This window comes from Pyrus communis, chromosome 13, assembly GCF_963583255.1.
Source record: "Pyrus communis chromosome 13, drPyrComm1.1, whole genome shotgun sequence".
Classification (NCBI taxonomy): Eukaryota; Viridiplantae; Streptophyta; class Magnoliopsida; order Rosales; family Rosaceae; genus Pyrus; species Pyrus communis.
Genome location: NC_084815.1, coordinates 3802342 through 3864600, shown reverse-complemented (window position 1 = coordinate 3864600; position 62259 = coordinate 3802342). Strand labels below are relative to the sequence as shown.

At 35.8% G+C, this 62259-nt stretch overlaps 6 protein-coding genes, 1 long non-coding RNA gene and 1 other non-coding gene across 8 annotated transcripts in view; 3 read left to right on the top strand and 5 right to left on the bottom strand.

The window, feature by feature from the left end:
- The first annotated feature begins 3504 nt into the window (after window positions 1-3504).
- On the top strand, window positions 3505-8814 carry LOC137711961 (serine/threonine-protein phosphatase PP2A catalytic subunit-like). Its single transcript, XM_068451111.1, has 11 exons — window positions 3505-3774; window positions 4578-4634; window positions 4793-4876; window positions 5144-5215; window positions 5646-5717; window positions 6001-6041; window positions 7088-7154; window positions 7622-7813; window positions 7957-8046; window positions 8142-8249; window positions 8375-8814. Exons 1-11 carry the CDS (start codon window positions 3682-3684, stop codon window positions 8438-8440), a joined length of 942 nt encoding a protein of 313 aa, XP_068307212.1. The 5' UTR covers window positions 3505-3681; the 3' UTR covers window positions 8441-8814.
- Window positions 8815-9359: 545 nt separating this feature from the next.
- LOC137711960 (lipid phosphate phosphatase delta-like) lies at window positions 9360-12525 on the bottom strand. Its single transcript, XM_068451110.1, has 8 exons — window positions 12160-12525; window positions 11943-12038; window positions 11729-11803; window positions 11502-11632; window positions 11059-11162; window positions 10845-10973; window positions 10081-10196; window positions 9360-9908 (listed from the first exon to the last, which is right to left on the bottom strand). Exons 1-8 carry the CDS (start codon window positions 12319-12321, stop codon window positions 9498-9500), a joined length of 1224 nt encoding a protein of 407 aa, XP_068307211.1. The 5' UTR covers window positions 12322-12525; the 3' UTR covers window positions 9360-9497.
- A 696-nt stretch (window positions 12526-13221) lies between these two features.
- Window positions 13222-16027, bottom strand: LOC137712069 (fatty acyl-CoA reductase 2, chloroplastic-like). The gene is made up of 9 exons (XM_068451215.1): window positions 15646-16027; window positions 15416-15519; window positions 15135-15334; window positions 14921-15021; window positions 14619-14826; window positions 14368-14529; window positions 14183-14264; window positions 13608-14005; window positions 13222-13384 (listed from the first exon to the last, which is right to left on the bottom strand). Exons 1-9 carry the CDS (start codon window positions 16025-16027, stop codon window positions 13222-13224), a joined length of 1800 nt encoding a protein of 599 aa, XP_068307316.1.
- Window positions 16028-16932: 905 nt separating this feature from the next.
- Window positions 16933-17004, top strand: TRNAG-UCC (transfer RNA glycine (anticodon UCC)). The gene has a single exon. It is a non-coding gene; the product is annotated as a tRNA-Gly (tRNA).
- Window positions 17005-20370: 3366 nt separating this feature from the next.
- LOC137713436 (probable inactive dual specificity protein phosphatase-like At4g18593) lies at window positions 20371-20808 on the bottom strand. Its single transcript, XM_068452729.1, has one exon. It carries the CDS (start codon window positions 20806-20808, stop codon window positions 20371-20373), a length of 438 nt encoding a protein of 145 aa, XP_068308830.1.
- A 6369-nt stretch (window positions 20809-27177) lies between these two features.
- On the bottom strand, window positions 27178-30461 carry LOC137713878 (uncharacterized). Its single transcript, XR_011065342.1, has 4 exons — window positions 30217-30461; window positions 29647-29718; window positions 29368-29444; window positions 27178-27638 (listed from the first exon to the last, which is right to left on the bottom strand). It is a non-coding gene; the product is annotated as an uncharacterized lncRNA (long non-coding RNA).
- Window positions 30462-34592: 4131 nt separating this feature from the next.
- Window positions 34593-38289, bottom strand: LOC137712068 (uncharacterized). Its single transcript, XM_068451214.1, has 3 exons — window positions 37965-38289; window positions 36864-37208; window positions 34593-35193 (listed from the first exon to the last, which is right to left on the bottom strand). The coding sequence occupies exons 1-3, from the start codon at window positions 38196-38198 to the stop codon at window positions 34669-34671; spliced, it is 1104 nt and encodes a 367-aa protein (XP_068307315.1). The 5' UTR covers window positions 38199-38289; the 3' UTR covers window positions 34593-34668.
- A 22208-nt stretch (window positions 38290-60497) lies between these two features.
- LOC137713585 (4-coumarate--CoA ligase-like 6) overlaps window positions 60498-62259 on the top strand; it is a 1984-nt gene continuing 222 nt past the window's right edge. Inside the window, exon 1 of the mRNA XM_068452899.1 lies at window positions 60498-62259. This exon is cut by the window's right edge and continues 222 nt beyond it. Within this exon, the coding sequence (XP_068309000.1) occupies window positions 60527-62230 (1704 nt within the window). The 5' untranslated portion in view covers window positions 60498-60526 and the 3' untranslated portion in view covers window positions 62231-62259.

Here is a 62259-nt window from a genome sequence, read left to right as displayed (position 1 = left end):
CACCTAGTAATGAATTACCATTTACAGTTTGCGTTGGAATCGTATTCAGAAACTTTCTTGTGTTTGAGTTGTGTAGCATATAAATGCTTGTTTCATTTCTCTGATCTCCAGCTGTGAAATCAAGTTGTAAATTTTTATGTCTTCTCTTGATTTACATATGAAAGGAGAATGAAAATTGTGGATATGGGTGATGCTTAAGAGTTCATGAATATGTTGGGGGCCGCTAAAGATAACAGCATAAGGAATGAGGCTTTAAAAACTCTTACTGCTCTATCACCCTCAAGTCCAGACATTTTCATTCACAGTTGGTACTACATGTGCCTATGTTTATACCTTGAAATTTTGTTAATTTTATAGAATAGGTGTGTATCAACTTAAATTCCAGGATGCTAAAGAAAAGTATCTTACATTACTATATTTTCTTATTTTCCTCCTATTTTGCATTTCATGTGGTTTTAAATTGTAAACTTGTTGTACATATGTCAGCCTACAATACTCCTCACTATGGTTATATGGCATATATGCTTAATGTGTTTTTAAATTTTGGACTTGTTGGATATTCTTTTTGCATTTTATCATTCTTTTATTATCTTATCCATGGATTTCATACAAATATAATTTTTTGTAAGTGTCAGTATGCACTTATTTACAAGATATACAAGAAATTTATCTAAATCCGACTAGGCGCCCGCGTAGACCCCGCATAGCCACCTAGGCACTAGGCGCTAACCTGCCGCTCGACTAGCACCGAACATTTTTAGAACCTTGGTATAAATTTATATCATCCTAAATTTCACTTACTACTATGATTTCATCTTCGTACTTTACTCGCTTCAACAAAAGTAAAAAGATTTCTGCATATCTACAAAAAAAAATTTGCTTTGTTTTCACTTTTATATAAAAGTCCCTTATGTTGGTCCATTTTCATAAACAGTTTGCAAAAATATCTTCAGGTTCATAAATAGTGTGCAAAATATCTTCACTTTCGAAAATAGTTTGATTCAGTTTCAAAAATAGTCTCTACAAATATCTTCAGTTTCATAAATAGTTTCCAAAATATCTTCAATTTCATAAATAGATTGATATTCCAATTTAAATTCATAAATAGTTTGCAATTTAGCTTCAATTTAAGAAATAGTTTAACATCTATGTTATTGTACTCTTCTATTTGCACCATAACTATAAAAGTAATTGTCATTTATATAAATCACTGTTTTTGCAGATGGTCTTAGTTAACATAAAACTCCAAATGTCAAGCTCAACTAAAACCAGTGTTCAAATTATATCAACCACCACCAAAATGACACAACAAAGGAAAATGATTGGAAAAACAGAAAATGTATCACATACAAAGAAGGAAATTATTCATCTACAAATTGAAACCATTACTGAAGAAGACAATGTTGCAAAACCAACGCAAATCACACAAAAAAATGGGCACAATAAACAACCACAACAAAGGCAAAAAAAAGAAAGAAGGAAGTTAACGAAAAGAATAAAGATGGATCAAAGGTAGAAGAGAAACTTTCAAACGCTACAACAGCAAACAGTGACTAAGAACAAGGAAAAAGAGAAAACGAATGCTGTTTCCGAATCAAAGAAGGAACAAAATGAAGAAGGCACGGTCCATGACAAGGGAATTCAACAAACAACTGAATGTGATGATGGGCAACAAACATTTCAGGAGAAAAATATTACATTATTGACAAAAGTAATAGATCAAGAAGTAGACACTGAATCTATAGAAAACAATGATGTTATCCAGAAGAATGACGTGCAAAGCAAAACGCAAACAATTGGGAGATCAACAACAAAAAAGAAAAAGAAAGTCATAGGAGGTACTCTCGCATTCAGTTTGAATTTAAAAGACGAGCCTTCATCACAGCGGGATGACTTTTTACCAATAAATCACATAAAAAAAAGCATGCAATGGACCCAACTGCAAGTGTACAATATGCTTAAACCAGATGATAGAAAAAGATTAATTCAGTTCAGCTTAACAAAGAATACGTAAGTACTACAAACACTCTTAAATCAACGTTTAGTACATAAAAAAGCTTTCATTGTACAACAATACCAAATTATTGTAATTTATAAGACTAGCGATGAATACTAGACAACAGAAAGTACAAATTTCAACTATTACCGAATAATAATGTTGAAAGAAGACTTGCACAGTTTGATGGCAAATGGACCTATATAAACTCAGATAGATGATTCTTTTTGCTACATGAAAAGAGAAAAAAAAAGAACACAAAGTAACAAATGAACTTCTGCGTCTCCACAACAATATTTGTAAGTATATAAATCCATCATATAACTTTTGAATCAACTATATACATTATAAAGTTGAAAACTTATACAACTAAAGTTCTCTGTATATAGTTATATGAACATATAAAATATGTAATTATGATGTTTCATTCATACCACCCTAGACATTAGTTTCTTGAATCATTCTTAACTAAAATTGATTTTCATTAAACCAACACAACATCAATGAACAAAGCATTGAAGCAACTGTGCAAAGCAATGATAAGCTATATAGACAATTAATGGACCAATATAGAAAAGTATCAAAGATTTTCTTCCCATTGTTTCATTACAACCACTTCTCCTTTGTAGTTTTGGACACCAACACTACAAAAATGACACATTACAATTCTCTTCAACTCAGTTCAAAAGATGAAGATCTGGAATTTGATTACTACTGGGAAAATGCAGCCATAGTGGTAAGCAAAACAACGAACAATCCCTAAAAAAACTCTATCATATTTACTTAAAAAAGAAGTATATTATTGAAACCTTGTTATGTCTCGAACATCCACAAAAGATCAACCATCTTTCAAAAGATCAACCATCTTGTACAACAACTTTACATGAAATCTTGTTATGTCCCAAACATCCACACCTGCTACAAGTGATGGTCTTCTTAGTCCCACTGATTTCACAAGCATATTTAATCCTACTTTTATTTGGTCTTCTAGATAGAATCTTCGTAATTGGAGGTCTCACACCATTTCTTTGGTCTTCCTGATAAAAACTTGCTTTCCAGTAATCATCAACATACTTAAATACAACACGACTATCATGATGCAACACTTGCAATGTATGAGAACATGGAAAACCATTATGCTGCCATTGCACACAAAAGCATGTCCTATCGTCCAAACAAACAACAAACCGATTTCATTCTGTCCTAACTTCAAAAACATCCACATTAGTACAACTAATCCTCTAATGCATGTCCTCCTTCATCATCAACAACAACTTCATATCTTTCTTTGGACACAAAATTGTATGAATAATGTGACAAATATCTTCTTCTTAGCCATACTAATCATCAGCTGAACTCTAATATCTTCAAGAAGATCCATAAGTGGCATATAACGACTATTCGACACCACACTATTTAAAGATTCTAAAAGTGCATGAAACTGCGGAGGGACAATTTCGTAATTCAATAAATAAGTGGCAGCGGAAGAGCCTACAAATTCACTCGCTCCATCCTCCACGCGCTCTCTCCTTCGATTTGTCTCCGTCCTCTCCACCTCTGGTTTAAGCAGGATCAGAGAGTGAGGACCGGCACCAATATCTTAATCTGGGGTTAGGGTTATCCCTAATCCGGATACCAGTAAAATCCCATATTCGATTTTCCAATTCGAAGTCGAGAGAAGCAAGATGGGCGTGAATTCGGTATCGTCGGACACGAACAGCGATCTCAACGAGCAGATCGAGCAACTCATGCAGTGCAAGCCACTCTCGGAGCAACAGGTTCTGTTACACATTCTTCGTTTTCTTTCTTTGGTTTTTGGTGGGTGATTGAGCGGTGTTTTATTGAGGAATTTGGGGATTAGGGTTGGGTTGGTGTCTGTTTGGTTGCCTGGAAAATTTGGGAGGGAAAATGGGATCATTGGGTTTCTTGATTTGCTGCTGGATCCGTGGGGATTGGAATTTCTAGTTGAATTTTTGTGTGTATTTTCTTGAGGGAAAAAATTCTTTACTTTTCTTGGTTTCCTTAGCGATCAAATGGGGGATTTTTCGTTTTCTTTTATGTGTGTTTGTAGTGATGTAATTCAGGTTCTGTTTATTGTGATTATTATCAAATACCTTGCTTGTTCTCAAATTTTTTGTGCATTTGATTTGTTTATCAATTTTTGGGACAACTCATGAGCTCTATTAGTAGGGATACAAAAGTTTCTTTGATATGGAAATTTTTTTTTTTTTTGCCATAAGCAGTTTTAGTATGAACCATTTTCTCATGATTTGTAGGGAGATGCCGGGTATTTAGAGTTTTTAATGGAAAGAGGGTAAACATTGTTAGGCAATGAAATTTGATGATTTTGTACATGGGAAACTCTGAAATTGTCACAATTGCACAATTGGTGCGCTTGCATCTTAGATTTACCAGTATCAGAACCGTTCCTCGTCAACATCTGCTTCCTACTCTTTTCCTTTTGAAGTTTTGTAATGAGTGCAAAAAAAAGTTCTCAATTTTCTATCTTCTCCATTTTCTCTTGGTAAAAAAGTTAATCAAAGAACCTGTACATGATCTCTTCTCCGTTGCTTCATTGTAGGTGAGAATGTTATGCGAGAAAGCAAAGGAAATTCTAATGGGAGAAAGCAATGTTCAGGTGAAGATTTTGGGCTTTAGTGTCTCTTGTTATATTTGTCTTACATTACATATTTCACTGTTTATTGCATTTTGTATGGGAAAAAATCGTTATTGTTGTTCTTCATTTCAAATTATATGGGTAGACACTAATTATTTTTTATTTACATGTACTTACAGCCTGTGAAAAGCCCAGTGACAATTTGTGGAGATATTCATGGGCAGTTTCACGACCTTGCAGAGCTTTTCCGAATTGGAGGGAAGGTATCAGCTCTGACTATGACCTTTTTGTATTCAACTCTTCTATTTCAGATGATGGATATTGACTTTGTCGATTTTGCTGCTTGTTATATTAATTATAACTCTTTCCCTTAGACCCAATCTGTATCATTTTGTGGTGTTCAAATTTGTTCCGTTACTTGTTCTGCTTACCTTGTTCTTTTTCCTCCCATTGGTATCTGCCAGTTTGTTGATTTTATTGCCAATATTCTTGTTGAGGGTTTGCTCTAATTTTATCATTTTCTTTGACAGTGTCCTGATACCAATTACTTGTTTATGGGAGATTATGTGGACCGTGGCTATTATTCTGTTGAAACCGTGACGGTATGCAACCCTCAATCTTTTGGATTTTCTTATGATTATGAAAAGTACTGCTGTAGAGTTGTTTCCCATGCTACCATATGTCCGTGTGTATACTTTCATGTGAATGCTTTACATTTGATTAAAAGGCACTATCTCTTATTTTGTCAATCAATCTATTTTTCTTGAAACTGAATGACAATCTATGAAATTCAGCTCGCATTTGGGGTGAGTGCTTTGTTGATCATCATATAAGGGTGTCGGTCACAATTTGGCTAGACAGTTCTTTTAGGGGCCAAAACCAAATTGTTTCAAATGGCAACTTTGACCGGCTTAGGATGAAACTGGATTATTCCTCCTTTAATATGCATGGCATCTGAAATTTGTTTAGCAATTTTTTATTGTTTTAGACTTTCAAAATTTATTGCTGATAATGGCTATTTTATTCATCCAGCTCTTAGTGGCTCTGAAAGTGCATTATCCTCAGCGAATCACTATTCTCAGAGGAAACCATGAAAGTCGCCAGGTATTTTACCTTTCGCCATTTTATGTTGTCTGATTTCATTTTGCTTTCTGCAAATGTGCTAATGTTTTGTTTATTTTGGTTACAACTAATATTGAGCCTGTAGAAAACAAAAGGATATTCTGTTCAAAATTCAAATTTCTTTTCATTTTTTAGTTGAATGCTGGTTTTTTACAACATTGTAATTTACCCTGCATTTGTGAAGTTTAAATTGTGCTGGAACATTGATCTGGAATCATTATGGTGGTTTATAACTTCGTACTCGTTTCTTTTTTTTTTTTCACAGATTACTCAGGTTTATGGGTTTTATGATGAATGTCTCCGAAAGTGAGTATTCTGCACGCTAAATAACCATGTTTTGAAAATACTGCTTACCTTGAACGCCTGTGTCAATGGATATGGTTTTGTAACTACTTTCATGTTGGAAGCATGAAAACATCCATAACCACAAATGATTGGTATTGGAGAAGGGGAATTACATTAGTTAAACCAAATAAAAAAAGGATTGAAACTTAGGAACTATTGGACTCATTATGGGACAGTAAGACTCAAACAAGCAAGTATGAATACTTGCTAAAGTCCCTTGGAGTTACTACCCCATCTCTGGATGTAAACTCCATGCGAGTCTGAATACTTTTTCTGCCTTGGACTGAGGTCAATTGAAGGAATATTAGTACCATTTCATCGATTGAGGGAATATTAGTACCATTTCATTTTTACAATAGAAGGCATATTAGTACTACTCCAATCAAGGTTTATGAAATTTTTATTCTCCTGGTTAGCATAAGCTTTATGCATGATAAACAAACCAACTGGTGTGCTAGCTCACAAATTATGCAAGACCTTATCGAAGATATTAATATTAATGTATTGCATATATATGTTATCGAGATGCTTTTTAGCCATAATATTGCTTGAAACACTCCGTCAGGAACTGCTTCTCTTTAAAACATTCGGTTTGTTTCTTATCATCATCTCAACAAGATGTGAAGTCTTGAGTTCTTATAATTACAGGACACTGCAGTTTTTGAAGCCTCTATTAGATTATGCTGAATCCTTCCTACTGTAGTCTGTATGTGTTTGTGGCATGGTTTGACACCTGATGCAATAGAGCATGAGGTTATCACTCTTGATGGACTTTCACTTCTGTATCATTCTCTTAAGGCCTCTTGTTTGTTCGTCATTTGGGTACTGGTTTGGCATTTCAATCTACTATTGTGATGTAAAGATTGTTTTAGTTTGTCGTATTTTAGCGTTTTAGATTAAATTGTAGTTTATGTGGCGGTTTCCAACAATTTATGCATGTAGAGCAATCTGCTTCTAGCTCCTCTGGCAAATCAATGACAGTGCATTGTCTGATTATTCACTTACAGGTATGGCAATGCCAATGTTTGGAAGATCTTCACTGACCTTTTTGACTACTTTCCACTGACAGCATTGGTGAGTATTTGGTTGCTATCAAATGATGTGTTACTACTTTGGATACGGATGGAATGATGATTTTCATAAATGGAATAAATTTCTATGAGTTGCTTTTGTGGTTTTCTGTAATTTAATTTCACCTTGCTCATTTATTAAGCACACTTTAGTAATTAATGGACAACTCTTCAAGATGTTTTTCCGTGTTAGAGAAGAATAACGGTAGTTCAAAACACTGCAAGTACTAACATTCTTGAATCTTGATAGAAGATAAAAATTAGGAGAGATGTACCTTTTTCAGATTATTTCTTTATAAAATTTGAGCCGATCCTGTTTGTTTGCTGCTTGTTTAGACTCACTTTTACTCATTGATGGGCTCCTCACTGTAATAATAGTGTGGATAGTGAACAAGTCTCAGTTTGCCTTCCTGAAATACTTCTGTGAATTTCCTATTATGATACTCCTATGTGCTTATTTCTCCTTCTTAGGTCGAGTCAGAAATATTTTGCCTGCATGGTGGATTGTCCCCTTCAATTGAAAACCTTGATAACATAAGGAATTTTGATCGTGTTCAAGAGGTTCCACATGAAGGGCCGATGTGTGATCTGTTATGGTCCGACCCAGATGACCGATGTGGTTGGGGTATTTCGCCTCGTGGTGCAGGATATACTTTTGGCCAGGTAACATCAATATTTCGTTGGACTCTTATTTTTGAAGATATTACACTGCCCAGAGTTCTATTGACGTCTTAACATAGTATATGATGTTTGCATTGTGGAATTTGTAGTTCTTACTGGTCAAAGTACTCAATTCCTTTTTGCAGGATATATCTGAACAGTTTAATCATACAAACAGTTTAAAGTTGATTGCAAGAGCTCATCAGTTGGTCATGGATGGATTCAACTGGGCACATGTAATTTTTTTATCTGTAAAATGGGGATATTTTATTGTCTACTTTGGTACACAGTGGATGAGGTTGATTTATATAACGTTGTTTTGTTTGGACAGGAACAAAAGGTGGTTACTATATTTAGTGCACCTAATTATTGCTATCGCTGCGGGAACATGGCTTCTGTTTTAGAAGTCGATGACTGCAGGGGCCATACCTTCATTCAGGTGTTCATTCTCTGTCTCCCCCACTCTCTCACTCACTCACACACACAGGGTCGTAAGTAATAAGTGGTAAGGCACAGTTTGATAAATTTTGCAAGTGCTTCAAAATATGCTTTACGTTTTTGCAGTTTGAGCCAGCTCCGAGGAGAGGAGAGCCAGATGTTACCCGTAGAACACCCGATTACTTTCTTTGAAACTACTGCATTGGTGTCATTTATTTTGTGGTTCTTCCACTCTTCCACGATTGGGGTAGCACATTGTTTTTGCACAAGATGACTGTTGGGTTTGCAATCTAGGTCATAGGATTCCAAGACCGATGTAAAATACACAGGTAAGGTGCCTGCTGATTTGTCTTACACTAGAACGTTGCTGGATTTCCCATCGAATAGTTCGCCTAGCTGTTGACTCACCGTAATTATTGTATCATATCCAGCAGCTGAAGGTGTGGATGTCCCTTTCGTTTTTGTATTTTCGTTTTTCTTTTTCGCCTTGTACGTTTTGCTCACCCTTCCCATGGGTGTGCATGGGACTTTATTATTAGTGGATGTTTTGCTCTTTTCTTCGATTACTCAATGTTTTTGCAATGTCATGGTTTTTTGTGCTCATACTTGTTTTGCTCACCCACTTGGACAACACCGCTGGATCTTGAATGTCCTTCGGTTCTCGCTGTGCCCGTGCACTTTTTAAGCCATTGCACATGGTCTTCTTGTGAAAATCCTAGTGCTTGTTTTGTAGATTACTCTTCCGCAGCTGTTTCTTCATTGGGAGATGTTTAGTTTATCTTGTACTTCAAGGCTCTGAACTTTGAAGGATACAGACGTGTCGAACAAAGAGCTTTGAGTGCTGGGGTCACTGCATGACAGTATGGCATTGCGAGGAAAGCGTTCAAAATGGTTTCGTTTGAAGATAGCCAACACCGGAGTTTGTAGCTTAAGTAGTTAAGAGCATGTGCCCCTGATTAATAGGAATATAGCGTTTTTACAAACAAATTAATAGGAATAGCGCGTTGTTACAACAGTTGCAACACCCTTACCATATTCATTACTGTAACTTCAAATGTTTGCAGCTCTCAAATGAGAGCCGAATTGAACGAAAATTCGTGCAACTCTTCATAAGTGTTTCCATGGAAACAGCAAAATCAATTTGTTTCATTACTTCAATATACACATTTAACAAAACCGGACAGAGAGCATCTTTCCATTTGGAAAATTGCAAGTGCATATTCTAATAATATGAATAATGAAGCATTACCTACAATCTTAGATGAGAGAAAAGGGAAGGAACAAGATCGACAACGGACCATGCCAGGCCGGCATATTGAAGGAATCTTATACCTGTATCAACGTCGAACGATTCTTGGCTGGAGAAAATGAACAGCTTTTGGACATAACCCGATTGCTTCAAACCATCTGATTTTTTGCCATCACTCGATCCCTTTAGCGATGCGATGTAAGTGGTTGATCTTATTGGGATACCGAGGGTGTTGGCTAGCACTGGAAGAATCCATTTGGCAAGAGCTTTGCTACAGAACTTCACGATAAGTATGGTCGGAATTCCCACAAGCATTCTTCCGATAAAGCCAGGGGCGGTCAATTGTGATGTAAATACACGTGGAACGGCTTCATGGTGGAACTGATGGTACGTCTGCTGGACCCCAGATACCTGGATAACATTGTTGTTTTTAGTTATGAACATTACGGGGGCGGAAAATAGTAGCCTGAGTATATTAACATGATAATATAAAAATTGCCTGATAAGATAATGCTTGTGTAATCGTAAACGAATATGCAAATTTAGCAACAATTACAATTCTGATGTTAAGTCGATTACTTACAATTCCTAACGCAACACCGTTGAAGGCTGTGTGGTACTCAAAACTTGGAGTTGGGAACTCAGGAGTTGGATAAGCAAAAAGCAGTATCAAGCTTAGGGCAGCCCAAAAGGATGTAACTGCAATACAAACAGTGTGCATTAAGATTACATACAGATACAGACTTTACAAGTTATAATTTCCAATTTTCTATAACCGATTTCTCATTGCAATTCCAAGAGTGTTGAGGAACATTCTACTTATCACAAAATATGTTTAAAAAGGTTCATGTTTCTGCATTCTGCTTTAATCGCAATAATTGTTTGATAGTACAACTTTGGTGCACCCCAAACATTGTCCAACTTATGACTTCAAGGTTCCTAGAGGCCCCAGTTTCTGAAGGGGCGGTTCGGCATTAGATAGAACAATTTGTCCCATCCTTGCTCTAACATGATACTGAAAGCATTTCTAGAAACCTTTTATCCATGTCGGATGCATGTATCTCATGTATCAGACCGAGTTCCATGCTTATTTCAGTCCTACAAGGATACTCACAGAATGCTTTGTAAGGTTGGTAACACCTTCTGAAAGCTTCCGTATTCCAAATTCTGACTTGCAAGAGAGCATGGGGTGGTCGTATCTGTGTATTTTTCATGCTCACCACCTTTGGGCTCCCACCTGACTGTTGGACTCTCTTCTTGCATTATTAAGTTCTTTAAACGCTTAGGTTTGTGCTATAGGTTGTTTCAACCACAATATACGAGTTAAATGATTTGTAGTGTGCTTACCATTTTGTCCCGAGACTACAAAACTGTCAACATATTTGTGAACACTGAGCCAGAACCAAAGAATCACCAATCCAATAGCAAGGCCACTTATGATATCAATAGAACTGTGCATGCCAAGATAAATTCTTCCTATCAATAAAACACAAGTTAGCTTCGGGATTAAACAATAAATATAAACAAGCTGTAGACAAATCATAGAAAAAGATAAACTCACCTAAACCAATGAAACCCACAAGCAAGCAAACAAGAGCCAAGCCAGCAATTTTAACATGGGCATCTTCATTCTGAGCATACGATAGGATGTAATGCAAAAGGAATCTGGAAACCCCTAACCCAAGAGCAAACGATTAGTACATACATGACAGTAATTCATACAGCATGCGCTTGGCTTTCTGATGCACGTTTTGACGATTCATGGCTAAAATGCTAGTTAGTCTTGAATAACACAAGTTTTGCCTCAAATTGATAAATCGAGAGCTTGGGGAAATAAGCGTGAAACCAACTGTCCCGATTCATTCAGAATATATGTTCAAAATCAAGATCCAGCAACACACAGTTTATAACCTTTTAATTAAAATTGAAACAATTTACCATTAGCTCTGCAAAAAAATTTATGCTTGAAAAACAAGCTGCATGGACAAGAAGAAAAGTAGATACCCTGATAAGCAAACTGTGTTTAGAGTGTGAGAAGATGGCAATCCATATTCCAAGGCATTATCTTCCTCATCTTTCGTAGCGGTTATTCTTCTAACGGGTGGGCAACGAGGTCTAGGAGCTGATACCACATCCTATAAACACACAAAGCCGAAAAATATATAGCTTGATACCAGAAACTAAAGCACTTACCGAATACAAAAACTAAACAGTAAGAAAGAAGTGATTACCTTTATGCAGTTCCCCATATAATCACAGAAAGCCATCAGCAGAGTCATTTGTCTAGCCAATTTTCCATGCCCGCTCTAAAAACCGTCAACGAAAAGCAACAACGACAAGAATTCTCAGAATGTCGATTAACACAACAAACATACAGCTCAAAAATGGCATATTAACAACCACAGGAACCAAAATTCACCATTAAAGTAAGAAGAAAAAGCTTACCCAGAAAAGCAAAGGAAGAAAAGCAGTGTAAAATGGCACAGAAACAACACATGACAAGGCAGAGAAGAAAGCATCCAAGAATCTATGCTGGTAATTCTGCAAAAAACCCAACAAAAACCCAAATCCAAAAAATTGAAAAAGTCAAATAAAAATTGAAATTTGATGGAACAGAAGAGAAATGATCATCTGGGCCGGATTGGATTTGAAGGTGGGAAACCTGGATTTGGAGGATGAGAGGAGTGCCGGCGGTGACATGGTGGACCACCCATGGTTGCAGGAAAGATCGAAGCTTTCGGGTCACATCGAGATATGAAGCTATTATCATCCAGGATACAATCCCGCACAGTGTTGCCCCTTGCCACACTGCTATGCCTTCCATTCCCTTCTCTCCGCTCTCTCTCTCTCTCTCTCTCTCTCTCTCTCTGCGTTCTCTGTCTCTGAGAGAAGAAGAACAAGGAGGAGACTATGAGAGTCGCAGAAAACAAAGAAAACCGAACCTTCTCTTTTTCTTTCCCTGTTCAAGTCAAAGAAACCGAAATTGAAAACAAACGGTAGGAATTGGATTTGGCAAAACAATTTGTTCGTTGGACAATTGTAGTTAGATTTTGACTGGCAGAGAAATGTCTTCCGCATAGGAAAGAACGTCCCACTTTCCAAAATGTTGCCAAATATTTGCCAAACTAATACAAGTGGCCCTAGTGTTACTCTCCCGTCACAGCATAGTTTAAACCTCTCTAATTTAACATTTAACTTAACAAATTTATCATTTGACAAAAAATATTACCAAACTAATAATTTATTATTAAAAAAATTTATAATCAAAACCAAGGAGATTGTGAGTTCAAATATTTTGAACGTCAGTTGTAAAATTAGAAAAAAAAATATATTATGTCATCTTTTAACTTTGAATCATTATTGTATTACAATTTACAAATTATATTGATGATCTTCTATGTTTATAAATTTAAAACCTTTAAGATTTAACGAGGCGTCAATGACACGAATAATATAATACTGCTCGTAGTGAGACGGTCTTTCTAGAATTTGTGATCGAACAGTTCTATTTCTTTCTTGCATCATAGAAGTTTAATGAAATAGAGTACACTGGGAGAGAGAAGGCAACACTTCTTTTTTGCACCTTCCCTCCCACCAGATTTATAGGCTAATTAAAAAGAAGAAAAAGAGAAAAATGGAAAATAATATTTGGCTTATTACAAATTAGTTGCATGGCTTGAGATGTTTTGATTAGGGCCACAAGGGAGGCAGCATTTTGTTTGAGCTACAAACCCCCTCTGCCCTTCAAGACGTGCCTCTTAAGACCTGGAATATGAACATTTGTAATATACTCCTTCCAATCTATGCTTCCAACATCAAATCCAAACTTCCTCTTTTCTTCCTCTGACATCCTCTCCATCAGTCTCTGAGTGTTGCTGTTGTCAAACCTGCACCAATTTATTAATTAAAATTCACGTGTTTTTCTTTTACTCGAGCGATATTTTAATCCAACTTAAACTACGGAGAATTCGTATGTAGGTGCATAGGGGAGCACACTGCTTGAGTGGATTGGGCCAGTCGGAGTGTGCTTCCCTTGCACTTGAGTTTGATCTCCTTCCCGTTAATCAGAGTAGTTTAGAATATATCAAAAGATTCAATGCAGTATCATACCTTCCACCATAGAAAGTATATGGCTCATAAATGCCAGCCAAGTACTTTGCTTGCTCAACTGATTTTCTGCAAATCATTTCTAGCTTCTGAGACAGCTTCCCGTTCGAGGAAGACAACGCTGTCAATCCGCTTCGTTGGAGGGCATCTCTCCAAATGTGAGCAGAGAAATCTTCCATCGAGCTGAAGAGTTTCATCGATGGAACTTGGATTGGCCTGCCTTTCGCGTCCTTGCACGGCGAGGAGTTGTAATGCTCATAGAGCAGTTCGCTCAGTTCTTGGAAATCCAAGGGGTTTGCAACTGACGAAGTAATCTGGTAGATGTTTATGTCTTGTTTCTGAGCCATTCCATGATTTGCAATCGCCGCCAACATTGCGTTAGCAACCATGTCTGCTGGAACCTGCTAGCATGTCATGCCAATTTGCAACTAAAATTCAGTGAATGAACATGTGATACACACATATACATACATGTTTGTGTGTACATGTATAGGTGGTACATATTTCTCCATGTCAATGTCATAAAATCAACCAACCATGCCTAAGGGCAAATTTAAGAAAAGAAAACTAGTCATTACCACATCGAGTACTCCATTTGGATCGACTAGAAAACCTGTGAGCTGCCCTTTTCCATAGTACAAAACTATTGGATCCATCATCCTGCGAAAATCGGAACAGCAGAGGTTTATGTCAAAGCTGATGTAAATCTGAAAAATGTAAACGACGTTTCTGTTTCAAGGTAAACTACACAATTAAGATGTACCTATTTCCTTCCATCCAACCAGGAAATGGCTCTTTGCAAGTGCTTTCGATGACACTAGGCCGGATTATGACTACCGGTATGTCACCTCTCATGTTATCAATCATCATTTCCCCCATTGCCTTGGTGAACACGTACGTATCTTGCCATCCGTACTTTCGTGCCCTGATTGGATGACAGTTTTGTAATGTTAAAACAATAATCAATCTAATTCAGATCTTAGTTTTGTCATGTTAAAAAGTTGAAGCCATTACCTTTCTAAACCCAACTCTTTCATCTTTTGACCAACCTCATTGTTTTCATAAGCTCCCTTGGAATCCAAAGCCAATTTTATTTCATTTTCGACATCAAGGGAAAAAAATCCTGGTGGGGTTTCAGATATGTGACTTTCGCCCGCTATGCTTTCGCCAATATAAAATGGCTTTTCCATAATTCTCCCTTGCCTTTGTCCATTAACATAAGCTGAAAATGAGAGGACAAAAGCATCAATCCTTAGTTAAAATTCGAGTTGGCAAAAGCAGTTCCATAGAAGAAATCCCAGCTTTCTGCTACTTACCGGTCGAAACTTGCAGGAAGAGCTTAAGTTTCTTGCACTTCTTTGCGAAGGCCATAAGGTGGCAAGGTCCTTTTGTGTTTATATCTATAGCTACATCATATCTGAAAAACAAAACGGTGCGAAAATATATCACAATCCGAACTCAATTTTTAGGAGGAATTCGTATACATGTAGCGAAGAAATGAGAAACTTCGGATGTAAAAGGCCATTTGACCTTTCATGAAATGTAGTGTTGGCTGCAGAATTTACAATTACATCAACTTCTTTCGCAATCAAACCGGCTACATCATCTTCTATGCCAAGATCTGATTCACACACATTTCCTACCACAGGAACTAGCTTGCTTAACATGAAGGATTGATAAGATTTTCCGTAAGTTTGTCTTAGACACTTGAAAAGCTCTGCATTTATGATCTACACAATAACAACCGTGCACATCAGAGTTGAAAGAGCAACGAAATAGAAGAAAAATAAATAGATTAGAGAAAAACATACTTCAGTTTTTAATCTTTCCATTGCAGCTTCCTTGTTTCTTGCCTTGATCAATAGAAATATCTTCCCCACATCCGGCGCTGTCCTTAATATCTTCTCGATAAGAACTAGATGTTTTTAACAAAAAAGAACAACATAAATGTACACAACACATCAGAAGAGATCAAACTTAAACAAAGAAAAAAAAAACATCAAAAGTATGATTCTGTCTGTATTTAGTAGAAAGTTCTTACCTTTTGCTAGAAACCCGGTTGCACCAGTTATGAAAAACCCTTTTCCTCTAAGAAATTTTACAATTCCAATGCCATCATGCATCTCCACCAAAGAGGAGGACGATGAGCCACCAAAAGGCACCAAATCCTTCACTGCGATGTTGCTCTCTTTCGGGCTCTTCTGATCATTCGGAGTCAAAACCAGGCTTCCGGCATCCCTCACTGCCGCAGAAGAAAACCCGCCAGTCTTTACAACATTGCCACTACTTGACCCTTGGCACAACACCACACTCTTTTTTCTCCTCAACAAGCACCAATTCCTCTTATGATCACACACTCTCAAGACTTTATCTGGCGCGACTGCTGACGGCGGTGAGAAAGAGTTGAGGAACACAGCTTCCATCACTGCCAATGACATTGTAAAAGAAAAACACAAATTAATCAAATGAAAGAGGGAAAAAGGAGGATAACAAACAAAAGTTGCAGTAAAAAATGCATGGTTGGGTTGAAACCCTATCTAAACACTTCCTATCCCAAAAGAGAAAAAGAAGCAAGTAAACCACCTAAGATTTTGATGAGATAAAAATATTGGTAGTTTGGATATGGTTTCTGCAAACTTGATTTTCTAGAGAGAGAAAGGGAGGGTGGAATGAGGAGGGAGGAGGGAGGAGGGAGCAGGGAGGAGTGAGATGGGAGTTAGGTGAATGTGTGGAAATGGGGTTGGTTTTTATAGGGGAGATTTTGGCACAAGAGGGAGCACTCTTTGGATGCCACCCCCTTTCACACTTTTTTTACCAACGGCAAACTTGGCGGGAACTCTCTTGTCATCTCCCACTCCCACTGTGTTTTTTTATGAGTGGTTCTTTGGGTGTGGTAAGTTTTTTATGAGCATATGATTTCCAAGTTTTAACCCAAAATAATCTGGTGTCAAAAAGGGTGTGGATGGAACATTGAGAAATATGATGCCTTTAGTTGGGCTAAGCTCTTATGTAGGCCGGGCGCCGGTTGTGTATGGTTCTTTTTTAGCTATGAGTATGTCAATTGATAATTACCTAACAGAGAAACACAATTTGTTTGTTTGTTGTCGAACAACCACTTAATTTGACGATCAAATCTTAGAATTTTCTGTTAAGTTAGTCTATCTCTGAATTTTAGTGGACAAGGCCTATAGATCTCAGTTAACATTCATTTGAACAAAGCCTATAAACCTGCCTTTCAAAATTTCCTTCGGCAATGATCATTATATTATCTCATATAAACATAAAATATTATTATATTATCTGACAATCTGAAAGAATGTTAAGTCAAGCGTTTGTAGTCCAACGGTTAGGATAATTGCCTTCCAAGCAATAGACCCGGGTTCGACTCCCGGCAAACGCAATTTACATATTTTCATATTTTTTCTTGTTCATACACAGCTTCGTGCCATTTGAGACTTGTTGCCGTTTCGTGCCATTTGATATTTGATACGACTTCATGCCATTTGAGGCTTTTCTTCAGCTTCGTGCCTTTTGATATTTGGAGCGACTTCGTGTCATTGGCCACCTCGGAAATTTGATCCATTAAATTTAACGTAGCATAAGTCCATCGAACTTTGTGTATTGAGATGGTTTGTATTCATGGTATTTGAAGTGATTTACGTCCTCCACGGATTCGATATCGGCATCGTCTTCACACATGATGTGCCTCCATGTTTACTTGCACCATCTTCAGTCAACGGTGCCCATGCTTGTAAGGTCCACGTGAGTTGCATTCAACGTTTTAGAGGAGCTTTTATTTTCCTCCCTTGATGCAACCTTCGGTGTATTTGAAACTCCACAAGTTTGACTTATGAATCAAATTTGATTTGAATTTATAGACTTGTATTCAGACTCGGCAAAATAAGATGCTAATTGGATTTATTTAAAACCCATATATGACCTTCGGTAATATCACCTAAAGGCTTTGCGAAATAGGACATTGATTTGTCTTTTCCTTTTGGTAGCCCAAGGCCTAAAGTGGGACTTCGAATCCCACGTGAGGTGCAAACTGCACTTAGCATCCCCTCGTGAAATGCTTCAGAGATCCCCTTGTTTTTGGCTCCAATACTCAGTGTCCTTCCTCCAGAAGCAAAATGCAATTCCGATATGCTTAGGCTCCGGTGGATTTCGTTGTATTTCGAATCTTTATCTGGAGTGGGCAACCGTTGATTTCCAAGTGAGCATGGGTAAGGTTTGTTGGAACTCAAACTCTTTTTCAAATTACTTCAATTTACCATCATTTCCCTCTCAAATCGCAAAGGCCATTTTTTGTGCAGGTCACAAGCTCTTTATTTATTTATTTTTTTTCCTTTTCTTCTGCTGCATACTCTCACCACCTTGCTTGTGCTTCTTTTATGGATCGAAAATTTAGAACGAAAAGGAAAAGAAGGTAACAGTCAGGTGACCCTATATTGCAGCATTGAGTTCGTTGAAAACAAGTGTTGATTCATGGCTCCAAAGGTGAGAATTGCACTCTAAAATCTGTAGTAACACATTCTTCGTGTCTGCCATATTTTGAATGAGTCTCGATGCATTAGTGTCCGGTTATCACCTTCCGACATCTCCGTTTCTCCGTAGAGAGTCATAGGACTGGTTTTGACAGGAGGCATTGCACGCCTCTTTTTGGGCTCCCATCCATTTGCTGCCTTCGAGACTTGCTATTCTTTCCTATCAACATTTATGCAAGGTGATGCTCTACCCATAAATCTTCTTCAAGTGTCACAGCTCCACAAATGCACCTATTCTCTCATTGGACCGCAAAGAATGACTTTGCATATAAGACTTGGCTTCCTGTGTTTGCTTCCTTAGCTTGATTTTTTGACAGATGGCAATTAAAATGATCCTTTGTCGTTTTCAAGTCTCTTGACTTTACCCGACATGATAACCATGTGAATGGCATTCATCTTATCTAGAAGACTTCTCTTCTTCCTCATCTTCTGGAGTAATCTTTAAAGTATAGAACACCAGTAACGTGTCATCTTCTTGGAGCATGTTGTTCTGCTTTTGCCAACAACCTTCCGCACCGTTGGTGATTGAATGAAGAACAGGTTGCCGTCAATATTTGGAGTCGAACGAAACTTGCTCTTTCTTTATCCAAATCCATTGCTTGCCGTGACACCGATTGCTCCTTTCTTTCTTGGCATAGACGGCGAGTATGGATCACTTAGATTTGATTGGAACTTCACGGGGTGGTTTAGCCCACCCCGAAGAAATTCATGGGATTTTGGAGATTATTTCTGTTAATGTCAGTGGGGACTCCAAATCCTTTTCTTCATTTTTCTTTCAAACGTTGTTGTCTTCAAAACCTTTGTTGTGCCGAGAAAATGCCTTGACTAGCAGTACTTCGTTACTTTTTGGTATTTTCTCTCGAAGTTTCTTTTATTTTCTGCAGAGTATCTCTTTCTTTTTTGTGTCTACTGATGCCTATTTATAGACATCTTAGGACGGCTCTAGAGCTGTTATGTGGGGGAGATAGAGGCCATGTCTTCCGCCACTTTTTCTTAACCTCTCTCACCGACTGTCCCAGTCTTCCACGTCTTTTTGTTGCAGAAAATGGGGAGCCCCTGTTTTGCACGTTACTTCCCCCCTTTAGTAGGAAGGAATTCATATCTTATTTATTTATTTCTATTTATGGATGTTGATTTGTATGTAAAGCCCATCCTCATCTTTTGGGCTGGGTTACATTTTTATTTTGTCTTGTAACTTGATTCAAATTGTATGGACTCTATTTTTTTTATATGTTATATCTTTTTTTTTTGTTGTTCAACAGTGGTGCTTAGGTGAAAACTAGCATTCTTAAGACCAAACAGTCGGGTCGAAAAGGGGGGAAAGCTCTCCGTTCCTGGTTCAATCATCCATTTTGGTATCTTATTGAACAAAAATGGTGATATTGAACAAAGCTCTATGTTTCTCCATTGATCAAGAATTTTGATTTATTTTATGGTAATTGCGTTAAGTATTGTCCAACGAATTGTTCATCAATACCTTACGGACAAACTACGTGAGAGAATCACAATTTCTTTGAGAAGGGTGTCATACCACCAACTGTCATGCCCGATGTGCGGTCCATCAAACATTTTGTCTTATGGGGTCAATGCATCACTTGCTAGAGAGTTCGACTCTAACATGCAATGGTGCTAGGAAGTTTTAACCACCAAATCAATCCACAGCTCGAGAAATAAAAAGTGAATTAAAATTTATTTCGATGAATGTTAATTTGGTACATCACTTATTTAATTAAAACATTTCATCAAGTACTTGATAAACATATAGTCATTTGTCAAATAATGCTACACGCTTGTTGACAGATGCTGACAACTTTCAGGTAGCATTTCACATATGCCGACAACTTCTGATCATTGAGTATGTCGCCTGGTCCCGGGTGAATTTGTCGACATATGCCAATGACAAGTGTTTTCAACAAGTGCAACACGTGTTGCCCAGATCTACCAAACAAAGCATTTCAACGAGCACTTGATGGGCACTCTTGAGTCTCGTCCCCCTTCCCCAGCCCCAGTATTCCTTGTACCGAAGAAAAGCACTTACAATAACAACCAATTTGTTGATTTTTGTTCAAGATCAATAATATAGTAAAGGGACACAATGAACTTGTAGGTGCCAATATTAATATATATATATATATATATATATAATTTCCCAAACATTGATTTAGTGGTATAATTATTTATTTTGATGCCAAGCTTTTGCTTTGTGAGGTTGATCGATATCATATGTCGAGCCGGCTTTTATGGAGCTGAAAGGCGGGGGTGATCCACGCACCGCAACTGCATTGGGTGCCTGCCCAATTGAAGCAACCCAACCGAGACTTACAATGTCCGCAGTACAACTTCCCCTCCACTGCACCTTCTCCGACCGCCGTCTTCATCCACATTGGAGGCTCGTCCACAAAAATCGACGAACAATATTTTGAACCCTCCTCCTCCGACTTCGAGCTGCCGCCATCACCACCCCCACTTTTGGGTTTGCGCCGCCACGATTGCTCTCCCTCGCCCGGTTTGTGATCCAGAACATTGTCCTGCGATGCAACAACTCTTCGGCATTTCTTACAGCGGAAGGCTGCTGGTGTAACGGTTTCTTCAGCTCCTCCGTTAATTGGGTTTGCTGCTTCCACTCCGGAGGGAATTTCAATTTCTTCGCTAGTCATCTCCGCGATGATAATTAAATACGCAGCGGAAAATACAGAGAGTCTTAGATCAACTTCGTAAATCAACAGCACAAGAGTACTGGAATCCACCGGATTGATAAAGGTCTCAAATTTGTCTAAAGTGAAATCTCAATACCACAATAGAAAAACAGGATAGGATTTAGGGCTGGTTTGGTATTGATGTGCTTTGAAAAAAAGCTACTTCTGCTGTGCTGTGAGAATAAGCAGCTGTGAAATAAAGCAGCAGAGTGTTTGGTAAACTTTTTTGTAAAAGTGCTTTTGAAAAAAGAAAAGCAGTATTATAATATTTGGTAAACTTTTATGTAAAACAGATGTGAAGAAAAGGTAGTTTTCAAAGCTGGGTTTTGCAGCTTCTTGTTTTTGGCTTTTTTTCACCCAAAACTATGAAAAAAAGCTAAAGCTGAATGTTTACCAAACACAAAAACAGCTCCCAGCTTTTTTTATACCAGTTTTTTTCAGAATCACCTCAGTACCAAACCAGGCTTTATATAGCTACCACATCCATATTTAACTAGGAAACAATAAAAGGTAAACCCTAAATAACAAGGAAAACCCTAATCCTAATTAGGAAAGGAAGCCCTAATTTTTTTAATTTTATTTTAAGAAACCATAATTTTTATTTCTTTTAACAAACAATATTATCTATACTGATGAGAAAATGTTCTGTTAATAATAAGTGGCAAGAAATCATAATTAATAAATAAACAAATAAACCAAGAGAGAAAAAATAAATCAAACGTATTTTAGGAGAAACAAATTCTATACATTGGCAAGTGGTGGATTAACGTTAGGGCCTCTTAATTCAATATGTCCTAAGTTAAAACCCTTATACTAGTCTTAGCGTAGAATGTAGATTATAGTAGAATATCGTAGTAACTATTTAAGGAAAACTAATAAAAAAAGTTTTAAAACTTTGGATTTTAACAAAAAAAAAAAAACTATCATGAAACTATTTATTTAATAATAAGGCCAATAGAATGAAAAAGACAAAAAAAAAAAGTTAATTAAAAGCGCGTGCAAGGAGCACGGCCCTTATCAGCAGGCTTACCACTGATAGACATGACAAAACTCATCTGGATAATAACCACTAATATGATGACCCCAAATCCCTTCTGCTTTTATAATGGCTTGTTTGTAATCACAAACCGTTTAATTGGTAGCGATGTGTGCGTTAATTATGATATTTCAAAATGGTTTTTGCAAAATAAAAAGCTACCCTATTTTTTCCAGCCGACATCGAGTTGGGATTGAAACAGACCAATGACTTCGAGTTTCGTATTTGAAACCCCAAGCGATGAAGAACATTCTGATGAAGAGCAAGGTGTTGGCAATGGCAATTTTGAATCCTCATGGTTATGGGACTTGGCATCTTACTCTGAAAGTCTCCCAAGAACATGAACGTGTCCATGGAAGACATAACTGGTTACCATCTTCAAATTTCAAAAATCGTCTATGATTGAATTTATTCTAAAACTTTCTAATAAATAATAAAAGAACATATGGAGTTGAAACCATCTGTGTTTAGTTTGATGGATATTTTGTATTTGACTTTAGTGATTTAATTTGCATTATTTTTCAATTTTGCAGATATTATTTATGAAACTGTACTAATAAGTAGATACTATTTATAAAACGAAACCAAGAATTAGGCACCATTTCTAAAACTAAATCAATTGGTTGAAACTATTTATGAAACTGGAGCAAGAACTAGACACTATTTATGAAACATGACCAAGAATTAGACACTATTTATGAAAGTGAACCAATAACTAGACATTATTGATGAAACTGGACCAAGAAATAGACACTATTTATGAAACTGTACGAATTACTGTACAATATTTATGAAACTAAACCAAATAACTAATCACTATTTATGAAACATGATCAAGAACTAGGCATTATTTATGAAAGTGGACCAAGAAATAGACATTATTTACACTAGTACAAAAAAACATTTTACGTGACGCAGGTCCTTCGTCATGCAAAGTTAAAAAACGTCGCGCAAAAATTAGCTCAACAAACATTTGTCGCGCTAACCGTCGTGCCAAGGTAGTGATAGAAGGGTTTGCACGATGAAGAAGAAACATGCATCGCGCAAAGAGGCTTTGCACGACGCACATCCCTATGTCGCGCAAAGCCACCTAAGCCACTTTGCGCAACATAGGTTTCTTTTTCGTTGCGCAAACCTTTTTTTTTGGTCAAAAATATTATTTTTTAATTTTTAATAAATATTGTAATTAAATTCTATAAAATGATTAATTAACCAAGGAAAAGTATTTAATTATAAATTATATGAAAATGTACATACAAGATGTTTGAACAAAAAAGAAAAAACTAAAAATAATCTTCTAGGTTTGATACATCAGGCTACTGGGTATCGGCAGGGCAAAGTGTCTCGAAGGTCGAAGGTGTAGCAAGATCAGGTCCTTCGTCATGCAAAGTTAAAAAACGTCGCGCAAAAATTAGCTCAACAAACCTTTGTCGCGCTAACCGTCGTGCCAAGGTAGTGATAGAAGGGTTTGCACGATGAAGAAGAAACATGCATCGCGCAAAGAGGCTTTGCACGACGCACATCCCTATGTCGCGCAAAGCCACCTAAGCCACTTTGCGCAACATAGGTTTCTTTTTCGTTGCGCAAACCTTTTTTTTTGGTCAAAAATATTATTTTTTAATTTTTAATAAATATTGTAATTAAATTCTATAAAATGATTAATTAACCAAGGAAAAGTATTTAATTATAAATTATATGAAAATGTACATACAAGATGTTTGAACAAAAAAGAAAAAACTACAAATAATCTTCTAGGTTTGATACATCAGGCTACTGGGTATCGGCAGGGCAAAGTGTCTCGAAGGTCGAAGGTGTAGCAAGATCAGGTCCTTCGTCATGCAAAGTTAAAAAACGTCGCGCAAAAATTAGCTCAACAAACCTTTGTCGCGCTAACCGTCGTGCCAAGGTAGTGATAGAAGGGTTTGCACGACGAAGAAGAAACATGCATCGTGCAAAGAGGCTTTGCACGACGCACATCCCTATGTCGCGCAAAGCCACCTAAGCCACTTTGCGCAACATAGGTTTCTTTTTCGTTGCGCAAACCTTTTTTTTTGGTCAAAAATATTATTTTTTAATTTTTAATAAATATTGTAATTAAATTCTATAAAATGATTAATTAACCAAGGAAAAGTATTTAATTATAAATTATATGAAAATATACATACAAGATGTTTGAACAAAAAAGAAAAAACTACAAATAATCTTCTAGGTTTGATACATCAGGCTACTGGGTATCGGCAGGGCAAAGTGTCTCGAAGGTCGAAGGTGTAGCAAGATCAGGTCCTTCGTCATGCAAAGTTAAAAAACGTCGCGCAAAAATTAGCTCAACAAACCTTTGTCGCGCTAACCGTCGTGCCAAGGTAGTGATAGAAGGGTTTGCACGATGAAGAAGAAACATGCATCGCGCAAAGAGGCTTTGCACGACGCACATCCCTATGTCGCGCAAAGCCACCTAAGCCACTTTGCGCAACATAGGTTTCTTTTTCGTTGCGCAAACCTTTTTTTTTGGTCAAAAATATTATTTTTTAATTTTTAATAAATATTGTAATTAAATTCTATAAAATGATTAATTAACCAAGGAAAAGTATTTAATTATAAATTATATGAAAATGTACATACAAGATGTTTGAACAAAAAAGAAAAAACTACAAATAATCTTCTAGGTTTGATACATCAGGCTACTGGGTATCGGCAGGGCAAAGTGTCTCGAAGGTCGAAGGTGTAGCAAGATCAGGTCCTTCGTCATGCAAAGTTAAAAAACGTCGCGCAAAAATTAGCTCAACAAACCTTTGTCGCGCTAACCGTCGTGCCAAGGTAGTGATAGAAGGGTTTGCACGATGAAGAAGAAACATGCATCGCGCAAAGAGGCTTTGCACGACGCACATCCCTATGTCGCGCAAAGCCACCTAAGCCACTTTGCGCAACATAGGTTTCTTTTTCGTTGCGCAAACCTTTTTTTTTGGTCAAAAATATTATTTTTTAATTTTTAATAAATATTGTAATTAAATTCTATAAAATGATTAATTAACCAAGGAAAAGTATTTAATTATAAATTATATGAAAATGTACATACAAGATGTTTGAACAAAAAAGAAAAAACTACAAATAATCTTCTAGGTTTGATACATCAGGCTACTGGGTATCGGCAGGGCAAAGTGTCTCGAAGGTCGAAGGTGTAGCAAGATCAGGTCCTTCGTCATGCAAAGTTAAAAAACGTCGCGCAAAAATTAGCTCAACAAACCTTTGTCGCGCTAACCGTCGTGCCAAGGTAGTGATAGAAGGGTTTGCACGATGAAGAAGAAACATGCATCGCGCAAAGAGGCTTTGCACGACGCACATCCCTATGTCGCGCAAAGCCACCTAAGCCACTTTGCGCAACATAGGTTTCTTTTTCGTTGCGCAAACCTTTTTTTTTGGTCAAAAATATTATTTTTTAATTTTTAATAAATATTGTAATTAAATTCTATAAAATGATTAATTAACCAAGGAAAAGTATTTAATTATAAATTATATGAAAATGTACATACAAGATGTTTGAACAAAAAAGAAAAAACTACAAATAATCTTCTAGGTTTGATACATCAGGCTACTGGGTATCGGCAGGGCAAAGTGTCTCGAAGGTCGAAGGTGTAGCAAGATCAGGTCCTTCGTCATGCAAAGTTAAAAAACGTCGCGCAAAAATTAGCTCAACAAACCTTTGTCGCGCTAACCGTCGTGCCAAGGTAGTGATAGAAGGGTTTGCACGACGAAGAAGAAACATGCATCGTGCAAAGAGGCTTTGCACGACGCACATCCCTATGTCGCGCAAAGCCACCTAAGCCACTTTGCGCAACATAGGTTTCTTTTTCGTTGCGCAAACCTTTTTTTTTGGTCAAAAATATTATTTTTTAATTTTTAATAAATATTGTAATTAAATTCTATAAAATGATTAATTAACCAAGGAAAAGTATTTAATTATAAATTATATGAAAATATACATACAAGATGTTTGAACAAAAAAGAAAAAACTACAAATAATCTTCTAGGTTTGATACATCAGGCTACTGGGTATCGGCAGGGCAAAGTGTCTCGAAGGTCGAAGGTGTAGCAAGATCAGGTCCTTCGTCATGCAAAGTTAAAAAACGTCGCGCAAAAATTAGCTCAACAAACCTTTGTCGCGCTAACCGTCGTGCCAAGGTAGTGATAGAAGGGTTTGCACGATGAAGAAGAAACATGCATCGCGCAAAGAGGCTTTGCACGACGCACATCCCTATGTCGCGCAAAGCCACCTAAGCCACTTTGCGCAACATAGGTTTCTTTTTCGTTGCGCAAACCTTTTTTTTTGGTCAAAAATATTATTTTTTAATTTTTAATAAATATTGTAATTAAATTCTATAAAATGATTAATTAACCAAGGAAAAGTATTTAATTATAAATTATATGAAAATGTACATACAAGATGTTTGAACAAAAAAGAAAAAACTACAAATAATCTTCTAGGTTTGATACATCAGGCTACTGGGTATCGGCAGGGCAAAGTGTCTCGAAGGTCGAAGGTGTAGCAAGATCAGGTCCTTCGTCATGCAAAGTTAAAAAACGTCGCGCAAAAATTAGCTCAACAAACCTTTGTCGCGCTAACCGTCGTGCCAAGGTAGTGATAGAAGGGTTTGCACGATGAAGAAGAAACATGCATCGCGCAAAGAGGCTTTGCACGACGCACATCCCTATGTCGCGCAAAGCCACCTAAGCCACTTTGCGCAACATAGGTTTCTTTTTCGTTGCGCAAACCTTTTTTTTTGGTCAAAAATATTATTTTTTAATTTTTAATAAATATTGTAATTAAATTCTATAAAATGATTAATTAACCAAGGAAAAGTATTTAATTATAAATTATATGAAAATGTACATACAAGATGTTTGAACAAAAAAGAAAAAACTACAAATAATCTTCTAGGTTTGATACATCAGGCTACTGGGTATCGGCAGGGCAAAGTGTCTCGAAGGTCGAAGGTGTAGCAAGATCAGGTCCTTCGTCATGCAAAGTTAAAAAACGTCGCGCAAAAATTAGCTCAACAAACCTTTGTCGCGCTAACCGTCGTGCCAAGGTAGTGATAGAAGGGTTTGCACGATGAAGAAGAAACATGCATCGCGCAAAGAGGCTTTGCACGACGCACATCCCTATGTCGCGCAAAGCCACCTAAGCCACTTTGCGCAACATAGGTTTCTTTTTCGTTGCGCAAACCTTTTTTTTTGGTCAAAAATATTATTTTTTAATTTTTAATAAATATTGTAATTAAATTCTATAAAATGATTAATTAACCAAGGAAAAGTATTTAATTATAAATTATATGAAAATGTACATACAAGATGTTTGAACAAAAAAGAAAAAACTACAAATAATCTTCTAGGTTTGATACATCAGGCTACTGGGTATCGGCAGGGCAAAGTGTCTCGAAGGTCGAAGGTGTAGCAAGATCAGGTGTTGGTCGCGAGATTTGGAGGCCGGACATCTGTATAGCTTGTGCAAGGTCTCTCACGTGCCTAACATAGGCCCTCATCCCTTTGCCCTGGACCGCAAGCTGACCTTTTAGGATTGTCACTTCCTCCTTCAATGCATCAACCTCTGATGTGTTCGATTTGGAAGAAGAGGCACCCGTCTCACAAACCCGTCTCCCCAATCAATGGATCACTCACAGTTGGAACAGTAGATGCTGATAATGCGAGAGGCGCATTGGTTACATTCCGACGACGAGTGATCAACTGCGACATCTATACACTTTTTGAACGATAAAAATATAACATTAAAAACTAATCCTTTCTTGCATTTGAAACTAGAAGAAAAAAAAAAAAAAAAAGCAAAGAAAACTGAACAAATAAACCATGTGTGAAAAAAGCAAAGAAAACTGAACAAACATTAACCGAAGATTAAAAAGTGTAATGAATCCAATGTAGCACAATTGATTAAAAAGAGTCAAACCTAAACCAAGAGACCTATCCTAATATGTCAAACCCCCAACCCAACTTTCTATTTGTTAGTCTGTATGTACATTTTGTGTGTGTGCATGTGTATGCGGTGTTCAAACTAGATACAATGACCTAAAATTGTAGTTGTATAAAATACGTCCATACAAAGTAGTGTGATGCATGTTAAACTTTAACCAAAATTTGTAAATAAATGCACACATAGATGCTTAAAAAAAAAAGATGGTTGAATTAACTGGTAAAGGAATGTAATATTCTAATTCAGTCCATCTAAAAAAAATGAAAATGTAATTCTTAGTTTGGCCAATCCGCTCTGTAACACTGTAAAAAAAATGGGCAAATAAGGTCTAGTTTACGGAGCTATTTATCGCAAATATTATTAGTTTATCGCAATCAATGAACTCCCATTTGAATATGCTAGTGTGTTGGTCTGTTACTCTCCCTTTCGCATTGTACCTAAATGACCCCATAATGTGTGCTCTATCTTTCTCTCTCTCACCTGTGTGCTCTATCTTTCTCTCTCTCACCTTGTTTCATACAGTTAGTAGGGACAACAAAATCTAGATTCTCTGCAAAAGATTACAGTGATCATATTGCTCTTGTTCGTGCATATGATGGATGGAAAGATGCTGAAAGAGAAGGATTAGCATATGACTTGCAGAAAACAAACAAAAACCAACACTGCAAAGAAAACTGATCCTTTCTTGCATTTGAAATTAGAAGAAAAAATCAAAGAAAACTGAACAAATAAACCATGTGTGAAAAAAGAAAGAAAACTGAACAAATATTAACTGAAGATTGAAAAGTGTAATAAATCCAAGGTAGCACGATTGATTAAAAAGAGTCAAACCTAAACCAAGAGACCTATCCTAATCTATCAACCCCTTAGCCCAACTTTCTATTTGTTAGTCTGTATGTACGTTTTTGTGTGTGTGCATGTGTATATATGTGTGTTTGAGAGACAGAGGAGAGAGATGGTGATGTTGCTTCCGGCAATTTAAAAATACAATATACACCAAAAAAGCCAGATATGTTTTGATAGGTTAAAATTTCTAAATGACATCACACTAGTCATGTGTACTTGAAATGAGTTGAACCAACCCCAGCCTCCAAAAACTCAACCCCCCACTTGCAAATAAGCGAGCAGAGCATAATATTCAGAGAAGTCTTTGTTCTTCCATAGGCCACAGTATAGTAACTTCTGGTGAGGGACTGATAATAATAGATTCTTAGCAAAAAATAAATAAGTACAAGAAAGCATCTAGAGATGGTCCTGAATAGTACGAAACAAAAGATGGTTCATATCGATAAAACACAAATACCATAAGCAAATGAAGAGCAAAAGTGAAGGTAGCCCTAAGTCTGTCAAGTGGGCAAAGATGCCTGAGTACTAAAGGTGCAACCAGCTAGGATCCTAAACGATGAAAACAATCTCATATACTTATCTGATGTAGAAACTCATGTTGCATATATGAAGTTCAAAAGGTGCAGATGTGAAAAATTGCTTGGTAAATTGTTCTTACAGGATGTTTAGCTTGCTCAGATCCCCTAATCGTGGAGAGAGAGAGAACCGATGAGACCTTTGTTGAATGAAAGATCCCTGCAATGTTAACGTTTCAAATTCGTTACAAAAAGAATTCCATCCCTAATCAAGATTTAGCTAAACAAAACAACTGACACTGCAAAATAAATATGTTTTATGCATATGTTTACAATTAGACATCAAATTTGTTGTGTGTTGTTCAGTTCATAATATGTTGCAAACATAATGCTGGTATGAAATGAGGAACAATCATACTCACAAGGATCTTAATTCAGAGAGGCCCTCAATGTCGCCTTCAATTTTCCCTTTCACGTTTATTGCTGATAATCCTCTGCGTCGTAAAAATCTAATGCTCAATTCTATGTATACACGAAGATCGACTTAAGACAATATCATATCACTATCCAATGCTCAATTCGCATCCAAATATCCAATTTACTCAAACAAAAAAAAAATATACAATTTAAGCAAATAACCTGCAAACAAGGTTCACTTTAATCAAAATCCACATCCGGTTACTGGTTTTCTCATCAAAATTCAAGCAATTAAGCATAAAATCTCACTTTCCTCAATCACCTAAACCTTCATTCCTCCCTAGTCCAGCAAGACCACCTCCATGTTCATACACAAAACACATATACAGATCAACAAAATTGCAAAAACTTCACATAATCAACTCGAATCACATCACGAAAAAAGCAATTTGACCCTAAACAAGAACCAACATCCAATTTTATCTGGAGATTTTGATAAAGTACTCAGAAATCAACATGCAATTTGACCCTAAACCCTAAATAACAAAAACCCATCGACAATCAGAAACCCTTACCATGATTTTGGGACTTGATTCGCGTCAGCTTCGAGATTCGCATGGCTGCCCGTCATTTAGAACGAGAGGGGGAGAGACAACCGACAAAGTAGTGGTGGTGGTTGGATTCGAGATTGTGAAGAGGAAAGATAGGTTTGGGTTCAAGATTTGGGGTTCAAGCTTGCGAAGAGGAGAGAGAGTTCTACGGGAAAGTGAGAGGGAAAGATGAATGAGAGGGCAGGAGAGAGGTCTACGGGAAAGAAAGAGTTGGAGTCCAAATTGGAAAATTGAAAAAAATGCCTATTTTTCACTATTGTACCGCCAAAATTATCACAACTGACGCAACGTAGGTATACGTCGCACAAAGTGGTTTTGCGTGATGACCACATTAGGGCATCGTGCAAGGTATTTTTTTTTTCAAAAAAAAAATTATTATAAAAATTACCGAAAATGTGACTTCACTCCTTTCAAATTCAAATTTTTTTTTTTACATAAACCCCACAATAATTTTTTTTACATATATATCATTCAATTTCTTAAGTGTTATAAGTACAAAATAAATAAATTAAAATCTACTTAGTAAATATATATACCATTGAACTTGATGGGAAACGCATTATACGAAACTAGTTTCAAAGATTCAACCGTCAAACTTGTTTGTATATGCTTTGAGATCGCATACGCCAAAAATCGTAAAAGACAAACATGCAGAGATCAAGTAACAGGACAAAACTTTTCGACGGTTATAAACGAAAAGACATGATTTAACGGTAGTTTTAACTCCAATTTTGATATTTTTTACAGCTACACTTCTAGATCCTATATGAATACAATGAATTAATTCAATCGTCAATTTAAAATATTTACACAAGTGGATACCACAAAATCTTATGTTATACTTAATGAAAGTATAAATAAACTCTACGTGTTAGTGAATCTATCATTTTGATGAGAAATGCATTGTACGAAACTAGTTTCAACGATCCACAACGATCCAACCGGCAAATTTGTTTGTATATGCTTTGATATTGCATACGCCAAAAATTGCAAAAAACAAACATTCTAATATCAAGTAACTGGATAAAACTTTTTGACGGCTATAAACGAAAAATCACGATTTAACAGTTATTTTAACTCCGATTTTGATGATTTTTTACAATTATAATCCTTGATCCTATATGAATACAATAAACTAAGTCGATAGTCAATTTAAAATATTTACACTAGTGGATACCACAAAATCTTATATTATACTTAATGAAAGTATAAATAAACTTCAAGTGTTAGTGAATCTATTGTTTTGATGGGATACGCATTGTACAAAACTAGTTTCAAAGATCCAACCGTCAAACTTGTTTGTATATGCTTCGAGATCGCATATGCCAAAAATCACAAAAAACAAACATTCAGAGATTATGCAACGGGACAAACCTTTTCAACAATTAAAAATGAAAAATCATCATTTAACGGTAGTTTTAACTTTGATTTTGATGATTTTTTATAGCTACACTCTTTGATCCTATATGAATACAATGAACTAATTCGATCATCAATTTAAAATATTTACACTAGTGGATATATACTTAATGAAAGTATAAATAAACTCTAAGTAATAATGAATCTATTATTTTGATGGGATACGCATTGTACGAAACTAGTTTCAACGATCCAACCATGCTTCAAGATCACATACTCCAAAAATCGCAAAAAAAAAAAAAAAAAAAAAACATTCAGATATCAAGTAATGCGACAAACCTTTTCGACGACTATAAATGAAAAATCACGATTTAACGGTTATTTTAACTCCAATTTTAATGATTTTTTACAGCTGCACTATTTAACCCTATATGAATACAATGAACTAATTTGATCGTCAATTTAAAACATAGGACGAAATCTTCTCTCCTTTTTTTTAGAATTCTTTCTCCCACACACCCTTGCCTTCTTTCACCGAAGAGGAAAGAATAATCTTCCATAAAATACACAAGTGGATACCACAAAAGAAAAAGGCAATTCAAGAACCCCAAAACTTGCGCCGTGCAAAGTTTTTTTAATTTTTTTCCCTTTTGCTTATGAGTACAAAATAAATAAATTAAAATCAACCTAATAAATATATATACCATTGAACTTGATGGGAAACGCATTGTACGAAATTAGTTTCAACGATCTAACCGTCAAACTTGTTTGTATTGTATATATTTCGAGATCACATACGCCAAAAATCCCAAAAAAACAAACATTCAGAGATCAAATAACTGGACAAAACTTTTCGATGTTTATAAACGAATAATCACGATTTAACATTATTTTAACTTCGATTTTGATGATTTTTTACTGCTACACTCATTGACCCTATATGAATACAACAAACTGATTTGATCGTCAATTTAAAATATTTACAAAAGTGGATACCACAAAATCTTATGTTATACTTGATGAAAGTATAAATAAACTCTAAGTGTTAGGGAATCTATCATTTTGATGGGATACGCAGTGTACGAAATTAATTTCAACGATCCAACCGTCAAACTTGTTTATATATACTTCGAGATTGCATACGCCAAAAATCGCAAAAAACAAACATTCATATATCAAGTAACTGGACAAAACTTTTTGACAGTTATAAACAAAAAATCACGATTTAACAGTTATTTTAACTCCGATTTTGATGATTTTTTATAGCTACACTCCTTGACCCTATATGAATACAACGAACTACTTCGATCGTCAATTTAAAATATTTACACAAGTGGATACCACAAAATCTTATGTTATACTTGATGAAAGTATTAATAAACTCTAAGTGTTAGGGAATCTATCGTTTTTATGGGATATGCATTGTTCAAAACTAATTTCAACGATCCAACCTTCAAACTTGTTTGTATATACTTGGAGATTGCATATGCCAAAAATCGTAAAAAAACAAACATTCAGAGATCAAGCAACATGACAAAACTTTTCAACGGTTATAAACAAAAAATCACGATTTAATGGTTATTTTAACTCTGATTTTGATGATTTTTTACAGCTACACTCCTTGACCCTATATGAATACAAAGAACTGATTCAATCATCAATTTAAAATATTTACACAAGTGGATACTACAAAATCTTATGTTATACTTGATGAAAGTATTAAAAACACTTTGCGCAACGCATCTGTACATTGAACAAACAGCCTTTGCGTGATGCATTGGTTGTACGTCGCGCAAACAACCTTTGCGTGATGCATTGGCTGGTACGTCGTGCAAAGTTATATTTTAAATAACCAAATGACATTCAAAATCCAAACCTAACCCCTCTGATTTTCATTTCAATTCTTCCAAACTTTGAATTTTTTTTTAATTTGCATTGTATGTTTTGAAAATGAACTTGTGGTTATTGATTGAAACAGGAATCATCAATTTATCTTTGTTTTGTGACTATCTGCTTTTCCAGTTCTGCTTTTGGTTTCTCCAATATATTTATAAAGAGAAAGTATAGACTTCAAACTTTTAAATGAAGGAAGAAAATATACATTGCAATTTGCAAGGTTTGTGTTTGTGCAGCACAACATTTAAAGTTCCAATTAATTGAAAACAGAAACAGAAAATAACTCTGTAACAATTAGGCTAATAGTTCAACATCATTGATTTGTTGCCCTGGTACCTTCCATATTTCTCTATGGGTCAAATGATTTTGATCAAGATAAAAAAATTTGGCATATTTTAGATTGTTGAGCAAAAACCAATAGATTGAGTCCCCAAAACTGTTTTGCGCGACGTGGGTGCACCTAAGTCGCGCAAAGTTGGGAAAAAAGTGGTAAAGCATTCTTGGTTTGGCGCCAAATCTTGCGGGACGCACAAAACGTCACGCAAACATACTTTGCGCGACGAAATTTGATGCATCTCGCAAACATGTTTTTGTACTAGTGTTATGAAACTGGACCAATAAATAGTGTAATATCGCTCAATTTCATAAATAGTGCTTAGTTTCATAAATAGTGTTCTGTTTCATAAACAATGCATGTGATGGACACGCGAGTCCAGCGTGCCAGGTTTTTTTCTTTTTCTTATTTAATTTTAAAATTGTGTCATTTTCATTAAAATTTAAGTTCTTGTATCTTTTTTAATTAAAATTTAAGGGTTTTTCATTAATATTTAATTCTTTTTCATTAAATAAAGTTATAACATGATTTTTGGTTAAAATAAACTTAGCTCAAGCTATTTTCATAAAGGCTTCCAATTATCTACTTCTTTCTTTCTCTAGGAAAAAAAATAAAAACAAAATAGTTATCAAACGGGGAAGAGTAAAAAATATGTATATAAAGATGTACATAAGCATGTACGATATTTACACTTCGACACTTAAGAGCGGGAAGAGTAAAAAAATATTCAACTGTTCACACAAGTCATGGATCAAAATATAATCAAATCCCTTATCAACTAATCGTGATCAAGATGATGATGATGATCATCATCATCATCATCATCGTTAATGCAATGGTGATCTCCAATCAAAATTCTTCTTAGGGTAATCTTTCTGTACTTCTTTTGGAGGAATGAAGCAATCCATGGACAATCCAGGGACGTTGAATGCAACATCATCAATCGTCCATGTTTCTTCCAGCCGCGTGATCGCTGACCCTGTCTTTAGATTGTCCCCAAACCGTGTGATGATCACATTCGTCTGACCGGCGTGTGCGATCATCACACCCTCCACCGTCCGATAGTCCTCGATTTTCGTCGACATTGTGGTCTCCCAGTAGGTAGGGTAGGCACCAGGTGACTGGATCCTGGTTAAATAAGAGTCCTCTAGGTACACTAGCAGCCCATTTCTTTGGCTGAAGTAGCCAAATATTACATGTTTGATCATCTCTGCTGTGCTATCACTTCGTTCAGCCAGATCCGTTTGATCAGCTGACAATTTCAAGACGAAGCAATCAACGCCGGAGATTTGCTTTTCCCCCACGTACTGCGCTGGGGAAAATACAGCTGATATTGCCATTGGATCTAATCCCTACTAACCAAAAATAAAAAAACGTCACCATTGATATAACATCATAGTATGTGAAATCTGACACGTAACAGTAGAATTCACGTACTTATTTTTACAGGAGATTATACATAATCGGATATATTATGATAATCTTTGATCGAGCATAAAGATCATTGGATATGTTTAACTTTGTGCCGAGGTTACATCCAATGGTATTGTTGTTCGTCATGAATCGAAGTGAATGCAGGGTAGCTTGCACTCATATTGTAAGAAGAGATGACATACGTAGCTGGTTACTTATATCAACGAAAAACGACCATTGGATTTGTTGACTGTCAACGCATCCAATGGTTTTGATGTTTGTCATGAATTTGAATGAATGCAAGGGAAAGAAAAATTCCTAACATGCATGCAACAAGAAAAATTCAAAAGATACTAAAAAAATCAACAAATGAAAGAAAATTTTTGCAACAAGATCCCGTAATTTGGCTGGTAAGATCATGTCTTAGTTTGCATATGCAACTCTACCAAAAACATTTAAAAAATAATTAGAAAAATAAGTAGATAATACCTAATCAGATATAAAGCGCTTATAGTACAGGCTGAAAAGCACATTTCAGCTTATGGGTAGCGTGGGTCTAACACATCCTTTTTTTTTTTTTTTTTTTTGGAGTGTGGGGGGGGGGGGGGGGGGGGGGTCGTTATAGATCTTTGCTTATAATTCTCTCTTCAAATCTGTTAGATATGTAGAAGATGCAAACGTAAAGGGAACTTGTCAAAACTACCCATCATGGATGTTTGAGGAATTTTCTAAGTAGAAGATGAGTGCTTGCTGGTGTGTGCTGTTTTGTTGTTCTTTTCATGTGCTTTTCTATATATTTTGAGTACCCTTGTAACATAAAATACGCATAATATTTATATTGTCAAACTGTGAAACTGAACTACACGCTATGATGAAAGTCGATGTCGATATGGTCTAGATTCTTAATCTTCCGAGAGTACATTATTCTACTATGTACAAGCCAACTCTTGCTTAACTATAGCAATTTTGACAAAGGAACGTTTTTACGTGCTTATTTCTTTTGGAGTTCCTATATGCACTCCAAAAGAGTCGTTTTGCACTTCATCCGTATGTACGTATTTTTTCAACTGGGGAAGAGTGCACCTGGAGTGCAGGATGACTTAATAGTTCTTAAATTTTGGTGACGCCTCTCTCAATTAACGAAAATTCTTATTGTGCGTAGAACACAAGTAACACATTATGCATCATTATATAAGTGAATGAAAGTTTTATGCATCATTATATAAGTGAATGAAAGTTTTACTTTCTAAATTGTTAAGTTTTTAACATAATTATTTTACCACTTATATAATGATATATAGTGTACTACCTCGTATTTTATAACCCTAGACACTGAAAAATCTCTACCCTACCTAATATTTCTGCTGTCACAAACTAAAAACCCGCACATCACCCACCCACCCCCCCCCCCCCCCCCCAAAAAAAAAAAAAAAAAAACTAATTTTTAATGTTATTTGGGGAAATGTGCGAGAAAAAACATGCTATATTACCTAACAAGCAACACCTATATTTATTTGTCCCTGGTCCCGTCTGGCACATTTTCCCAGTGAAAACTAAGATTTAGTTAAATTATACTAATTTAAAACATATTTAGTTAAGTAGGACTTGCCTGAAGAGCTCGCCGGAGTGGACGAATGCGGCCCTTGGCAGCGTGGACACCTAGCCACGGCGTGTGACGCCAAGCGACTAAGCCATCGCTACCAGCTGCCACCTTGTGACCACCTAGAACTAGCTCAATCAGCCACTTGTTAGGAACCATCTGCCACATCACAAAGCACCCTTTTTCCGAAACTGCGGTGGTTCCGGCAGCCGAGCCACCACCGGGGCCGGGATCATCAACCATTGCCATCGTCACTTTCCCAGTTGCGAAAATGTTCTTCACTTTGCCTTCTAGCTTGCGGCAACCGGTGGCAGCTGTGAAGTGTTGTATTATGTATTGTGCAGTTGAGGAAACCTTCTTAAGAAAATCATAAGAAAAAAAACATTAAATTAGAGCGACAACAAGACTTTTCCCTGCATGAAATTGGAGTAAATATTTCAGTACCTTTTTTCTGAAAACAAATAAAATCCTATTTAAATCATACTAAATTACATTCTAATTACTTTTTCTTTAATAACAATTTTAATTTAGCCTAAGGCCAGTCATTATTATATTCTCACATACATGGAAACTCACTTTCCCTCAACAAAAGTAAATCCAATAAAGCTTTTAAACCAAAAACAAATTTACGCTAAAAGAAAAATACCACGGGTTTGTTGCTTAAGTAATTATGAATTTACGAGCAGTTATATTCGTAGCCGAGGTCATTTATTTGATCTCATCCTCTCACATCGTTCGGTGAACAACGTATCTCAGTTACTAGTCACCTTGCTAACCACTTTCACAACTGTGTATGTGCGACCAATGGTCAGCAATGTAATTGGTAAAGGTGGTCCAAACTCGACTTTTAAGCCAAATACAATTTTATGTTAATAAATAAACAAGACTTTTAGCTTAGTTAATTAAGAATTGTTATTTCTGCATCCAAGGTTCTGTATTCGATTTTTCCTTCTCCAATATCGTTTGTATAAGAAAATGTAATAAATAAATAAATGGAATGACCTGCATATGAAGGTACCAAAGTATCCAAACACATAAAGAATCAATGATCAAACCATCATTACTAAATAAGGATGGAAAAGTTATGGAAACTGGCGAGAAAATAGGTACCTCATTGAGGGGTAGTTTGGGGAGGGCAGAGACAGGGAAGAGAGGGCAACCAAGAACACTGAGAAGCACATTGAAGTCGGACCTCTTGTGGAAGAGCACGAGAGGAGAAAGGTGGGTCTTGATCCAGTTCCGCCACGGCTGAGTGCTCCGCAGAATGCCTTTGCTCGACCGGTTCGCGGCGTCCTCTTCTCCGTTGATGTTCGGCTCTTCCGACAACGGTGCGAGCCGGTTCATCTGTATATTATGAATCTCTGAGCTTCTTCAATGGCTGTGTGCTTCCTCTGTTTTTTCGAGAGAAGCAAAAGGAAGCTTATGTTTGGTAGAAGCAGAGCATAATGAAATGGGGGAGAGAAGTTAATAGAAAAAAGTGCTTAAAAAAGAGAGGGCAGTTCTGTATTTACCCTTTCCACTCGCAGTTTTTGGTGCGTGCTACTCAGTTTACTTCAATTACCTCATACAATATTGGTAATGACATTGTATTAGGCCCCGTATGGTGGCTAGGATATTTACAATTTGATATAACCATATGTTTAATATAGAAAGTAAACAGGACACTCAATATTACTATCTGGTGGTATTTTTCTTCACTTAAGTGAGAGATCTTATGTCCAAATCTCGTAGATGGCGAATTCGATACCAAATTAAGTTCCTCATTGTGTGACTTAGCCGAACTCCCTTCTTCTCCCATTAGTGTAAAATATACAAAATATGCAAAGTAAACAGGGATATTGGTTAGTTGTATTTTTACTTACTTGCAAGTGAGAGATTTTAGATTCCTCCTCTCGTAAATGATAATTTTAGTATAAAATTATTTCTCACTTCCAAAGGCCGAAGGCCTGGCATGAGACTTAACCCAAGGACTCATGAATTTGACACTCAACATGTTATCACGAAGCCTTGAACTCGGCGTGAAAAATTTGATAACCAAGAGTCCAGACCCTGACGCAAGAGATTCAACTTCAAAAGTTGTGGGTGCTAGAGACACAAAGACACCAAACCCAAGACGCAAACTCGAGACTACAACACTAAAACACAAACCCAAGACCCTAACGCCCAAGACCCAAGTAGCATATCTATCCAAGATGCGCAATTGCCCTCAAGTTTGAAGCTAACACACATGGTAACATAGCTCGACCAAACGTTGTGCATAAAAACAAATGGTGAATTAGAAGATGATATTGTCCCAAAAAATGAGTCATACTGAATTTGACGAAATATTAACTTGAAGGTTCTATTTCAAAGCAAGTGTTATCTGGGGAATAAAACTATAGTATACTCATAATTTAAAAATTAGTGAAAAAAAATGTGCGTTTGCAGGAAAAAGCTAAGAAGAACGAGCCTGGAAGTAATTGTTAATTTTATATAAAGAGGGCCACCAGCCACGACCTAATCCACCATGGTGCTACCCTCTCGAATCATTTTTCACAAAAGCATATCTTTTAGCTTAGTTTAAACGTACTTTCAATGATGCTGGCAACTTATTGAGATTAACAGCTTCTTGGCATTCGGTTGCAAAATTATGCTTGAATTGAAGGACTAGTCACTTGCACTAGACAGTACTAGTTCAATAGCCCACCCTCTTCCAAATACATAAATTAATTATTTGGTTGACATTATAAACTTCACTTCACATGCAAAAAACTGCGTTCATTGATATCTGTATGTATGCAAGAATAGTAATGAAAAAAAAAATACTAATAATGTGTATTGATTAAGTCAGGTGACTGTATTTCGATTTTTCTAAAATTTATACTTCGTTTATGTAAGTTCGGTAGAATCATCAGAGAGACAGGTCACTTCCAACAACACTGATATTGTCCTTAACTTGGTTATTACTACATGCACAGTTCGTCAGGTGTGAGGTTTTATCATAAAATGTCTCGATATTAGTTGGAGTGAGGTTAAGATATTTAAACTCTTATTTTCACAGAAATACGGTCGATATGAGATATTTCAACAAGTTCCAAAAACAAGATAGATACATGCATTAGGTTTTCAACCCCTCATGGAAAAGACCGAACTATTTTACGACAAGGTAGTTCAATCCAACCCAAATAACTTAAGAGTCCGTAGCACAATACGATATACGACCTTTCTAACTGTAATGGTTGTCCCCGTGATTATCTTTCGTACAAATGCGTCATGTCCGTAGCACAATACGATATACGACCTTTCTAACTGTAATGGTTGTCCCTGTGATTATCTTTCGTACAAATGCGTCATGAGTTCACCTATGAGCAAGCACATAGCATACGTATATGCTCGGTGGTGGATGTACATTGAGAGTCTCAGGACCACTTAAAGTCCAAGAAACATATATGTTAAGGTCTTTCGAGAACCTTTTGAATGTTTGGTATGCGTCACTTTTATGACTATCAAGTGTTGATGTAATGCATGCTAGATATATTTTAACAAATTCTCTCAATAACACTCATCAGATTATTGCAGCATATATCATATATACTGACATGCATGCAACATAATCTAGCTGACAACAATAAGCATACTAAGTGTTCAACGAAATGCCTCAGTTATTAAACTGAAATTTTTTTGTGTGCTACGCTCTTTATTTCTATCTAGAAAACTTGTACTTTAGCACTAGGAACATCCTCAAAAAATTTTAAAAAAAAAAAATATATATATATATATATGTTGAATGGTAGATTCACCATTGCATATCGAGTGACATTGCTTCTTCAGCCCCAACCACTCGTACACTGGTGGAGGCATAATTAACAGAATGTAACATACGAACTACGAAGGAACATTTGCATGCCCTTGCGCGTGAGACATTGTTTTTTTCTACCAAAATACACTTCTCCTGGTTGGAATTTGGAAATATTTGTAGTGTACGGAGAAGGAGGAGCTTTCAAAGGAGGCAAGGAAATTGCAAGGTAACGTGTCGAGATCATGGGCTATCTGCGTTGGAACCGGATTCCCTCCAGATCCAATAATACTGAGCCTGTTGAGCAGACGATCCGGACCTTTAAAATTTGATTCAACGGCTGTAAACAGAGAGATCCTTTAAAAATTATAATAATTATAACCGTTAGATTAAATTTCAACTGTCTAAATCGCCTACTCAGCATACTCAGTATATATGGATTCAAAGGGTATCCTGTTCCATCTGCAATTATGGCGTTTCTAATGGTTTGGTGCAAATGGGGAAACTCCCGTCCCCTCCCTTTTACTCCTCTTTGGGTGCTTCTGATAATCGTGTCAGCAACTTTTGGCAGAGCTATGAATATGTGCACCACCACGTGTTTATGTGCAATTGAAAATTAAAGGCCTCGAGACGAGGGTTTTGTATCAGTTGGTTCCTAGTTTAGTGATATATTCATTTTTTTTTTCTCTTTAGCAATGTATATGGCGTCTGAAAATAAGCGTACGTGCCAATGTACCGTTAGATTTCTATACAAATTGTTTCAATTACACTTACGTATCCTGAAACTCAATTTGAGTCTCACTTAAACCCGTTTAACTCAAATTGTCTCACTTGAACTGTCAAAACTCTCCATCGAGTCTATTTTTAATGCCTTTGCCAAAGACTTTTGACTTCAAAATGATGGGGAGATGAGCTAGGTCGCTCAAGCAACAGACGACGCAAATTGAAAGCCATATCATATGTTGCTGGGCAGTTATGGTCGCCCCAACCCACACTTGTAATTCATGTGGGCTTACAAGATGGGCTACCATGTGAATCAAAACGAGAAAGTAGGAGCCTCATTGTCGTCTTTTATATTGGCGGTCACGAGTAGCAAATAATCCATTGAATTTCCGGTGGAGTAGTGAAATGCGTAGAGATCAGAAAGAATACCAATAGCGAAAACACTTGTTTTTGTCTTATTTTATGAAGTGGATTAATGTCATCTCCATTCTCTTACGTTGCACTTCAACGTCATCGCTGACGTTAACTCTGCCTAATTTTCTTTTTTACAATAATTAAAATTTAATATACGAGAAAAAAATGCAAACTTTAATGTAAGAGAGTGGGCATCCTGCCCTCACCAACTAGTTTTAATTCATGCATGCTTTAAAACAATTAAAGAATAGTGGGTGTTGCATTGCAATAAGTTATGCATGTCACGCCTTCATGATTAAAGACTCAGAATACTCCCATGCGGATTCACGTACATGATGATGACGGTATATGCTAAGAATGTTATCAGATTACTTATCAACGTGGTTATTCTTGAAAAAGAATTGGTCAAACACATCCCTGTTTGGAATTTAGGAGGGAGTGTGTGGAAAAAAAATGTAAAAGCCTCATCGACAGACTTTAATGGTCCACAAATGTTCGGAGACCCGGAGAAAAACAGTCAAAACTATAACCCCGAAGAAGACCGTGTTTGTTTGCCCTCGTCAAGTTTCATTGGACTGAATTACCTTAGCTAAGACAACTAGTTCATGTTTGGTGCGAACATAGACTAACTTAAATGAGATTAAGTCGAACTCGCTCTGACTAAGGGCTTTGCTAGGTCGGCTTAGCGAGACGTCCCGAAAGATATGGGATCGCTAATTCCGTCTGAGCTGCGTCGCTTGCACATGCGTCGTTTGCTAATCCCGTATGGACTTCGTCTTCCTCTTCGCTCTCTTCAACCTCTTGTGCGAAAAAGCTTCTGCTTGTTTGTGCACAGATTTGGAAATGTCCTTTTCGTTCCACAAATCTTCTGCGCCTTCCTTCATGAACCGATGGGCAAGTGGTGCTGCTTGGGGTTCATCTGGTTGTGGCTGATTGCCGAATTCGAAAAAGAAAAGAAAAGCAAAGAACCGTAAGTGTCTGGAAAGGAAAAGAAGAGGAAACAAAAAGGGAATGGATGAAAAAGGAGAACCAATTGTTGAAAGGAAATGTTAGAGAGACTAAATTTGTAGACTAAATTTTGTAAACAAAGTGACAAGAAAATTTACTTAAGTATTGATCAAAATGCTTATTTATTATTGATGACACATCATTTAGTTTGCAAATTTAATTTACAAATTTAGTTTCTTTAGAATTACTTATCGTCGAATTAAAAAAGACGGAGAAAAACAGAAGAAGGGAATCCCAGCATTTGGAAATGAAAAGAAGAGGAAACAAAAGGGAAAAGAAAAAGAAGGAAAGGTAGAGAGAGGAGAGCAAGAGTGAATTAAAAATATAAAAAATACTTGGATTTCAAAATTAGTTTACGGTTTAGTCTAACACTGCATCAAACACTCTATTATTCTTGTATTACTTAGTTCATGTCAAGTCAATTCAGCTTAGTCACTGAAACTAATCCAATCATGAAATAGTCCGATGCAACAAATGCACCTTAACTTTATAAGCTTACTGTGCGGAGTTAGAATTTTTAAATAAAAGAGTCAAAATTTTTACAAAAAAAATATTTATTGAACCATTTTGTTGAGCACCTGGTAGGAATATGTCGATTTTTGCCAACATTAAATATAGGCTTGTATCAACAACGTATGTACAAAGCCTAGTTTTTGTTTATAATTTTAATAATTTTAATTTATAAAAACTTAAAAGTACAACTAACATCCTATTAATCATAATGTAATTTCATGATATATGAATGCACATATGTATTAAACATAACATACCAATGATTTGGTACATAATTGTTACATATACAACCCTTATTTTGGTATAGATTTGTGTTTTGATACGTTAGAGATTACGAATTTTGGTAAGTCATTTAAACCTTGATTACAACCTTCCCTTTCAACCAATTAACACACAATTTCAATTTTAATTACCAAAAAAGAAATACGCCAATTTCAATTATTATTTTATTTTTTAGTAAACGAAACAAGAATTTACACTCCGGAAAGGTTTTTGAGCATTGGACATCGAATGCTTGAGCGAATGTTTTTGATCAATTAAGATACAAATCACTTATTGTGTAATCTGTTAATAAACTTAATTAATTTTTTCGTTAAATATCTATTAAATGCAAAGATAAAATGTACATTTTTTTCTCCTCAGTATTGAAATTTGAAAGAAATGATCGAAACACTAAAATCCGGATTTTGACTTTTTGGAAAAAGGCAAAGGATTCATCAAGTGCCTGTGGCTTTTGACTAAAAGGGCGTTTAGGTATGCTTATCATACTGAAGTTTAAGTACGTTGTTGACTCACCGCATTGGTTTAACATGAGGTGTTGGTAGGAGGTTAGGTGGCGGCATTCTTATCTAATTTGTTGATGTTAGGTGGCATTGTTCAGAGGTCCCACGTGCTCCACGAGCACTCTATTATTGCTGACTAGCTATACTGTCTTGCATGAGGATTAGACACACTTCAGATCATTTTTAGACCATCTTCGATGGTGACCTAAAACCTAAAAATATTTAGCCCAAAAAATTAAGGTTTTAGTCCAGAAACGGTTTTTCTGTTCCAACCCTTGCTCAAGATTATTAAAGAATGAATTAAGGCTATTTTTTTTAAATTAACTTTTGTTTTAAAAAAGAAATTATGTAGACTATCTTAAATTAATCATATGAACATTTTAACCTTAAAATATTTAAATTCCGATAAATTTTGAAAAATCACTAAATCAATACATGAAAATCATGATAAACCACATAAACTTAATACAAACAACATTTAATAAACCACATAAACTTAATACAAATAACAAATAATAAACCACATAAACTTAAAAAAAATAAAAGACAATTATTAAACCATATAAACTTAATACAATCGAAAACTCATAAACTTAATAATGATATCCACCATCTTGACTTGGTGATGGACTTGGGTGATAGTCTTGAGATGAATCATCATCTTGAAATATACTCCTTGTGGCATTCCTTTGTAAAATGTCTTTTTGCTTACCACTTAAGTATTTCTTCCTCTCTAGAGTGTATTTGTCAAGGTCCTCCATCATCAAATTAATTTCGAACCTTTCTTGCTCCCTATCCCCTTGTTCCTTCATGGCCAAACGCATTTGGGCCGATTCTTCTTGCCAAGAGATATGGTTTTCATTCATTCTTACCATTTCGCTAGCAAATTGTGCACGTATCGGATCTTGGGACTTCCCTTTTCTCTTTGCTTCACGTTGCTTATCTCTACCCGGGGGCCTTGCAAAAGAAGAAGTTGGGGTCATTTGTTCGACACCATCATTGTCGGCAAAATTCACACCTTCATTGACATCATTTGGGGGTGGGGTTTCACTATGAAATAATCTTCCACATTGTTGGTTCGCATCGGTTCCCCACCTCGGACAATCCTTGAGGATGTTCCAAGCATGATGCAACTTCAAGGCTTGATTTTTTGGTGTAGTTCTTGTCTTGTAAATTGTCATTGCTTTGTCACCCTATGCAACAAATACATAAAAACAATTAGTTGCAAAATATTATTATGTACATGGAAACTAAAATATCAACAAAGAAACTCACAATTTTTGAAGCGCCACTTCTACTAAGCATGTCAACCGTGGCTTTCTCCAAGCTTCCCTTCCACAAAGTGCACGTTTTGTTGATAATCTTCCAACAATCATAAACACCACCAACTTCCCTTCGACCGGCGTTGGAGTTTTCATGGAACTTATCAACGAATTTTACCCCATAAAACCTTTATATTTTGATTTGTGCCTACGGCACCATCTTCGCTAACAGAAATTCATGCCAAACATAAAGCAATATCTTCATCAAAGGTCCAATTATGACCTCTAACATGCTCTTTTGCCATCTTGAAAAATTTGGAAATGAGAAGAAATGGTAGAAAGAAAAATTGGAAGAATTGTAGGAGAAAAGTGAGTTTTGTGTGGATGTTTGAATAAATACAAAGGTATTTATGGAGTTTTTGGTTGAATTTTAAGTTAAATAATTTTTTAAATCATTTTAGCCATTGGATTTAAATTTGGACCGTTAGATCTTTTTTTTTTACTGTTAGATTTGATTATATTCGATCTAAGCCGTTGAATTCAATAAATATATAAATATAAAGCTAAAAAAAAAAAAATTTGAACCTGGACCATTGGATTAACCAACAGCCCATTTAAATGGAGTCATTGGATGAAGAAAAGTAGCCCAACAACTACTTGATGGTCTGATTAGACCTGGCAAACGGGTCGTGTCTGTCGTGTTCGTGTCGTTTTCGTGTAACACCTGTTATCTTAACGGGTCGTGTCGTGTCACACCCGTTATCTTAACGGGTCCTTAACAGGTCGTGTCACTTTACCCAACGGGTAAAGTGACCCGACCCGTTATGACCCGTTATGACCCGTTAAGAAAAATATATTTTTTTTTTAAAATTTGCACATACCACACATTGCGACATAAATATTACTTGAAAGCATTAAAACATTTCTCGTTCAAGTACTATATCTACACTCGAAAATGAAAGCCTAATAAAAAAAATAATACATACACTACTAATCTATTACAAATATTAAATGTGCAAGGATAAAGAGTTTTTGTTTTTAAGATTGACTAACACTTAGAGTTTATTTATACTTTTATTAAGTATAACATAAGATTTTGTGGTATCCACTTGTGTAAATATTTTAAATTGAAGATCGAATTCATTCATTGTATTCATATAGGGTCAAGGAGTGTAGTTATAAAAAATCATCAAAATCGGAGTTAAAATAACCGTTAAATCGTGATTTTTCGTTTATAACCGTTGAAAAGCTTTGTCCCGTTACTTGATCTTTGAATGTTTTTTTTTTGTGATTTTTTGGTGATGTGATCTCCAAGCATATACAAACAATTTTGACGGTTTGGATCGTTGAAATTAGTTTTGGAGAATTCGTAAAACGATAGATTGACTAACACTTAGAGTTTATTTATGCTTTTATTAAGTATAACATAAGATTTTGTGGTATCCACTTGTGTAAATATTTTAAATTGAAGATCGAATTCATTCATTGTATTCATATAGGGTCAAGGAGTGTAGTTATAAAAAAATCATTAAAATCGGAGTTAAAATAACCGTTAAATCGTGATTTTTCATTTATAACCGTTGAAAAGCTTTGTCCCGTTACTTGATCTCTGAATGTTTTTTTTTTGTGATTTTTTGCTGATGTGATCTCCAAGCATATACAAACAATTTTGACGGTTTGGATCGTTGAAATTAGTTTTGGAGAATTCGTAAAACGATAGATTGACTAACGCTTAGAGTTTATTTATACTTTTATTAAGTATAACATAAGATTTTGTGGTATCCACTTGTGTAAATATTTTAAATTGAAGATCAAATTCATTCATTGTATTCATATAGGGTCAAGGAGTGTAGTTATAAAAAATCATCAAAATCGGAGTTAAAATAACCGTTAAATCGTGATTTTTCGTTTATAACCGTTGAAAAGCTTTGTCCCGTTACTTGATCTCTGAATGTTTTTTTTTTGTGATTTTTTGCTGATGTGATCTCCAAGCATATACAAACAATTTTGACGGTTTGGATCGTTGAAATTAGTTTTGGAGAATTCGTAAAACGATAGATTGACTAACACTTAGAGTTTATTTATACTTTTATTAAGTATAACATAAGATTTTGTGGTATCCACTTGTGTAAATATTTTAAATTGAAGATCGAATTCATTCATTGTATTCATATAGGGTCAAGGAGTGTAGTTATAAAAAATCATCAAAATCGGAGTTAAAATAACCGTTAAATCGTGATTTTTCGTTTATAACCGTTGAAAAGCTTTGTCCCGTTACTTGATCTCTGAATGTTTTTTTTTTGTGATTTTTTGCTGATGTGATCTCCAAGCATATACAAACAATTTTGACGGTTTGGATCGTTGAAATTAGTTTTGGAGAATTCGTAAAACGATAGATTGACTAACGCTTAGAGTTTATTTATACTTTTATTAAGTATAACATAAGATTTTGTGGTATCCACTTGTGTAAATATTTTAAATTGAAGATCGAATTCATTCATTGTATTCATATAGGGTCAAGGAGTGTAGTTATAAAAAATCATCAAAATCGGAGTTAAAATAACCGTTAAATCGTGATTTTTCGTTTATAACCGTTGAAAAGCTTTGTCCCGTTACTTGATCTCTGAATGTTTTTTTTTTGTGATTTTTTGGTGATGTGATCTCCAAGCATATACAAACAATTTTGACGGTTTGGATCGTTGAAATTAGTTTTGGAGAATTCGTAAAACGATAGATTGACTAACACTTAGAGTTTATTTATACTTTTATTAAGTATAACATAAGATTTTGTGGTATCCACTTGTGTAAATATTTTAAATTGAAGATCAAATTCATTCATTGTATTCATATAGGGTCAAGGAGTGTAGTTATAAAAAATCATCAAAATCGGAGTTAAAATAACCGTTAAATCGTGATTTTTCATTTATAACCGTTGAAAAGCTTTGTCCCGTTACTTGATCTCTGAATGTTTTTTTTTTGTGATTTTTTGCTGATGTGATCTCCAAGCATATACAAACAATTTTGACGGTTTGGATCGTTGAAATTAGTTTTGGAGAATTCGTAAAACGATAGATTGACTAACACTTAGAGTTTATTTATACTTTTATTAAGTATAACTTAAGATTTTGTGGTATCCACTTGTGTAAATATTTTAAATTGAAGATCGAATTCATTCATTGTATTCATATAGGGTCAAGGAGTGTAGTTATAAAAAATCATCAAAATCGGAGTTAAAATAACCGTTAAATCGTGATTTTTCATTTATAACCGTTGAAAAGCTTTGTCCCGTTACTTGATCTCTGAATGTTTTTTTTTTGTGATTTTTTGCTGATGTGATCTCCAAGCATATACAAACAATTTTGACGGTTTGGATCGTTGAAATTAGTTTTGGAGAATTCGTAAAACGATAGATTGACTAACACTTAGAGTTTATTTATACTTTTATTAAGTATAACATAAGATTTTGTGGTATCCACTTGTGTAAATATTTTAAATTGAAGATCGAATTCATTCATTGTATTCATATAGGGTCAAGGAGTGTAGTTATAAAAAATCATCAAAATCGGAGTTAAAATAACCGTTAAATCGTGATTTTTCATTTATAACCGTTGAAAAGCTTTGTCCCGTTACTTGATCTCTGAATTTTTTTTTTTGTGATTTTTTGCTGATGTGATCTCCAAGCATATACAAACAATTTTGACGGTTTGGATCGTTGAAATTAGTTTTGGAGAATTCGTAAAACGATAGATTGACTAACACTTAGAGTTTATTTATACTTTTATTAAGTATAACATAAGATTTTGTGGTATCCACTTGTGTAAGTATTTTAAATTGAAGATCGAATTCATTCATTGTATTCATATAGGGTCAAGGAGTGTAGTTATAAAAAATCATCAAAATCGGAGTTAAAATAACCGTTAAATCGTGATTTTTCATTTATAACCGTTGAAAAGCTTTGTCCCGTTACTTGATCTCTGAATGTTTTTTTTTTGTGATTTTTTGCTGATGTGATCTCCAAGCATATACAAACAATTTTGACGGTTTGGATCGTTGAAATTAGTTTTGGAGAATTCGTAAAACGATAGATTGACTAATACTTAAAGTTTATTTATACTTAGATTCACCACTTCTATTAATTTTCATTTTTCCCTCTCTTTTTTGTTTCCTTTTCAACTTTTTCTTATCATTTTCACTTTTCCCTCCAACATCTTTCCCTAATTGAATTCCCTCACTTTTTTGTTTTATTTTCAACTTTTCTTAACATTTTCATTTTCCCTCCATTTTTTTTTTCAAAAAGGGCGGCAAGTTGGCAAATGGCAATGGCAAAAAATTGATTATTGAAATTTGAGAATGGAAACAAATCACATATGAGTCCTGACGCATCAAATTTCAATGGATGCAAAATCATGCAAATATGCAATGCATGATCATGCATATTAAATTATTAATTAATAATTATTATAGTTTTTATAAAATTTAATATATATATATATAATTAGTATAGATAGACTTAATATTTTGGGGGTATAATTATTATAGTATATATAATTATTATAATTATTATAAATTTTATAGTTAATTTAATATATATATATATTTATTATAATTTTTAGGGGTATAAAATTGTAAAATTAATGTATATAATTATTACAGTATTTTTTGAGGGTTATAAAATTATAAAAATAATATTCTGCTTATCGTGTATCGTGTTTACCCACGTGTATACCCGACCCAACCCGTTATCTTAACAGGTGCTTATCGGGTTACCCGATAAGACCCGATTCGTTATCGTGTCGACCCAAACACCTGTTAATTTCGTGTCGTGTCGTGTCGGGTTATCGGGTCGTGTCAGAAATTGCCAGGTCTAGGTCTGATACAGGGGGAACAACCCCACGTGGGTTGGTACAAAAATTTGAAAGAGCCTAGCACGTGCAGCGCGTTGGCGAGTAGGGATTGGGCAGTGGGCTTCACAGCCCAGGTTTTAGTCTCAGTTGGTGGGGCTCATTTTGCTTTATGGCCCAAAATTGGGCTAGTATTTGCCCTCCATTTGGGTTTTAGGTTTTAGGTTAATTTTAGGTCATGGGTTGGAGTGGATTTTGGAGGGGGAACAAAAGGGAAATTTTAGGTTTTAGCCCACCATTAGAGATGATCTTATCTTGGTTGCCACTACACCCACCAGTGTTATGCTTTTAAGTTGCCGACTTGTCCTAGTATAAATAGGAGCTGTCCCCTCAATTCTTTTACAACATGCGAAAGGTTGCATGCTTGTGCATGTTTACTTTACTTAGATTATAATAGAAAGTGGTGCCCGCGCGTTGCTGCGGGATAAGAAAGTTTGTAGGTAATAACAACTAAAAACTTAATAAAAATAGATTCAGCATAATTTATAAGTTTTTGAGTTTTGACTAACGTTATATTAAGTTATTCAAACAAATGCATTGAGAAATAAAGAGTAAGTAAAATTGGATACATACCTGGGTTGAGAATTTGGATAACATATATTCATTGTCTTAGTTTGACCAATATCAGAAAAGATAAGTTTGTTGCAATTTAGTACAACAAAGATGAAAATTGGTGTCATGCAATAAAATATATCTAATGATAGCGTTATATAAGAGTTTCAAAAGTCTTGCAAATCATGCTATCATTAAATAAGAGTTTAGTTGCCATTAATATAATTTTTAAAACAAAATTAAATGCCATTAATATAGTTTTTCTGCCCTGCCCAATATATATATATATATATATATATATATATATATATATATTTCTGCAACTTCGCATTTATTATCTCTTTTTTCAGGAATGGGCCTTCGTTACTCCCAGGCAACTATAATGGCAATGGCATCCCCCTTTTCCTCTATCTCTCTCAAATGAAAGGGGCTGATCAAGACGTGGCATAATGTAAGCCAAAAGCAACCAAAATATGCTTCCAGCATCACCAATATACATATATATATTTCTGCCACTTTGCATTTATTATCTTTTTTTCAAGGAATGGGCCTTCGTTACAACCACCAACCAATGGCAATGGCATCCCCCTCCTCATCTCATACCATTCATTTCTTTTTATTTTTGTGGTCACGGTTAAGCCACGTTAACATTTTATATTCCTATTTCTTTTTATCTTATTTTTTCTATAAAAAAATCAATATAAAATGTTAACATGGCTTAACCGTGACCACAAAAATAAGATAAGATAGAAAAAATATGGAATGAGGAGGGCAGACAATCCAGCTCCCTTTTCCTCTGCCTCATTCTCAAATGGAAGGGGATGATCAACACATGACATAATGTAAACCAAAAGCAACCAGAAAGGCTTTAAATACTGGACTTGAGAGTGATCGGAGGAAGAAGCATGGACAATGAACAGGTAGATATAAGAAACATTGAGAAAGAAATAAAATAATAACATGCACAGAAAAGAAAACACACTTTCAGAGAGAGTGAAGTTACAACAGCTAGTGAGCGAGTTCATGAGAAAAACAATTATATATATATATATAATAAACAAAGGGATGTGATATCCACACACCCTATTTTACTTCTCATACATCTTTTTAATTTTCGACCATCGGATCAGATGAATTGAAAAAGATCAACGGATAAAAATTATCAAAGGACGTGTGAGAAGTAAAATAAGATGTGTAAATAGCACACCCCTAAACAAAACAATCACCAATTGTTTTACCCCGTGGATAAACACATTGGTTTTTGGACAAAAAATTGATAAACAAATAGACTTGCAAGACAAAACAAATTATTATAGTTGTCAGGAGTTAAATCCAGCCACATAGTTTGGAAAGAGGATTGTCCACCTTTTCAATCTTTTTACTTTTTCACAACTTCCCATTTAAACAGTTACAGTTAAGTCATGTCAATATTTTATATTAATTTTTTTTATAGAGATAATAAGACAAAAAATAATATGTGAGAGGAGAAAATGGAATAGGATGAGAATAAAAGGGTAAAGAATCCTCCTCCCATAGTTTGTGGCGCAAAAAAGGAAAAAAATTATAAAAATAATTGTTCTAGGGAAAAAATGATTAAAAAATGTGCTTGGGTTTTGAAAAGCAAAGAACCGCAGATGATGGAGAACGGCAGCAGAAAGCAGAAACGGCAAAATGGCCAACTCACTGCACAATTCCAGAAAAGGGCAAAAAATTGCTCAACAAGCGAGGGACAAAACCAAGTTAATGAACAGTACCCATCTGCTGAGCTTTAGTGTGTGTATATAAGGAATTATTATTAGCATTTCAAAAATCTCACTGTTAATGAACAGTACCCATCCGCTGAGCTTTAGTGTGTGTGTGTGTGTAAGGAATTATTATTGGCACTCCAAAAATGTCATTCTACACCCAAACTTTCTATATTTGGAAGAAAAACATTTGTGAGGAGTGTAGAATGAGATTTTTAAAGTACTAATAACACTTCCCTTCCCTATACATACATATATATATATATATGCACGTGTAGAGATGGATTAGAAAAGAGTGGTAGTTGAAGAAATTCATGGCATTGGGAGTGATCAAGGAGCTTGCTCAAGTACGTGGAGTTTAGCTATTTCGGTAGTGACGTGGATAAGTACGTGGAGCTTAGCTATTCTAGTAGTAACGTGGATCTTTGTTTAGCTTTGAAATCCAGGTAGGGGAAATACGACAAACATTTACGGAAATTGATTTTATTAAATTTCGTGAAGTATTATATTATTATTATCGATCTTTTTGGTTGATTATTGTGATTGGATAATAATTGGCTAATTGCTTCAATTAAGTGTTTACTTGTTCTTAGTTATGGAATTATTGCTGGAATGCTATTCGTTGAGAATATACTGTGATACATGTGAAAAATAAAATGACATTATTTTTGCATCATTATGTTGATGTGGTTGGAATTTCAGTATTCGGATTCATTCCTATACAACTAAGGTTGTATGATGAACTACTTAAATGTCATTCCTACACAATTTTAGATTGTGTGATGAGTATATTATATTTCATTCCTACACAACTTCTGGTTGTGTGATGAATCTATTGAACTTTATTCCTACACAATTATTGGTTGTGTGATACGTTCGATTAATTTCATTCCTACATAGCTTTGGGCTATGTTTGACAAAGAACTTCATTCCTACATGACTTACGGTTGTGTGATGAGACTACTAATCCTCATTCCTATATAGCTTCAGGCTATATGATGAGTAAAACGAAGTCATGAATGTCGTGTGGTGAGAATAAAAGAATTAAATAGTGGAGTTGAGTGATGGGTCACATTTCTGAATGTTGTTATAGTAGAAAGCTATTAGGGATACTACTTGAAGTACTATTTTGTTTGGAAACTACATTTAGATCAAGGAAATATATTCACTCAAATCCAAGGTGTTAGCATCCACCGGTAATGCGTGGAAGAGGGTAAGCTTTCTATGTGAATAGGACGTATCAACACTTTTTACATCGGCAACCGAAGTCAAGCATATTGATTTTTGAAAATAATTTTGTTAGTACGGAAGAAAATGACTTCATTCCAAATGCAAATTTTGTGTTTCATTTCAAAACTTTCATCTGCTCGATTTGATAAAAACAAAAAAAGATTTGGCCCTTATGTTTTTAATTGAAGGGTTATGTTCAATTTTATCGTTGCTTGAAAAGAAAACTGATTTTTTGGCATATATCCGTTTTACTATTCAGTATTTTTTACAATGTTAAAACTATATGTAAAGGGAATAATTTCAAGAGCTGGAAGGCAAAATACATAGAGAATTGCAATCCACTTGAAACGGAAGGGTAATCTCTATGCAACCACTCTGGTTGGATATTCTCTTAGTTTTCTTCAACTATTATTATATATTGAGTAAGTTCTTACAAATTTTGAGGACAAAATTTCTTTTAAGAAGGGTAGATGGTAAGATCCAGCATTTTGAAAATATATGCCTCTTATTATTATTTAAAAAATAATAAATATATTTATTAGGTATGTTTATCATACTGAAGTTTAAGTACGTTGTTGACTCACCATATTGGTTTAACACGAGGTGTTGGTAGGAGGTGGACTGGTGGAGCTGGATCTGTGTAGTGGCATTGTTATCTAATTTGTTGAGGTTAGGTGGCATTGTTCAGAGGTCCCAGGTGCTCCACAAGCACTCTATTGTTGCTGACTAGCTAGTAGCAGGAGCAGTCTTGCATGCATGAGGATTAGACACACTTCGTATCATTCTTATCTTGGTTGCCGCCACACCCACCAGTGTTAGAGGCAGATTTTCTGCCCTCCCACTTCTTGTGCTCTCCTGTTTTGTGTGATCACGATTCAGCTACGTCAATATTTTATATTGTTTTTTTTTTATAAAGATAATAAGACAAAAAAGAATAGTAATATAAAATGTTGACATGGTTTAACCATGATCACACAAAATAGAAAGACACGGGAAGACTCGGAAAGTGGAAAGGCAAAAAATCTGCCTCCATGCTTTTAAGTTGCCGACTTCTCCTAGTTAAATAGGAGCTTTTCCCTCAATTCTTTTACAACATGCGAAGGGTTGCATGTTTGTGCATGTTTACTTTACTTACATTATACATACATATATGTACATGTACATACATACATATATGTACATACATACATATGTACATACATACATATATACATACATACATATATATATATATACATACATATATATATATATGCACGGGTAGAGATAGATTAGATAAGAAAGGTAGTTGAAGAAATTCATGGCATTGTGTCATATCCCAGTTCGGGTCCCTATCATATTCCGGACTCGACTTCACCCTAGCACGATATTGTCCGCTTTGGGTCTTGACCATGCCCTCACGGTTTTGTTTCTGGGAACTCACACGAGAACTTCCCAGTGGATCACCCATCTTGGGATTGCTCTCGCGCGAACTCGCTTAACTTCTGAGTTCCGATGGAACCTGAAACCAGTGAGCTCCCAAAAGGTCTCATGTTAGGTAGAGATGAGAATATACATATAAGGCTTACAAGATCTACTCCCTTGGGCGATGTGGGATGTTAGAGATTGGCTCTAATACCAAATTGTCACATCCTGGCACGGGTCCCCACTACATCCCAGGCTCGACTTCACCGTAGCACGATATTATCCGTTTTGGGCCCCGACCACGCTCTCACGGTTTTGTTTCTGGGAACTCCCACGAGATCTTCCTAGTGGGTCACCCATCCTAGGATTGCTCTCGCTCGAACTCGCTTAGCTTCAGAGTTCCGATGAAACCCGAAGCCAGTGAGCTTCCAAAAAGCGTCGTGCTAGGTAGAGATGAGAATATACATATAAGGCTTACATGATCCAGTCCCCTGGGCGATGTGGGATGTTACACATTGGGAGTGATCAAGCAGCTTGATCAAGTACTTGGAGTTTAGCTATTTCGATAGTGACGTGGATAAGTATGTGGAGCTTAACTATTCCAGTAGTGACGTGGATCTTTGTTTAGCTTTGAAATCCAGGTAGGGAAAATACGGCAAACCTTTACGGAAATTGATTTTATTAAATTTCATGAAGCATTATATTATTATTATCGATCTTTCTGGTTGATTAATGTGATTGGATAATAATTGGCTAATTGCTTCAGTTAAGTGTTGATTTGTTCTTGGTTATGGAATTATTGCTGGAATGCTATTCGTTGAGAATACACTGTGATACATGTGAAAGATGACATCATTTTTGCATCATTCATGTTGATGTGGTTGGAGTTTCAGTATTCAGATTGGAAGTATGAAAATGAGGGTAGTTGGAAATGATCTTTTAGTTGAATCTATTCATTGTGAAACCAGTTCCAGGCAAGCCCGATGTACACAGTAGAATAAGATATCGATGGGAATTCTCGATGTGGGTGATTTGGGCTGGAGATCAATGAATTAGATAAGATGACTAGCAAAAGGGGTTTATGAACTTGGGATATCATATAGGGGTTAGTTTCTATAATAGAACATTCAAACCACTCCTGCAGGGGTAAAATGCATGGGACGTCCAGGTCCGCATGTTATATTATATAAATTAACAGGGGTAAACGAAGACGTTCAATTGCATTCTTGCATTATTATCAATAATGATTTGATATTTGATTATATGACATGACACTTAATTTAATATTGTCAATTTACTATGATAAGGTTATGTCCCTACTAAGCTGTTAAAGCTCATCCCTCTATTGTTATGTAGGTTTAAGTGTGAGGATAAAATTTTGTATTTATTTATTTTAGTCTTGTAAAGAATTGTCAATTTCTTGTTATAAGAGGAATTTCCTATATTTCCACCCAGTTTCACTTTCCTTTTATTTAATTTTATTTTTATCTCGCATGCTGGATTTGGGTTCGAGATTTTTCCTATTGACCTCGGGTCTGGGGCGTGACATAAATAGCCCTATGGACAGGCTTCCCCACCAACCCAATGGCCCGAGCTACATGCTTCTGCCCACAAAGGCGTATGTGAGAGGCCAGTGGGGAGTTGCTGGCCCAAGAGCCCAGAGTGTGTATGATGCAAGGTTGACGTCAGGGCGACGTCAGCCACGTTTTCTTTCTTTTTTGCGTCAGGCGCGTGCGCTTCAAGCGCGTGTGGGCATAGGTTGTCTGACACGGTTTCAGATATGGGGCCTGCGACGTTTTTCTGAAATGTTATCGTTGGGGAGGCCACGTGGCTTCCCCACGTCCGTTGGATTTCAATAGCAACATTTTATAGATCGTTGGATTTCCAATAGTAAATTTTTTTTTAAAACCTTATTTAATTTCAGTCGTTGGATCTGAGATCAATGGTTTACGTTATTCGGCTTTATAAATTAAAAAAAGAAAAAACAGTTTAAAATTCTGAAATCTTATCATTGTGCTACGTGGCACAATCTGGAGTGTTGGAATTCAATTTTTTTTAATCCAACGGCAGAGATTAATTATGTGAACAAAAAATTTTAAAAAGTTTTAAAAAAATGTAAAAAATTAATAAAAATCCGAAAAAAAATTTGAGTCGCGACGTGATTGGTTAAAAATCTTATCGGAAATCTATCCTCAACGATTTTGAGAAGGTAACAACATGTGGCACCACATCATTGGATAAAAATTTTATCGAAATCCATCACCAATAATTGTCTTTTCGGATAATGACATGTGAGGCAACGAGAATGATTAAAAATCTTATCAGAAATTACAAATAAAATTATTTTGTATTATTTTATAGATAAAAAAAATACTAATATTTTATTACCTATTACCAGGGCTATTCAGTGTAGGGGTGGAGATGCAAAAGACATTTATTGTTCGTTAATGGCAGTTACTGTTCACTGGGTGTATTAAATAGTGAATAGCTATAGGGGGCCTTTGCAACGGTGGAGTTGCTCTTAAGGAGCAACAATTATTATTGTTCCATTCCATAGATCTCACCATTTATACAGTGGCACATGATGTATCATCTCGTGTACTGATCACACTAAAAAATCTCTTCACAACTACAAGGTTAAATGGGGTATTGGAAAAAGTCTCTCGAAAGGACTTCTACGGTCCACAAATATTTAATGACCATAGAAAGCTGCCAACACTAAAACCCCACAAAAGATCATATGTCTGAGAAATTTTTAATTGTAATGGGAACACGGATGGTACATCACGTGTTTTTATGTAAGTGATGAAAAGTTTTAATTTTTAAATTATTAACCTTTTAACACACATATTGCACTATTTATATAGGAACACGTGATGTACCACCTTGTGTAATGATCACATTGAAAAATCTCTCCACAAATCCATGTGTCTATAGGATGGAGTCAAGATTTTAAAATAATAAAGTTAATAATTCGACAAAAAAAAAAAAAGAATAAGTTGATTTTTGCCGACACTAAATGGAAGTATATGTCAATATATATTAACAATTAACAACTATTATGATATGTAGAGACTATTTTTTATTTAAATTTTTAATAACAATTTTTATTTAAGTAACATTAAATAAAAACTATCATTAAAATTTTAGGAATACAACCTTTAAGGGAACTCATGTAACTTCTTTCTACACCCAATTTAAATTTTAAATATTAATTGTCTATTTTACCCTATTACATAATTACTATTAAGTACAAAATGAAATTAATACTAAAACTCAAATTTATCAATAAACCCAAACACTATAATTAAACCCTACGATCACTCTTTGTTTATCCTATGTTTATTCCGGCTAAAACCCTAATAGCTCTCATAGAGAAAAATAAATATTTTTTTATTGATCAATGGTGATTTTGAAGTTTTGAATCCTCCAACAGAGGTATGACTCAATTTATGAATTTTTTGTTCGTTTGATTTCAATTTTTTAGAGTTTAGAAGATGAGTATTTTGATTTTAATTTTTTTTCAATCAATCCCGTATAGTTTGTTTATCTTTCTGCAACAGCAAATTGCTGCAGTCTCTCAACAAAAAAAAAGAAAGAAAGTGTTTCAATTAATATTATAAGCCATGTTGAAATCGATTGATTGAAGGAGGAGTCTCTGTGTAGCTCCTGCTCCAATTCAATGCTTCTTCCTGATTCACGAGAAGCGATCCGTCACTACCACCACTACCACTACCACTACCACCACCACCACCTTCTCTCTCATCTTTTCCATCTTTTGCGCTGATTTTCTTTTTTCTGTAACTGCTTGCAACTATGTGAAACCCCACAATCATAATAAAAAAAAAAATAAAAAAAAAACAACTTCGATAAGACACAACCTAATCACCTTAAACCGTACCTAATTTATTAATTAACCAAAAATCACCATGAATGGATTTTAAGCTTATCAATTTATTCAAACTTCCAATCTCCTTTCATATATGGCCTTTTATCGAATTAAAAAAATAAAAAGGGGGGAACTTGAAGAGAAAAACAAAACCAGAACAATGCACCCGTTGATCGATAATGCGAAGGGAGAGATGGTGATACATGGTTTTTGTCAACATTTATAGAAGTGTTAGTCTTGTTGTCAACCATGGCTGAATTCACACCCCAATTTTCAGTATTCATTTCCAGACGGTGTAAAGATAGAGTTAAAAATCAAATGGGTGTAAAGAAAAATCCACATATTGAATTGGGTTTATGGGGGTATAATAGGTAATAAATTTGGGTTTAAAGAGATATTAATAGTTTAGTTAAAAATCCAATGGGTGCAAAGAGTAAGTTGGGTGTAGAAATAGGTTACATGAGTTTAAATAAAATTTCCCAACCTTTAATAGGATATATTTTTGTCATTTAATATTACGGTCTAGTGGCATTCCTCTTCACTTGTAAGTGAGAGACTTTAGATTCAATTCTTGCCAAAAGCGAATTTGAGCTACATTATTGCTTGCCCACTATGAGGCTATGCCCACCGGCTCCCCCTTAGTGTAGATAATATCATTTGTTAAAAAAAAATATTAACCATAACATACCAATTATGGGACATGATATATGATTTTTTTTTTTTTTAATAAACGATATTATCTACACTAAAGGGAGGGGGGTTAGCCTTATAATGAGCTAGCAATAATGCGGTTCAAATTTACCTTTGGCAAGAATCGAACCTATGACCTCTCACTCACAAATGAAGAGAAATATCATTAGACCATAATATTAAGTGATATATGATATAAATGCACATATGTACATGATATATGACATGAACACACATATGTAATTGACATAACGTATCACTAATTTGTCACATTATTACCCCAATTTTGGTAAGTATTAGTACACTACTAATTTTGGTACGTCATTTAAGCCTTGATTACAACCTTCATTTTCAAACGAAGGATCACACAATTTCAATTAAGAGACACCGACATCAATTATTGTTTTATGTTTTTTACAAACAATACAATAATTTACACTACGAAAGAGAATTTAATATAGAATCTTAGATGTAGGAGCGAATCCCTTAACCAATCAGTTGGCTAGTATCAGTGGCTTTCAATTATTTAAAGAAGAAAAGGAAGTAAACTAACCATAGAAAGATCATGAGGACAGAAAATAGCAAGCACTTACGAATCTCTGATATCTTCTGAGTCATTCTTGACCATAGAAAAATTGTGGCCACCGTCTGATGAAACGACCAGCAAAACTTGCATGCTAAATAGCCACCAATTCACTCTCTCTCTATTACACCGACTTATCAGTCTCTCTCTCTCTCAGTCTCTCTCAGTTTCACTCTCTCTCTCTCTCTCTCTCTCTCTACAATGGCCATGACTACCTTAACCAAGAAGTTCAACAGCCATATCTCACAGAAACAGAGCACCCAGGATCACAAGTACCCATGGTGGTTTTCACCAGAAACAGGAATTTACTGCAGTAAACACCCAGAAATTACCCTCCCCACAGACCCTTTTCTGGATGTTGTCACCTTCATCTTCTCACACCAGCACACTGGGGTTTCACCTGCCCTCATTGATTCCTCATCTGGGTCCTCACTTTCTTACCCCCAGCTCTATTCTTGTGTCAAATCATTTGCCTCCGGCCTCCGGCAAATGGGGATTTCACAAGGTGACGTTGTTCTGCTCCTTTTGCCGAATTCCATTTACTATCCCATTGTTTTCTTGGGAGTTTTGTACGCTGGTGCAATCGTCACGACGATGAATCCTCTTAGCAGTGTGGGGGAAATCAAGAAACAGGTTGGTGATTCAAAAGCGCGTCGTGCTTTTACTGGACTTGAATATGTTGGTAAACTACAGGCATTGGGTGTTCCTGCAGTTTTGGTTCCAGACAATGCAGCTTTGGATTCGAAGGAGGAGGCTTTTTCGGTTTTTTATAAGCTTGTTAATGGTAATGTTGGTTTGGCTCCAAGACCAGTGATTAGGCAGCAAGACACCGCGGCGATAATGTACTCTTCCGGGACTACTGGTGCGAGCAAAGGTGTTGTGATCACACACAGGAATTTCATAGCTGCAGTGGAGCTTTTCGTGAGGTTTGAGGCTTCACAATACGAGGGTTCGAGTTTGAGCAATGTGTACTTGAATGTTCTGCCGTTGTTTCATATTTACGGGTTGGTGCTTTTCGGGATGGGGTTGCTCTCTTTAGGATCAAGAATTGTTGTGATGAAGAAATTTGATGTCAATGAGGTGGTGAAAGCAATTGAGAAGTACAAAGTTACACACTTTCCGGTTGTTCCGCCGATTTTAACAGCATTGACAGCTAAAGCTAAGGATGGTTTGGTCAAACAAAGCCTCAAGAGTGTGAAGCAGGTTTCATCCGGAGCAGCCCTTTTGAGCGCGAAATCGATAGAGGACTTTGTTCGGACTCTTCCTCACGTCGATTTGATTCAGGGTTATGGAATGACTGAGACTACGGCAGTAGGAACTCGCGGTTTCAACACCGAAAGCCTTAAAAAACCCTTTTCACTCGGGCTTTTAGCTCCAAACATGCAGGCCAAAGTGGTGGATTGGAAAACAGGATCCCCTCTGCCTCCCACAAGCAGCGGTGAGCTGTGGCTGCGCGGGCCAGGGATCGTGAATGGATACTTGAACAATGCCGAGGCAACAATGTCGACAATTGATGAAGAGGGTTGGCTGCATACAGGGGACATTGTGTACTTTGACGAAGACGGATACCTAAACCTACAAGACCGGCTTAAAGACGTGATCAAATACAAGGGGTTTCAGATTGCACCGGCGGATTTAGAAGCCGTGCTGATCAACCATCCTGAGATACTAGATGTTGCAGTGGCAGGTGTGGTGGATGAGGAAAGTGGAGAGATACCAGTGGCATTCGTGGTGAGGAAGCACGGAAGTCGAGTTTCGGGGGAGAACGTGATGGATTTTGTGGCTGCACAAGTTACTCCATACAAGAAGGTAAGGAAGGTGGTTTTTACAGATTCAATTCCAAAGTCTGCAGCTGGGAAGATCCTGAGAAGGGAGCTTAGGAAGGTCCTGACCTCTAAACTGTAAGACTAGCTAGTTCATTTGTTTCCTTTCCT

Coding starts and splice junctions, on each gene's coding strand:
- LOC137711961 (XM_068451111.1), top strand. CDS start 3,682: ATGGGCGTGAATTCGGTATCGTCGGACACGAACAGCGATCTCAACGAG. Junction 7,155..7,621: donor ACTTTCCACTGACAGCATTG/GTGAGTATTTGG, acceptor TCTCCTTCTTAG/GTCGAGTCAGAAATATTTTG. Junction 8,250..8,374: donor GGGGCCATACCTTCATTCAG/GTGTTCATTCTC, acceptor ACGTTTTTGCAG/TTTGAGCCAGCTCCGAGGAG.
- LOC137711960 (XM_068451110.1), bottom strand. CDS start 12,321: ATGGAAGGCATAGCAGTGTGGCAAGGGGCAACACTGTGCGGGATTGTA. Junction 12,039..12,159: donor CTCTCATCCTCCAAATCCAG/GTTTCCCACCTT, acceptor GGTTTTTTGCAG/AATTACCAGCATAGATTCTT. Junction 10,974..11,058: donor TGTGGGTTTCATTGGTTTAG/GTGAGTTTATCT, acceptor TTTTATTGATAG/GAAGAATTTATCTTGGCATG.
- LOC137712069 (XM_068451215.1), bottom strand. CDS start 16,027: ATGGAAGCTGTGTTCCTCAACTCTTTCTCACCGCCGTCAGCAGTCGCG. Junction 15,022..15,134: donor AACACTACATTTCATGAAAG/GTCAAATGGCCT, acceptor TTTGTTTTTCAG/ATATGATGTAGCTATAGATA. Junction 13,385..13,607: donor TATACTTTCTATGGTGGAAG/GTATGATACTGC, acceptor AAATTGGTGCAG/GTTTGACAACAGCAACACTC.
- LOC137713436 (XM_068452729.1), bottom strand. CDS start 20,808: ATGACTAGCGAAGAAATTGAAATTCCCTCCGGAGTGGAAGCAGCAAAC.
- LOC137712068 (XM_068451214.1), bottom strand. CDS start 38,198: ATGAACCGGCTCGCACCGTTGTCGGAAGAGCCGAACATCAACGGAGAA. Junction 37,209..37,964: donor CCAAACTACCCCTCAATGAG/GTACCTATTTTC, acceptor TTTCTTAAGAAG/GTTTCCTCAACTGCACAATA. Junction 35,194..36,863: donor CACTCCGGCGAGCTCTTCAG/GCAAGTCCTACT, acceptor TTTGGTTAGTAG/GGATTAGATCCAATGGCAAT.